The following is a 60,948-nucleotide window of genomic DNA, read 5'->3' as shown; positions in this document are numbered from 1 at the left end:
ATGATGTTCATCAAAATGAATTATCAGCTCTTCCAGGGAGACCAGCCTCCAGAACGTACAGAGGGACCTGTGGTGGTGGATTCAAGTGGGGACGAGTTAATACTTTGTGAGGATGAGGATGTACACACTGAAGAGGGTGAGGAATCAGTGGATGAGGAGGATGAGGATGACATCTTGCCTCCGTAGAGCCAGTTTGTGCAGGGACACATTAATTGCCAGCTTGTTTTGTGGGGGCCCAAACGAACCAATCATTTCAGCCACAGTTGTGTGGCAGACCCTGGCGCTGAAATGATTGATTTGTTAAAGTGTGCATGTCCTGTTTATACAACATAAGGGTGGGTGGGAGGGCCCAAGGACAATTCCATCTTGCACCTCTTTTTTTCTTTGCATTATGTACAGTTTGGGGCCTAGTTTTTCTAACTGCCATCCTGTCTGCCACTGCAGTGTCACTCCTAGATGGGTCACGTGTTTGTGCCGCCCACTCGTGTCGCTTAGCATAGTCATCCAGCTACCTCGGTGCAACCTTTTGGACATAAAAACACTATTGTGAGGTGTGAGGTGTTCAGAATAGACTGGAAATGAGTGGAAATTAAGGTTATTGAGGTTAATAATAGCATAGGAGCAGAAAAACCTACAAATTCTGTGATTTTAGCTGTTTTTATGCTTTTTTTCAAAAAAATACAGATCCAAAACACAAAACCCAGAACCCAAAACACGGAAGGGTGGTTTTGGCAAAACCAATCCAGATCCAAAACACGAAGAAAGATCCAGATCCAAAACCAAAACACAAAACACGAAAAGTGGCCGGTGCACACCCCTAATTTATACATACATACAGTGGCCCTTCCCTGAGCTATTTTATTATATAAGCTTGCTGCTAGATAGTCAGGTCTCCTCCTCACCTCTCTCCCATGCTGCAGCCACTGACTGTACATGTACAGTGCCGTGTAGTCCCACCTCCAGCTCAGACTCCTCCTCCCTCCTGCTCTACAGCTGCCAGTGCAGTACTACGCTGCACTGCTGCTGATTAAAGTATTGGGGACCCATGTTACTTGCCCACTGCACCTCCCCCCTTAATCTGGCTCTGATGCAGACAATCTGGCTGGCATGTAGCCAGGTCGCTACAGCGGGTTGCGTGGCACAAATATGGGGGCGGAGTGGAGGGGCGTGACTGTGCGATCACATAATCGCGGCCCGTCCCTGCCGCACAATGCCGAGAATACAAGCATTGTGCAGCAGGGGGTGGGGCCATGATGATGCGATTCATTGATGCTGTGATTGTGTGGGGGGAGTGGTCAGGTGGCACCAGCCAGGAGACTTGCCCACTCTTCCGGGCAGGAATGTGTTTTCAAAGGGTGGCGGCTGTGCATTTTTGGAAGGTTTAGTTTATTGGACATGCAGATTTTCTACTTATGTTCAATTAAGACATAAATGAAACAAGCTGCATTGTAGGAAAATAAACAATAGGATGATCCAAAATAATAGTAGATAACACTTTTAGTGACATTTTTACTTTTGCCGGCATGGGCATTATTAACAGGGACTGTAAATAGGTGACATTGCACAAACATTAGACTATGAGATCCATAAAGTTCATATGCTGTAAAGAATTGCAGAATACTGTGCGCGCTATATAAATAACAGGTAGTATATAATAAATAATCCTACAGAATCTCAGTCTGTAAATTGCCATACACAGCATCTGCATGGGTGGTTATCAAACAGTGTGATGCACATCAGCACTTATACCAGTCACTGAATGGCCCCTCTGCCTTGCCGTACTTCACACCAGAGCCATCATAAGTACATCCTGCCCACACTATATATTCCTACACTATGATTACTGACCATGATATAGAAATTCAAAGTTAATTGTTAACTCACATCAGTTTACAACAATTACAAACTGCATTTCTGTTGTTATATTAATCATTTAATACTGAATAGTATAATGATTTGTTGGCAAGATATTGGTTGCCAAATCTTTAAGAAAAAACAAATGTGTTCACATTCTCCTGGTGGTCTATGTCACGTCACTGGGGTCCTGTAGATTTGGATTGGGACCCCTGGGGTTAGCTGTTAGTTGGAGAGTAGACAAGTAGTGACAGTGCTGTGGTCACACGATCAGCTTCCTCAGCTTCTTGTCCGTCAGGCCATTCACTTCCATGATGTGCTCCAGACGTTTCATATAACGTCCCCGATCTCTGAGGAACAGAGGGATTCTGGAAGTGTGACAGACGGCAAATCGCTTCAGCCGAGTTACATCCTCATAAGACACCTTGAAGAAGAATCACAATATTGTATTAGATAAACATACAGTAAGACTACATATGGAGTGACTACAAATTTACATCATGAAATGAAAATGAATATACTCTGGGATTCTTATCACTACCCAACAAAAAGTATTATGTAATGTAATAACCTCCCCTATAAATGATTTCCTAATTGCAAGTGAAACAGATAATACATAAATATTCAACCTCTGTATCAATACTTGGCGCTAGTGACTTAGCTGTAATTACAGATGTCAGTCTATATGGACCTGCTTTGCACAAGGTGATGAGAGCTTTTTATCTTTTCCAGTTGTGATCTCCTCTGGGATAAGTACCTCAGTAACTCAGTGTCATAATATTTATTCATTATTCTTGCCACTGCTTGTTTTTACCTTCATTTACTATCCCATATATATTCTGCCTCTCCTATCTTGTATCTCCTCTATTATTTTCATCCCACCCGTGTATCCCCCCCCACACGCTCCTCACCTCCCTCTGCTGGCTCTTTCCCCTCTGCATTTACTTGATAACCCCCCCTCCTGTGCCCCATCCATTATGCCGCGTCCGCGCCGCAATGCTCCCCCCCCAGCGGCTGGTCGATGCAGCGTCCTGGAGGCCCGGCGTCCTCGCGCCTTCACCGTCAGGCCTCCAGGTTTGGCTGGCCTGCGGTGGGGGCCCGTCTTCAGGAGCCCCTCAGTCTCCAGGGTTTGGCGGCGGGAGCGTGTCGCGGCCACCGCGGCTCCCGCTGTTGGCCCTGCCCAGCAAACAGCGGTGGCCATTTTATATGTGCAGGGCCTTTAGGGCCTCTAGCCTTGGCAGCCGCCTCTCCTCACACACGCGGGGCACGTGCACTGCACCCACGCGCTTGTCCTCCGGGCCGGCTAGTTAGTGCACCCGCTCAGTCCCCATCCAGCCGGCAGGCATGGCTGGTGCGAGCGGGTGCTGCATCAGGCCCCCCCCGCTCACCAGCCGCTTCCAGGAGGCCGGGCAGCGCGGTGTCCTCAGACACTGCGCTAAGCCCCGCCCCCACAAGTAGCAGGCGCCATTTTAGGTGCCTGAGCCCCCATAGCCACAAATGTCACGCGGGGCGCACGCACTGGACCCGCGCGCGTGTCCTCTGGGCCGGCGTTGGTTAGTGCACCCGCTCCTTCCCCATCAGGCATGGCTGGTGCGAGCGGGTGCTGCATCGGGGCCCCCCCCGCTCACCAGCCGCTTCCATGAGGCCGGGCAGCGCGGTGTCCACAGACACTGCGCTAAGCCCCGCCCCCACAAGTAGCGGGCGCCATATTAGGTGTCCTGAGTCCCCATTGCCGCGAATGGTGCCGCGTGGTGCGCACACTGCACCTGCGTGCGTGCCCTCTGGGCCGGCGACACCCGCCGTGCCCGGAACGCTGGTTAGTGCACCCGCTCCTTCCCCATCCAGCCTGCAGGCATGGCTGGTGCGAGCGGGTGCTGCATCGGGCCCCCCCCCGCTCACCAGCCGCTTCCATGGGCCGGGCAGCGCAGTGGCCTCAGACACTGTGCTAAGCCCCACCCCCCACAAGTAGCGGGCGCCATTTTAGATGGCCTGAGCCCCCATAGCACTCAAATGTCACCCTCCACTGCTCCAGGAGCGGGGAAGGTTTTTTTTTGCTGCTGACCCCTGCCAATGGGCACCCCCTTTTCCAGGGGTCAGCTACTTGCCAGCACAGCTGGGTGGAACTATTCACCAATGAGCCACATTGCCGTGGACAGCCATCATAGTGATTCAAACCGCAATACCCCGTTAATCCAGCAGTTCTCATACCCAGGTTTAACCCCTTTTACCACCTGTCACCAGCGTTCCCATCAGCGGTTTGGCCCACCATAAATTTTCAATAGGGATTGCCCCGCCCGCTGCACAGTGGTCCCCATATTTTGGTCAGGGTTTTAGCCAGCGGACTCTTCTGCCTGCCCTTCCTGTCTTTTCCCAGCGATTTATTAACCCTCAATTGCCCCATGCTCTGGGCCATTATGTACCGCAGGTGCTACACCCTTCGTGTGATCAGTAGTTTCTTTCCACTTCGGCCGTACATAACCCTTACCCATAATTTATCTAGCAGGTGCCCAGGGACATTTTTACAGCCGAATCCCACCCTACAAACCCCCTTGCCTCTGGTCCCGCCACCTGGCAGGCCTTCCACCCATCCGCACCCCACCCAAATTCATCCACATCCCCCTCTGTCTGCCCGAGCCGGAACTCCCATCCCTGTTGCTTTTCAGCTTCAACTTTGTCCATTACTAATGTTGATGTCCCCAGTTCGCAGAGCATAGTGTCACCAGCGTCTTTGGCTCCTGCTGCCAATGTCACGGAGGATGTTTCGGCTTTATCGATTCAAGTCGTGGTGGGCACATCGCACAGCGCGGGACAGGAATCGGTTTCCACGGTCGGGGCCGCTACCTCATCGACATCTGGAGCAGGTGAGATCACTTCGCCACATAACACTGCCACGTCATCACACTCTGAAGTCTCATACGATTCATCTGGCCCAAGCGAAAAACTGCACAGGCTCACGCGTTATTTTGTTCAAAAAAAAAAAAAAAAGGGGAAGCATAAGAGCACAAATAGATTCCGTAGTTATGCAGACAGCTCGGTTCCGGATGCATCAGGCGATGCAGTTCATTGCTCTAATACTGCGTTTTTGCGGGGGTTAGGTAGGTTTGTTAAGAAGTTTTTATTGAGGGTTTCGTTTGCCCGTTGTTCGTCCAATTTTTTGTTTCGGCCAAAGGAACATTAAGTCAGCTAGGGATTAACCAGTGGTTGTGAGGAAAGAATCGCTTCCCCTTCGGGTGTTGTTCTAAAAGGAGTCCGGTAAATTCCGGTTGATCCAACACCTGTTCTATCCTGAGGGAGAGTCCGTTCACGACGCTCTAGATCTAGGCGAGTGCAGCGTCATTTATCAATCTGTTGAGGATGATCTACGGTGGGTGCACAAATTCGGATGAATTTAAAAAAAAAAAAAAAAAAGCAGGGTGGCGCGGCTTTGGATAGGGTGAGGAGGAAATTGAATGCCGCAGTGTCTTGTCATGTAGAGGGTTTGGGGGGGCGTGTCATTAAGCACCCCCGTATACGTTTCGAGGAGGTTGATTTTTACAGGGAAGACGGAGTGCATTTGGTAGGGGAAGGTTTGACATTGTTTGTTTCGGCTCTTTTGTCAGGCATTGCTAGAAGTTAGTGGTCCTGTTAGCTGGTGGCGGTTCGTTGTCTAGGGACACCGTTTGGCGGAAAGCAGTGCTCCTCGGCGACTCAATTTAGTGCAGCTGAACTTGGCTAGAATCCCCCCTTTGAGAGAGGCGAGTCGGTTTCTGCCTTAGGGGAGGACCAGGTCTCCATCTTATGGAGGGATCAGCACTGTGCTAGATTAAGGGGGGATGGTACTACTCAAGGCAGCTCACATCGGGTGGTGGATTATCCACCTCCTTCTTAGTAATACTCTTAGATGGGCTGCAGCCGAGGTAGCACTGCTTTTCGCCACCATGCTCGATCATTACAATCTTAATTCATAATCTGATTTCAATAAATTTGGCTGCGACCTCTTTTTTGCAATCTATATCGTTGTCAGTGTCTTTATTTTAGTGATAAGTTTAATTTAAGTATGGTAAAATAATAAAACTATGGGTGACTTAAAGCACGCGAATGCTAGAATAAGCATGAGAGGACATAAGCACCCTGTTTTTTATTGTGCTAATACTGGTTAAAACTGGTTTGGGGGGGTTGCTGTCTCGTTATAGGTTAGGTTAGTGGGTCAATCAGTTGTGTCAGCCTATCAGAGACCTGTTGGGGCGGGCTCTGTTTATGAATATTAGGGCGCTGGGAGGAGTCAGCTTTCTCTTTTCCAGTTGTGATCCCACCCACCCACCCTAGGTTTATTGAATCGGCTTGGGCCGATGTGTTTTGTTGGAATTTTGTTTTATATGTTTTTCTTCCAACAGGGGAGGCGCAGCTGGCGGAAAGCAGTGCTCCTCGGCGGCTCAATTTAGTGCAGCTGAACTTGGCTAGCATCCCCCCTTTGAGAGAGGCGAGTCGGTTGCTGCCTTAGGGGAGGACCAGGTCTCCATCTTATGGAGGGATCAGCACTGTGCTAGATTAAGGGGGGATGGTACTACTCAAGGCAGCTCACATCGGGTGGTGGATTATCCACCTCCTTCTTAGTAATACTCTTAGATGGGCTGTAGCCGAGGTAGCACTGCTTTTTCGCCACCATGCTCGATCATTACAATCTTAATTCATAATCTGATTTCAATAAATTTGGCTGCGACCTCTTTTTTGCAATCTATATCGTTGTCAGTGTCTTTATTTTAGTGATAAATTTAATTTAAGTATGGTAAAATAATAAAACTATGGGTGACTTAAGAGTTAAAAATGTTAAGACCAGCTGTGGATTGGCCATAAGTGAGAGTTTTTCCAGTAGTCTGATGGCTCAGAGGTCAGCTTGGAGCAATTTAATTTTATACATATATCTTTTATATATGTTGTTTTGACCTGATCTGGGTGACCAGGGCTCATCAGGGCCTGGCTTATAGTGGCTGACCCTGACATAGGGACCAGCTACATTTGTTTATATGCATTGCGGATCTGCCCAGGGCTAGTGCCACAGGCACAGGCCAACCACCAGGGATAAGTATGGGAGCAGGTGGCGGGATGCGTGGAATGTAGTGGAGTGGGGGAGGGGGGTTATAATAGGGGGAGGTGCAGGCAGCAGCCAGAGAGGAGGGCAGAGTGGCAGAAAGAGGGTCAAGGCTGGACAGAGTGGGGGCAGTGTGGTCTGAGATGACCCAGAAATGTTATCATCCCATCCTGAGATTCTCAGCATTAGGGTCTGGCAGTGGAATGGGAGGGTTAAGCACTAGTGGGAGGTTAGGGTTAGGCTGCATGAGGAAGGTTAGGGTTAGGCACTAGGTGAAAGGTTAGGGGTAGGGATTAGGGTTAATGATATGCCAAAAAGTTATAGGTAGAGATTAGGGTTAATGAATGCCACTCATCAGATGCCTGCGCTGGAACTACTCACTTTACATAGATCAATCTATTAATAGACAGAGTGTTTATTTGACAACTTAATGCAATAGATTTAATGGGGACTATATATTAAAAGTAATATTAAAGATTTTCCCTATTTATTAAGTCCCACATATAGTACACAACAGTAGTACCAGTTATACTGACCAGGGCCCTAACTAGGGATGTGTGAGCAGTGCCACTACTCAGAACACAAGGTCAATGGGATGGCACCATCGCTAACCTGTTGGCTCCTGTATTTGGCTTAAAGGGTGCCTGGAAAGGCACCTTTACAGCCAGGAGATCCACCTGAGTGATGCCCACGCTTCCCTAGGATGCGCCCAGCTATCATTCTTGGTCCCACTTGAAATGTGCCCAGGATGCATTATTGTTCTGCTATGGCACTGATGCTGACTACCTTGCAATGCTATCACCATGTACAGATAGAATTGTCATTTGGGTCCTGCGGGTTTGGTATGAGTGTTAAATAAAATGTCGACACTCAGAACAGGGAAAGTGCCAGGTGGAAACTGTAATGCTGACCTGTTAATAATGCAATTTAAAGCAGTTTAACAGTGTCGGCTTACAACTGAAAACATGATGATAATGCATCAGGCTTGACATGATACTAACATCTGAGAAATAATTAGCTGCTGTATTTGATACATTTGTTATTGTACATTTGTATGTTTTAATTAGGGAAGAGTAGCTACAAGCATAACAATGGCATCACTAATGCTGGGCATACACGGCAAGATAAAATGTCTGTCAGACCGACAGACATTTTATCTGGCCGGCTGCCAGCCGCAGATGTTTGCGGCATACACTGTGAGAGAAATCTCACAGTGTATAGCCCGACATCTGCGCTCCGCCCCCGGGGGAGGAGACATTTCCCTGTTCCTTCCGTAGGAAGGAACACAGGAAATGTCTCTCTGTCGGCCGCGCTAGGCATACACTGCCCGATGCGGCCGACAGTTACCGGGTAAATATCGCATCGGACGGGCATGCTGGACAATCCAGCATGCCCGACCGAGCAATATTTAACCCTCGGTCGCCCCCCCACGCTACAATTATCGCGGCGATCCGCCGATATCGGGCGGATCGTCCCGATAATTGCAGCGTGTATGGCCAGCATAACATATAACTTTACCAACAGTAAGCCAGTAAAAAGAGACTCATAAATAATGTTATCAGCACATTATATCCTATTAGAAGGCATCTCCATGTACAGTAAGACATGGAATTCCATACTGCAGCCTGTTACCTTCAGCTCCTCTCCAATATGATGAGGTCAGACAGTTTTGTGTCTCTGTGTCTTAGAAGATGTAGAATCCCATTAATGTAAACTTGATCTTTATTAAAGCAACCTGTGAGGATAAAAAGAAACATTAGCATACAAATGACCTCAGCACTATACTATAAATCTGTAGCCTAAAATATTTTAAAACCTGTTGCTGGCACTTATAGATTTTTTTCACAATAGTTATTATCCTTTTTACAGAAATGGAAAAACACAAATATTAAATGTGCATGTGTGTGGCAGGGGGGAGGGAGCAACTCTAGTAAACATGCAAAGGTGTAGTGATATATACAGATAAGCAGAATGGTAATCCTCCTGCTACATATTACAGCAGTGGTTCCTCACAGATAAAGTTCTGGTAGCTGTATGAGAAGATATAAGACAGCACTGAGATAAATCCAGTGTATTACGCTATACCAGAGGTTCCCAAACTTTTTTGATTCACGGCGCCCTAGAGTTTCAGCATTGTTTTTCTCAAGTAGTAAAGTGAAGTAAATTGTTCTGGATTGTCATCCTTAGGTTCAGTTATGTGGTGGTGGACAGGTTTGTGCTTCTGTTTGTCTATATACAGTATTTACACTACATTGACCATAAATAATTTGAATTGGCGCTGGACCATCAACCTGAGGCACCCCTTAAAGTGTACCCAGGCACCCCAGGGTGCCACGGCGCACAGTTTGGGAACCACTGCGCTATGCAGAGCTATTGTTTAGGCTACACCCTCTTGTGAAACCTCATTTGGTCAGTATATAAAGCTACCATATATGATCCCATTTGGCCAGTATACAATACATTGATGCACAGTTTCACTAGTAATCAGATCAAATATTACCAGTATATAAACAGTACAATGCTACAACATCAGAACATATTCTACTCTATTATACTAGTAATCACATCAAATATTAAAAGTATATAAACAGTACAATGCTACAACATCAGAACATATTCTACTCTATTATACTAGTAATCAGATCATATATTACCAGTATATAAACAGTACAATGCTGCAACATCAGAACATATTCTACACTATTATACTAGTAATCAGATCAAATAGTACCAGTATATAAACAGTATAATGCTACAACATCAGAACATATTCTACTCTATTATACTAGTAATCAGATCAAATATTACCAGTATATAAACAGTACAATGCTGCAACATCAGAACATATTCTACTCTATTATACTAGTAATCAGATCAAATATTACCAGTATATAAACAGTACAATGCTGCAACATCAGAACATATTCTACACTATTATACTAGTAATCAGATCAAATATTACCAGTATATAAACAGTACAATGCTACAACATCAGAACATATTCTACTCTATTATACTAGTAATCAGATCAAATAGTACCAGTATATAAACAGTACAATGCTACAACATCAGAACATATTCTACTCTATTATACTAGTAATCAGATCAAATATTACCAGTATATAAACAGTACAATGCTGCAACATCAGAACATATTCTACTCTGTTATACTAGTAATCAGATCAAATATTACCAGTATATAAACAGTACAATGCTGCAACATCAGAACATATTCTACACTATTATACTAGTAATCAGATCAAATATTACCAGTATATAAGCAGTACAATGCTGCAACATCAGAACATATTCTATACTATTATACTATAATCAGATCAAATATTACCAGTATATAAACAGTACAATGCTACAACATCAGAACATATTCTACTCTATTATACTAGTAATCAGATCAAATATTACCAGTATATAAACAGTACAATGCTGCAACATCAGAACATATTCTACTCTATTATACTAGTAATCAGATCAAATATTACCAGTATATAAACAGTACAATGCTGCAACATCAGAACATATTCTACACTATTATACTAGTAATCAGATCAAATATTACCAGTATATAAACAGTACAATGCTGCACCATCAGAACAAATTCTACTCTATTATACTAGTAATCAGATCAAATATTACCAGTATATAAACAGTACAATGCTGCACCATCAGAACAAATTCTACTCTATTATACTAGTAATCAGATCAAATAGTACCAGTATATAAACAGTACAATGCTGCAACCAGGGCCACCATCAGGGGGGGACTGCCGGAACTATAGTCCCGGGCCCGGACAGAAAGGGGGCCCGGGTAGCAGCGGAGTGGACAAGTGCCGGCGGTATTTTCAATCTGGAGCCGGCCGCAAGCTGATCTGAGCTTGTGGACCGGCAGCCAATCAGGAGCAGCCGCAGTTGAGCCGCTTCTGATTGGTCTGCCGGTCTGCAAGCTCTGATTGGCTTGCAGCCAGTGCTATATTCAAAATGCGTTGCCTGCCCCGCAGGTCCCTCTCTCCGTCCAGGTAAATGTGAGTGCCGAGCAGGAGCAGCAGGGAGAGGCTGTGCAAGGAAAACAGCAGCCGGGGACAGAGGGAGCAGCAGCTGCGGGCGGAGATGCTATTTACAGCCGCCGTGTGTGGTGCAGAGGAAGGACGGCAGGAGCAGGAGAGGCTGGAGACTGATCAGGTACATAGACTCCAGCTCTCACACCCTCACCCTCACACTGCTCTCACACTCACACCCTCACCCTGCTCTCACACCCTCACCCTGCTCTCTCACTCACACCCTCCCCCTGCTCTCACACCCTCACCCTGCTCTCACCCTCACCCTGCTCTCACACCCTCACCCTGCTCTCACACTCAAACCCTCACCCTGCTCTCACACTCACACCCTCACCCTGCTCTCACACCCTCACCCTGCTCTCACACTCACACCCTCACCCTGCTCTCTCACTCACACCCGCAACCTGCTCTCACACTCTCACCCTCAGTCTGCTCTCACACCTCACGTTGCTCTCACATCCTCACCCTACTCTCACACCCTCACCCTGCTCTCACACCCACACCCTCACCCTGCTCTCTCACCCTCACCCTGCTCTCACACTCTCACCCTCACCCTGCTCTCACACTCACACCCTTACCCTGCTCTCACACTCACACCCTCACCCTACTCTCACACCCTCACCCTGCTCTCACACTCACACCCTCACCCTGCTCTCACACCCTCACCCTTACCATGCTCTCACACCCTCACCCTGCTCTCACACTCACACCCTTACCCTGCTCTCACACTCACACCCTCACCCTGCTCTCACACTCACACTCTCACCCTGCTCTCACACCCTCACCCTGCTCTCACACTCACACCCTCACCCTGCTCTCACACTCTCACCCTCACCCTGCTCTCACACCCTCACCCTGCTCTCACACATTCACCCACACCCTGCTCTCACACATTCACCCTCACCCTGCTCTCACACCCACACCATTACCCTGCTCTCACACTCACACCCTGCTCTCACACTCACACCCTCACCCTGCTCTCACACCCTCACCCTGCTCTCACACCTTTACCCTCCCACGGCTTACACCCTCACCCTCACGTTGCTCTCACACCCTCAATCTGCTCTCACACCCTCACCCTGCTCTCACACCTTCACCCTCCCACGGCTCACACCATCACCATCATGCTGTTCACCCACATTATCCTCAGCGATGCCCACCTCTGACAAACTGCCCCCCCACCTAAGAGGAGGGGCCCTGCCTATTTTGTCAGTCCCGGGCCCCGTCATTTCTGATGGCAGCCCTGGCTGCAACATCAGAACATATTCTACACTATTATACTAGTAATCAGACCAAATATTACCAGTATATAAACAGTACAGTGCTGCAACATCAGAACAAATTCTACACTATTATACTAGTAAATACACTTCTGTGCTTCAGCCCTTATCAAAACCATCCAAGAGGTTTTGCTGTGACTGATGGTTACACTTGTGAATTGTTGCGCTACATCCACAAAGAGACATAATGCAATGTGCACTGTACACACCTCAAACAAGCAACACAATTAATTTAATGACCAAACTTGCATAATATAGTGCATCTATGTATGTGAAATTACACCTGGTGCTGGGTTTCATCCCTGGTGATGCTCTGCCAGGCCTCTACTGCAAATGTCTTCAGTTCCTGCTTGTTCTTGGGGCATTTTCCCTTCAGTTTTGTCTTCATCAAGTGAAATGCATGCTCAATCCTATTCAGGTCAGGGGATTGACTTGGCCATTGCATAACATTCCACTTTTTAGCCTTAAAAAACTCTTTGGTTGCTTTTGCAGTATGCTTCGGGTCATTGTCCATCTGTACTGTGAACCGCCGTCCAATGAGTTCTGAAGCATTTGACTGAATATGAGCATATAATATTGCCCTAAACACTTCAGAATTCATTCTGCTGCTTTTGTCAGTAGTCACATCATCAATAAATACAAGGGAACCAGTTCCATTGGCAGCCATACATGCCCACGCCATGACACTACTACCACCATGCTTCACTGATGAGGTGGGTGGTATGTTTTCCTTCTCCATACTCTTCTCTTCCCATCACTCTGGTACAAGTTGATATTTGACTCATCTGTCCATAGGATGTTGTTCCAGAACTGTAATGGCTTTTTTAGATGTTGTTTGGCATACTCTAATCTGGTCTTCCTGATTTTGTGGCTCATCAATGGTTTACATCTTGTGGTGAACCCTCTATATTCACTCTTGTGAAGTCTTCTCTTGATTGTTGACTTTGACACATATACATCTACCTCCTGGAGAGTGTTCTTGATTTGGCCAACTGTTGTGAAGGGGTTTTTCTTCACCAGGGAAATAATTCTTCTGTTATCCACCACAGTTGTTTTCCGTGGTCTTCCGGGGCTTTTGGTGTTGCTGAGCTCTCTGGTGCGTTCTTTCTTTTTAAGAATGTTCCAAACAGTTGATTTGGCCACACCTAATGTTTTTGCCATCTCTCTGATGGGTTTGTTTTGATTTTTCAGCCTAAAGATGGCTTGTTTCACTGATAGTAACAGCTCTTTGGATCTCATATTGAGAGTCGACAGCAACTGATTCCAAATGCAAATGTCACACCTAGAATCAACTCCAGACCTTTTACCTGCTTAATTGATAATGAAATAACGAGGGAATAGCCCACACCTGTCCATGAAATAGCTTTTGAGTTGATAGTCCCATTACTTTTGGCCCCTTAAAAAGTGGGAGGCACATATAGAAACCGTTGTAATTCCTACACCGTTCACCTGATTTGGATGTAATTACCCTCAAATTAAATCTGAAAGTCTGCAGTTAAAGCACATCTTGTTTGTTTAATTTCAAAGCCATTGTGGTGGTGAATAGAGGCCAAAATATTAAAATTCTGTCAATGTCCCAATATTTATGCACCTGACTATAGCTCTATGCATTGAATGGACATTATGAAAATAAATAAAATATAATGAGATAAAACAGAAGATAAAGATGACCCTTCTTCTATGGGCCTATAACATCAATATACTGATAAGGAACCTGTGGAAACATATGTTAGATTGGTACAGTGGAAATAAGAGAAAAGTGACTGTAAATCAGCAGAAGCCAGTACCTATTTCATGTCTGAGCATCCCTTCCAGCCAGTGTTCCTGTGCAGCGGAAACATTAATGGCCATTGTTGCTCGTCCGTTGCTCACAGTAATGCAGGCTCGTGACAGAATATCACTTGTAAGGTCAATAGCAATCTGGAACATAGAGAAGGACAATGTCACCGTATGTGGCAGGAATAAAAGGCTGGTAGCAGCACAACATGTGTGTGACAAACTTTGTCACACACAACACAAGTTGTACATTAATAACTATTAGTTTAGATTTTTTTTAAATGTGAGGGGCCCTTACTGCATTAAAGACATTTTAAAGAGTCAACAACAGTGATAGATAATTGGCAATAAATAATAACAAATTGTATGTGAACAGTTTCAATACAATGAAAAGTAAAGTATATTACAAGCCAGGATTACACATGTGTGGGTCATGCATTAATTAGGCTCAGTGTCATCAGGGTCATGTATAAAATACTGGGTTCTGGTTGCCTACAATTATGGCTAGCATGGTTGCAAGAGGGGACCTCAGTGACTTAGGATAAGAGCTAACACCTGGTAGTGCATGTGTGTGAGCTCACAGGAATCCTCCCTAACAATGTTCTCAACAAATATATATACAGTACAGGGCACCTCTGGTGCCAACCTAAACAGCTCCAGAGGCCAAAGTGCTTACTTTTTTATTTTATTTTAAATGGTCATATACAAAAAAGAACATACATGCAAGGGTGCCTGTTTTACAATGCCCTTTTTCCGGCATTGTGAAGAGGGGGCGGGGCCACGATGACGCGATCGTGTGGTCACGCCCCTGGCTCCGCCCCAAAACAACATCATAAGCCAGCCACGCCCTCTGCAGAATGCAGGCATTCAGCTCCCTCCAGGAAGGAGGGAGCTGAATGCCGGAAAGAATGATATATAATATATATATATTTAAAAATCTCAGATCCCAGGTCTAAACCCAATCACCCACTGGAGTGACAATAGAAGCCGTGTTATCTACAACCACTATCAACCAGGTGTCATTTGAGTGACTTTCTTGATCCCAGGTAACGGTAGAACAGTTCCATGGTGTATAAATGCTGTACAGGACACACATGTGGTAGGCCTGTACCCAATTAAGTGTTTCCATTTTTGCTCACTAGCTATGTCACAAAGAATATACCAAACCCATAATTTGGAATCCAGTAAAGTAGCCACCTCTTCAGGAGGCACCACAAATAATACTAATGGTCCTAAAGGCCAAAAACTGTCATAGCTATCATGGCCTTTGATGCCAATGTATACACTGTAGAGCCTTGTAGGGCTATTGTTAGACTTACATTTAAGTGCAATCTGATGAGATAAACATACTGACATCACAAAATGAATGTGATTTAGGATCTATTAAAAATGTGACTATATTGGAGGATAAAGCAACTGATTAACCATTCAGCAATTACCCAGTGCTTTTTAGGTCTGATGGGAATGGGCTTTTTAATCTATGCTCTGCATTTATAAGAATGGCAGCCACATGTTATGTGTCCTCACAACTGGAGCTAAACCATTAATGATCATCTAAGAGTCCAGAGAGACAGCCTATAACAGTTCTGAACGGTTGCTGTTTGGTTCTGTGCAGTGTACAGAATGCTGTGTAATATGTACAGGATGCGGAGTACAGGATGCAGTACCCCAATCACATGAGCAGGACGGTAATAAGATGTAGCACATTTTTTTTCTCTTCCTGGGAGAAGCCCAGGTAAGAAAAGCAGCAGGGTGGCGACGGGGGCAGGGCCTGATGATTCACGTAATTAAGCCCCACCCCTCATGGCAAAGTGCCGTGATTGGCTCAAATTGAAATAGGGGGCAGGGCCAAATGTAGCAAATCATGAATAATCGCGTCATTAAGCCCCGCCCCCTGCACGGAGACCCGCAATCGCAGCTGAAATTCTCCCCATCCTGCCCACATCACTAGGAAGTGGGCAGAATGCAGGAGAAGTGCCTACCCTTCCGGTGGTGTGGGGGGTTACCCGAAAATTCGGGAGCCTCCCGCAAATGCCTATATGGTCTATTCTGAACTACCATGGGACATTGTAATATAAGTAGTAATCTATTATATGTATCAAACATAGCAAAAACTTCATACACTCCTTTCTAGTCATTAAACTAGAAATAATTTGTGTGTGCTATTAAATTATATGGGCAAAATAAGGGAAAACATTTACGATCATATTTTTAGTGGTGCGATATTTGTTTGAAAATAATTGTGACCATAATCATGAAAATGTGTATTATTTTTTATTTTTTATAATTAATTTATCCAAACAAATAAGATATAAAATGTGTCATAAATAAGCAATATACAATTTACTCACTAACAGAAAAAAAGAGATTGGGGTATATTTACTAAAGTGCGGGTTTTTAGAAGTGGAGATGTTTCCGATAGCAACCAATCAGATTCTACTTAACATTTATCTAGCACCTCCTAGAAGGTAATAGCTAGAATCTGATTGGTTGCTATGGGCAACATCTCCAATCCTAAAAAAAAATAGCACTTTAGTAAATATACCCAATTGTCTTTTAACTAGCACATAGCAAAAAACTAAAGTATGTCTTATAAGAAAGCTACAGAGTGGCTAGAATATTAAGAGGTAAATAAATGCTTTAGGCCACTTACCTCACCCATACAGCGTTCTTTCTCCATGTAGCTGTGAATTTGGCGCAGAACCTGACTCTTTGGCATCAGCCGGCCTCCTGTTGTTTTCTCAAAGTTGTCATAGCTGCCATATTTCATAAGTGTTCTCTGCATTATACCAATAGCCTGCACAAGACAAAAATAAAATAATATATATGTAGATATATATTTTTTAAAAACTTTAAAACATGTCAATATTTAATTATAGAGAGCTGAAATAAAAGTCTATAAAAATTAATGGAAGACTATTTTGTCAAAATAATATATGAGCACCCAGGAAATATAGATTGCATGTAAGAAGGAGGAGGGGAGTGTACCTGGGGGGGTATTGGTAGGTTAGTTTGCTGTATGTTACCCTCTGGGGTGCAAAGGTTTGGGTAATTGCATAAATTGGTTGGCTAGGGAGGCTTCCTTCCTCTTTGCAGTTTCCTAATACTCAAGTAAGGAGAATAGACATAAGCAGGGGTATACTAAGAGAGGAGGGGGCAAGTGTACAGTCTCTATTCAGGACCCCTCCTCTCTAGCCGACAGCGCATTAGTGAGCACTAGTAGACTCTAGCGCTGTGCCAGAGTCTACTGTGCATGCACAGGTCTCCGGGGAAATGGCGCAGAAAATGCCTACCGCACCATGTTCCTGGTTATTTATGCAGCAATGACGCCACCAATGTGGACCTCCAAAGAGGTGAGTATTGAAGAAATGGGTGCAGGGTGTGTGGTGTGGCCCCCTGGACCTAGGATATAGGAAAGGGTCCTGGCCTGCACACCCTGAATATATATAATGGAAGGTGCTACCTGTTGAGACTATTATGGCAGGCACAGAAACAGACAAATCACAGATGCACAACTCCAAATTACTGATTATATATAAATACATTATGCAATAGAATTTTGCAATAAATAGAGATTTTTAGCATAATCATGACCAAGGTTATGGGCCTACCCACCATATCCAGGTAACCTCTGTAGGGTAGGTCCCTAACATACTAGGGTTCAAATCCAGATCCTATACATGCAGCAGCAGCTGCTCTTACCTTTCTTACTTTACACTTCACTTTTCTCATTATAGCGATACCCTGGGGTGGCTCGGCTTAGCTAGTTTGGGGGTGTCCTGCGCTCTGGATTTGAACCCTAGTATGTTAGGGACCTACCCTACAGAGGTTACCTGGATATGGTGGGTAGGCCCATAACCTTGGCCATGATTATGCTAAATACCTCAAATTATTGCATAATTTTATTTCATAATGTATTTATATATAATCGGTCATTCGGAGTTGTGCACCTGTAATTTGTCTGTTTCTGCCCCTGGACCTAGGGGCCTGTGTGCATTGCATACCCTGCACCCATTACAGATACTTCACTGTATATAAGCCCTATTATATCTTAACTTTGGTTAGATGCACTGTCTAGCAAAATATATACTATTGGTACCTTAATGTGTACGTGCATAAGCATTCACTCAGTCCCAACCACCACATCCTTAGTGTCTTAAAGTGATGCATTTATGCTAATTTATAGGGAAAAAAGAACTAATTCTAAAAACAACTGCTATAAACTGTACCTGTTTAAGAAATCTGTCTGAGGCAATATTGTACTCTGCTAAGACATCTGGCAATGCAGGACTGGCATACTCAAACTGAGGGTTGTACCTGAATGCTGACTTGAAAAACCTAGATCTTTCTTGATCGATATTTGTTGGTTTCACAGCATTAAAAATTAGGGGTGAGCGGGTTCGGATTTCTGAAATCCGAACCCCCCCGAGCCCCCCCGATCCGAGTCCGATCCGAGTCAGGCTCGACTTTTCCCGCCTGACTCGGATCTGAAATCGAGGCAAAACGTCATCATCCCGCCTTCCGAGTCTCGCAGGTTTTGGATCCTATATAAGGTACCCGCGTCGGCGCCATTTTCTCACTCGGCTGTGGACAGTGAAGAGGGAGGGTGGGAGTTAGGGCTGTGTAGTGTAGTGTAGTGTAGTGCTGCTGTTGTCCACTACTTCAAAGTCCATAGGGGCTGGCTGTGTTGTGCTGTGCTGCTGTTGTTAATAGGGGCTGTGTCCACTACTTCAAAGTCCATAGGGGCTGGCTGGACTGTGTTGTGCAGTCAGTTCTCCATAGGGGCTGTGTCCACTCCAAAGTCCTGTGCAGTGTCCCAGTCCTAAAGGAGTGCTGTAGTGTTGTCCAGGGGGTGCTCTGTCCATCAGGGGTGCTCCCCCCAAGTGCTAAAAAAATAATATATTTTCTGTGTTTGTGAATTGTGTGCGCAGTAGCCGCACGTGCATCAACAAAGTAGTGCCAAGCGTGCGCCTGTGTCATAAGTAAAGGGCCGGCTGGCTTGACCGTTAAAGGGTGCTGTAACCCCCGAAAGTACACTCCAGTCCAAACCAAAAAAAAATTATTTTCTGTGTTTGTGAATTGTGTGCGCAGTAGCCGCACGTGCATCAACAAAGTAGTGCCAAGCGTGCGCCTGTGTCATAAGTAAAGGGCCGGCTGGCTTGACCGTTAAAGGGTGCTGTAACCCCCGAAAGTACACTCCAGTCCAAACCAAAAAAAAAATTATTTTCTGTGTTTGTGAATTGTGTGCGCAGTAGCCGCACGTGCATCAACAAAGTAGTGCCAAGCGTGCGCCTGTGTCATAAGTAAAGGGCCGGCTGGCTTGACCGTTAAAGGGTGCTGTAACCCCCAAAGTACACTCCAGTCCAAACCAAAAAAAAATTATTTTCTGTGTTTGTGAATTGTGTGCGCAGTAGCCGCACGTGCATCAACAAAGTAGTGCCAAGCGTGCGCCTGTGTCATAAGTAAAGGGCCGGCTGGCTTGACCGTTAAAGGGTGCTGTAACCCCCAAAGTACACTCCAGTCCAAACCAAAAAAAAAATTATTTTCTGTGTTTGTGAATTGTGTGCGCAGTAGCCGCACGTGCATCAACAAAGTAGTGCCAAGCGTGCGCCTGTGTCATAAGTAAAGGGCCGGCTGGCTTGACCGTTAAAGGGTGCTGTAACCCCCAAAGTACACTCCAGTCCAAACCAAAAAAAAAATTATTTTCTGTGTTTGTGAATTGTGTGCGCAGTAGCCGCACGTGCATCAACAAAGTAGTGCCAAGCGTGCGCCTGTGTCATAAGTAAAGGGCCGGCTGGCTTGACCGTTAAGGGTGCTGTAACCCCCGAAAGTACACTCCAGTCCAAACCAAAAAAAAAATTATTTTCTGTGTTTGTGAATTGTGTGCGCAGTAGCCGCACGTGCATCAACAAAGTAGTGCCAAGCGTGCGCATGTGTCATAAGTAAAGGGCCGGCTGGCTTGACCGTTAAAGGGTGCTGTAACCCCCAAAGTACACTCCAGTCCAAACCAAAAAAAAAAATATTTTCTGTGTTTGTGAATTGTGTGCGCAGTAGCCGCACGTGCATCAACAAAGTAGTGCCAAGCGTGCGCCTGTGTCATAAGTAAAGGGCCGGCTGGCTTGACCGTTAAAGGGTGCTGTAACCCCCGAAAGTACACTCCAGTCCAAACCAAAAAAAAATTATTTTCTGTGTTTGTGAATTGTGTGCGCAGTAGCCGCACGTGCATCAACAAAGTAGTGCCAAGCGTGCGCCTGTGTCATAAGTAAAGGGCCGGCTGGCTTGACCGTTAAAGGGTGCTGTAACCCCCGAAAGTACACTCCAGTCCAAACCAAAAAAAAATTATTTTCTGTGTTTGTGAATTGTGTGCGCAGTAGCCGCACGTGCATCAACAAAGTAGTGCCAAGCGTGCGCCTGTGTCATAAGTAAAGGGCCGGCTGGCTTGACCGTTAAGGGTGCTGTAACCCCCGAAAGTACACTCCAGTCCAAACCAAAAAAAAAATTATTTTCTGTGTTTGTGAATTGTGTGCGCAGTAGCCGCACGTGCATCAACAAAGTAGTGCCAAGCGTGCGCCTGTGTCATAAGTAAAGGGCCGGCTGGCTTGACCGTTAAGGGTGCTGTAACCCCCGAAAGTACACTCCAGTCCAAACCAAAAAAATAATTATTTTCTGTGTTTGTGAATTGTGTGCGCAGTAGCCGCACGTGCATCAACAAAGTAGTGCCAAGCGTGCACCTGTGTCATAAGTAAAGGGCCGGCTGGCTTGACCGTTAAGGGTGCTGTAACCCCCGAAAGTACACTCCAGTCCAAACCAAAAAAAAAATTATTTTCTGTGTTTGTGAATTGTGTGCGCAGTAGCCGCACGTGCATCAACAAAGTAGTGCCAAGCGTGCGCCTGTGTCATAAGTAAAGGGCCGGCTGGCTTGACCGTTAAGGGTGCTGTTACCCCCGAAAGTACACTCCAGTCCAAACCAAAAAAAAAATTATTTTCTGTGTTTGTGAATTGTGTGCGCAGTAGCCGCACGTGCATCAACAAAGTAGTGCCAAGCGTGCACCTGTGTCATAAGTAAAGGGCCGGCTGGCTTGACCGTTAAAGGGTGCTGTAACCCCCGAAAGTACACTCCAGTCCAAACCAAAAAAAAAATTATTTTCTGTGTTTGTGAATTGTGTGCGCAGTAGCCGCACGTGCATCAACAAAGTAGTGCCAAGCGTGCGCCTGTGTCATAAGTAAAGGGCCGGCTGGCTTGACCGTTAAAGGGTGCTGTAACCCACAAAGTACACTCCAGTCCAAACCAAAAAAAAAATTATTTTCTGTGTTTAGCCGCACGTATATATCAAATCGATATAACATAAATGGAGGACCAAACTTTCTCCGATAAAAATAAAATAGAGAAAGATCAAGAACCACTTCCTCCTAGTGCTGAAGCTGCTGCCACTAGTCATGACATAGACGATAACATGCCATCAACGTCGTCTGCCAAGGCCGATGCCCAATGTCATAGTAGAGGGCACATACAATCCCAAATGGCAAAGTTCAGGAAAATGACCTTGAAAAAGACATTTAAATCAGCTGAAGAGAAACGTAAACTTGCCAATATGCCATTTACGACACGGAGTGGCAAGGAACGGCTAAGGTCGATCCCTAGTATGTTCATAACTAGTGGTTCAGCTTCACATGACGATGGAAGCCCTCCTCCCACTAAAAAAATCAAAAGAGTTAAGCTGGCAAAAGCACAGCGAAGAACTGTGCTTTCTAAGAAGATATCACAAATCCCCAAGGAGAGTCCAAGTGTGGTGGTGGTTGCGATGCCTGACCTTCCCAGCACTGGACGGGAAGAGGTGGCTCTTTCCACCATTTGCACACCCCCTGCAAGTGCTGAAAGGAGCACCCACAGTCCACTTGCTGATATGCAAATTGAAGATGTCACTGTTGAAGTACAACAGGATGAGGATACTGGTGTAGCTGGCGCTGAGGAGGAAGTTGGCGAGGAGGATTCTGATGGTGATGTGGTTTGTTTAAATCAGGCTCCGGGGGAGACAGTTGTTGTCCGTGGGATGAAAAAGCCCATCACGGTCATGCCTGGGCAGAAGACCAAACATTCCACCTCTTTGGTCTGGCAATATTTCTATCCAAATCCGGACAACAACTGTCTTGCCATATGTACCATATGTAAAGGTGAAATAAGTAGGGGTAGGGACGTCAACCACCTAGGAACATCCTCCCTTATACGGCACCTGCAGTGCGTTCATAAAAAGTTACTGTCAAGTTCAGAAACTTTGGCTAAGACCGTAAGCAGTCCAGGGACACCTAAATCCCATTGTCCTGTTGTATCCAAGCGCCTGCAAACCACACCGTCAACTCCCTCCTCGTCAATTTCCTCCTTAGTCAGGATCGGAAGTAGTCCTGCAGGCCATGTCACTGGCATGACTGACTCTCCTCTCCGGGATTCCTCTGGAGGATCCTGCATTGCTACGCCTACTGCTGCCGCTGCTGCTGTTGCTGCTGCTGGGAGTCGTTCATCATCCCAGAGAGGAAGTAGGAACACCACTACTTTTACTAAACAATTGACCCTCCAACAGTCCTTAGCGAGGAGGATGAAGTACGACAGCAGTCATCCTGAAGCAAAACGTATAACTGAGGCCTTGACTGCTATGTTGGTGTTAGACGTGCGTCCGGTATCCGCCATTAGTGCAGTGGGATTTAGACAATTGATGGAGGTAGTGTGTCCCCGGTTCCAAATCCCGTCTAGATTCCACTTCACTAGGCAGGCGATACCGAGACTGTACAGAAACGTCAGAAAAAGTGTCCTCAGTGTCCTGAAAAATGCCGTTGTACACAATGTCCACTTAACCACGGACATGTGGACAAGTGGAACAGGGCAGACTAAGGACTATATGACTGTGACAGCCCACTGGGTAGATATATCACCTTACGCAGCAACAGCAGCAGCGTCACCAGTAGCAGCATCTCAGAAACGCCAGCTCGTTACAAGGCAGGCTACGCTGTGTATCACCGGTTTCAGTAAGAGGCACACCGCCGACAACCTCTTAGAGAAACTGAGGGAAATCATCGCCCAGTGGCTTACCCCACTTAGACTCTCCTGGGGATTTGTGATATCTGACAACGCCACCAATATTGTGCGGGCATTACATCTGGGCAAATTCCAGCACGTCCCATGTTTTGCTCACACAATAAACTTGGTGGTGCAGAATTTTCTGAAAAGCGACAGGGGCGTGCAGGAGACGCTTTGGGTGGCCCAAAAAATTTCTGGCCACTTTCGCCATTCAGCGACTGCGTGCCGAAGACTGGAGCGCCAGCAAACACTCTTGAACCTGCCCCGCCATCACCTGAAGCAAGAGGTTGTGACGCGGTGGAACTCAACCCTCTATATGCTTCAGAGGATGGAGGAGCAGCAAAAGGCCATACAAGCCTATACATCCACCTATGACATAGGCAAAGGAGGGGGTATGCACCTGACTCAAGCGCAGTGGAGAATGATTTCCGTGTTGTGCAAGGTTCTCCAGCCCTTCGAACTTGCCACACGTGAAGTCAGTTCAGACACAGCCAGCTTGAGTCAGGTCATTCCCCTCATCAGGCTTTTGCAGAAGCAGCTGGAGAAAGTGAAGGAGGAGCTAAGACGGAGCGATTCCGCTCGGCATGTGGGACTTGTGGATGAAGCCCTTCATTCGCTTTGCCAGGATTCCAGGGTGGTCAATCTGTTGAAATCAGACCACTACATTTTGGCCACCGTGCTTGATCCTAGGTTTAAAGCCTATGTGGTGTCTCTCTTTCCGGCCGACACAAGCCTGCAGAGGTGCAAAGACCTACTGGTGAACACACTGTCAGCTGAAGCGGAACGTGACACGTCAACGGCTCCTTCTTCATTTTCTCCCGCAACTGGGGCTGCCAGGAAAAAACTTAGGTATCCTAAGCAACCCGCTGGCGGTGATGCAGGTAGCAGGCAGGACCAAGTTTGGACATCTGGTCCGGACTGAAGGACCTGGCAACAATTTCTGACATGTCTACTGTCACTGCATATGATACTGTCACCATTGACAGAATGGTGGAGGATTACATCGGTGACAGCATCCAAGTAGGCATGTCAGACAGTCCATACCTGTACTGGCAGGAAAAAGAGGTAATTTGGAGGCCCCTGTACAAGCTGGCTCTATTTTACCTGAGTTGCCCCCCCTCCAGTGTGTACTCCGAAAGAGTGTTTAGTGCAGCCGGGAACCTTGTCAGCGAAAGGCGTAATAGGTTGCTTCCACAGAATGTGGAGAAGATGATGTTCATCAAAATGAATTATCAGCTCTTCCAGGGAGACCAGCCTCCAGAAGGTACAGAGGGACCTGTGGTGGTGGATTCAAGTGGGGACGAGTTAATACTTTGTGAGGATGAGGATGTACACACTGAAGAGGGTGAGGAATCGGTGGATGAGGAGGATGAGGATGACATCTTGCCTCCGTAGAGCCAGTTTGTGCAGGGACACATTAATTGCCAGCTTGTTTTGTGGGGGCCCAAACGAACCAATCATTTCAGCCACAGTTGTGTGGCAGACCCTGGCGCTGAAATGATTGATTTGTTAAAGTGTGCATGTCCTGTTTATACAACATAAGGGTGGGTGGGAGGGCCCAAGGACAATTCCATCTTGCACTTCTTTTTTTTCTTTGCATTATGTACAGTTTGGGGCCTAGTTTTTGTAACTGCCATCCTGTCTGCCACTGCAGTGTCACTCCTAGATGGGTCACGTGTTTGTGCCGCCCACTCGTGTCGCTTAGCATAGTCATCCAGCTACCTCGGTGCAACCTTTTGGACATGAAAACACTATTGTGAGGTGTGAGGTGTTCAGAATAGACTGGAAATGAGTGGAAATTAAGGTTATTGAGGTTAATAATAGCATAGGAGCAGAGAAACCAACAAATTCTGTGATTTTAGCTGTTTTTATGCTTTTTAAAAAAAAAATACAGATCCAAAACACAAAACCCAGAACCCAAAACACGGAAGGGTGGTTTTGGCAAAACCAATCCAGATCCAAAACACGAAGAAAGATCCAGATCCAAAACCAAAACACAAAACACGAAAAGTGGCCGGTGCACACCCCTATTAAAAATACATTGTACGTTCCCTGAGATGTCTTTTGCTTGTGTCTTAGTGACATCACGGTCCTAGTTGGATTTGGCAAGTCGGGCTTTTTCACGATCTTGGTTTTAGGCTTGTATGCCAATGCTAATTTATTTCCTGATGCCAAGATGCCTTGTGGATGATTTCCACTGGTCTCTCTAGTTCCGCAGTTATAAATGGAGCTGCTCCTGTTTGCACATAAGGTGGTGTTATGTAATGAAGCTTTGTTTGGAGGGAGCAAGCTGGTGTGGTGGCTGGTTCCTACTCTAACTGTGTCTTGTATGACACTCCTAGGCTATGCTTGGATGGTCTTTGCAGGTGCTAGGGTACTTGCCTTCTCCACACTCAGTATTTATCTCTTTGAAAGCTCCTCTCAAGGCTTCTGCAGTGTCTCTATATTAAATATAATATAATTGAATAAATTAGAAAGTTCTTGTGAGATTAACTATCTCCTTAGTGACCAAATTGCAAAACAACTTCACTAATTCTGGAGCACTGATGTCTGGGTAGCCCAATTACAGTGGAGCCTTTTAAGTTTTCCTTATAGGATAGTTAGGGAAAGACTCTCTTAGATCGTTTCCCTGCTATAATAAGAACTATTTTACTTTGTTGGAACTCCTTTGGGCCCTGATGTAGCATTTCTCATGTCACCCACTGGCCAGGGGAAAGGTATACTCCTAACTTTACATACCTCCTGTTCTAACTGTGCCTTGTATGGTACTCCTAGGCCGTGCTTGGATGGTCTTTGCAGGCGCTAGGGTACGTGTCTTCTCTAAAGTCAGACCTGGTCTCCTGGAAAGCTCCTCTCTGGGCAAGAAGTTTTGCTATAATAAATATAACCACATTATTATTATTCATGTATAGAATAAAAAAGATGTCAGATATCATTTGGTTTTTCATAAATAAATTAAAAAGTTCTTGTGAGACTTAACCAGCTTCTTAGTGACCAAATTACAAATAAACACCAATTCTGGAGCACTGACATCTGGGTAGCCCATTTACAGTGGAGCCTGTTGAATTTTCCTTATAGGATAATCAGGGAAAGATTATCTTAGATAGTTTCCCTGCTATAATAAGAACTGTTTTACTCTTGCAGGAACTCAGCAGTCTAAGGGCCGTATTCAATTAGTTTTGCCTCGCGGAAAAGTTCAGCCTACTTGACTTTTCGCCGCTTCATCTGTTTTGGATGCGAAAACTTTTCGCGCGTGCTCCCGATTTACTCAGGATGCAGGATGAATTTGGGGAATCACTCTGTACCCCTGGAAAAAATGGTTTGACTTTGAAAATCATTATGGTAGTTTAGTATCAGGCCTAATTGAACTAGTTAGGGTACTTCAGTGGTGGTAATTGCTTGCTATTAGCGTCTAGGTAAAAGTGGTGAAGAATGGCATTAAGCAGTGTTTTTGTAGAAAATAAGTAGTCCCATCACATTTGGGGTGCTTGTAAATGGGTACTGGAATATTTTTACGTCTCTAAAGTGAAGTTTTAGAAAAAGTTAAATTCCTTCATCATACAAGCACCTGCAATCCCAAAAACACATGGCCCCTTCTTAGAGCACCCCCAGAAGCTTATTTTGATAGTTTTTGAAGTTGTCCCCCCACTTTTTTCATTTTTGTCCCAAATTTCTAAGGCATTTTTTGGGGTGTACCGTGATTTTTTTCCCCTTTTTTTGGGGTGAATTGTCCTTTGGAGGGGGCCCCCCTCCACAACACAACACAAAGGGTGTTCTTGGTGGTTTCCCAGCATCTGCACCCCAAAATATAGAATTACACACTTTTTTTCTCCTGTGAAGAAAAAGTATCACCTACTGTATTTCAGTGCATTGACTATTCGGTTAGGCGAAAACGGGGCTAGTATTATATACAGAAATAAAATTTCAGGCAACATTATCTAAAAAAAATGGGCAAAAATGGCTTTTCACTTCTAATTGAATTCGGACCTAAGATGGTATTTGATACCACCCACTTCTGATTAAATGTCTAACATATAAGCATACTTGGCGACCTTTGGGCTGCCCCCAGCATTGCAGTTGTGATCCTTCATGAATCAGGCTCTCTATTCATTATCACTTAATTTCTACAAAGGCTGGTGAAAATTAACATTTTCACCTGCTTTTGTAGAAATTAGGTTTTCGTGCCATTTATCAAAAAGCTAATGTACGAGATATCACAGATACCTTTCTCTCCCGATGTGGTCCGCTGTTCCCATACACTAGTATAGGGACAGGAATTCATCAAGCTCCGGAAATACAATATTTTCAGAGCATTAACTGCGGGAGTATTCATCATCTTCAGATGGCATTTGCTCCTGCTCGTGGGGAGAAGTCCTACCGTCGGACCTTTTTTTTATATTTCAATTTTAAATTTATTAATATAATAGATATTACAAAAAAGAAATACAATATAACTGACCCATGTAAATATGAAGTTATACAGACAAAATATAATAATTTGTATATTAGGTCTAGGTAGTATTACATTTAACAAGGTATAGTCATCCAATAGTATTCTTAGCCTAGGTTGAGTAAAACCACATACATACTGTACGATGTGTTTATGGAGCGATGTCAGATGCAGCAGGCCTGGTGGGGATGCCGGCATCGGCAAATGCATACACACTTGCTGATGACAAACAATAGTGAGGGGGCAGGGCCATGCTGCATTTGGCAGCCATGGCATCACTAACGATATCCCCAGATTGGACCTGTGTGTACGGGGCTTATCATTAATCAATAACAACCAATTTGGTGCTACCAGCAGCCTGCATGAACTTTAGTTCACGGAGGTGGACTAGTTTCACTGCTCCAAAAGGAAAAGCAAAAAGATTCAGGGAGACAATTTATTTTCGGTTCAGCTGTCTCCGCGCCGGAGCAGTGATAAATTGCACCGGCGCTTGAATTATCGAGGTCCGTTCGAACCCTGGTAATTAACATGAATGACTATGATTTCTTATACAAAATAATTGGCCTATGAACTTTATAGTACTTATGCTATGAAGTCATCCTGGATATACAGGTATTGTATTTTGGGCCCTTATGTAGCATTTCATACAGTAGGTCGCCCACTGGCCAGGTGAAAGGCATGCTTCCAACTTTACATACCTCCTGCTCAAACTGTGCTTTGTATGGTACTCCTAGGTGGTGCTTGGATGGTCTTTGCAGGTGCTAGGGTACATATCTTCTCCACACTCCGAGCTGGTCTCCTGGAAAGCTCCTCTCTGGGCTTCAGAATTTTTTCTACATTAAATATAACCACATTATTATTATTCACGTATAGAATAAAAGAGATGTCAGATATCATTTGGCTTTTCACTGTGTAATTTAATAAATTAAAAAGTTCTTGTGAGACATTACCATCTCCTTAGTGACCAAATTACAAATTAACATCACCAATTCAGGAGCACTGACATCTAGGTAGCCCATTTACAGTGGAGCCTGTTGAGTTTACCTTATAGGATAGTCAGGGAAAGACTCTCTTAGATAGTTTCCCTGCTTTAATAAGAACTGCTTTACTCTTGTTGGAACTCAGCAGTCTAGGACAGCAATTGATACCCACTTCTGATTAAACATCTAATATGTAAGCATACCTGCCGACCTTGGGGAGGGGGCAGCCAGGTTGGCACTGTGGGGCGGGGAGTATCACAGCAGTGATAGGTGGTGCTGGGGGTATGGTGATGTGGTCATGTCATTGTGGCCCCACCCCGCTAGATAATGCACAATTACAGTCATTGTGAAACAGGGGGTGGGGCCACAGTAACACAATTGAATACAAATCGCGTCATCAGTCGACAGTACAACCCACTTCACTTAGTAAGCAGGTGGCTGCACCCAGGTGGCAAATGGCTCCAGGTGACCCATCCACTCTTCTGGGAAGTCAGAAGTGATACCTGATTTTAGGGAGTCTCCTGGAAGATTAGGCAAGTATGCATGTAAGGTATATGTTTAGCGTAACTTAATTAAGATCTTATCTAACAAGACTTCATTACCCACAGTGCAATGTTTGGTACATACAGAAAGTCTAAATACAGCTTAAGCCTTATAATAACTGTTTTGGATGACTTTGGCTTCAAATTGGTCATATCCCACAGTCAAACAGATAAAATAATTGCTGCTATTGTATGAATGCTTCTTGTGTTACCAAGTGACAACAATGTTCTTAAATTTATACTCAGAAATGCCTCCTGCAATGCTGTCACCTGATGTACACTGCAAATAATGCTTCACCTATGGTTAGATCTGTCTCTCAAAGTATCATACAGTAGTTTCCCAAATGCTGGGATATAAATATTTGTAAATGCTACTAGTACTGTATTTCTTTTACATAAAGCCCATTGTATTTTATTGTTGTTCTACAGAATTCCTTTATGTAAATGATAATTGCTGCAGGTGTTAGTGATTGGCAACAGAGCTCGGAAAAAGAGTAATAGCATTTGTTACATAGAGGGCAGATCCCTCTATGGTAGGTAGGTTCCCTCTCTATGGTAGATGAGATCCCTTTCCAAAGTCTGACAAAACAAGGTCCAAAATTTACAGAAAGGGAGAGTGTAATCTTTACATTTAGTGTTCCTGTCATCAGGGGTAATAGGGCTCTGAATAAATATTATAAACCCTAATGGAACAATGAAATGATTTCTAATACAAAATAATTGACCTATAGACTTTATAGTATTGATGCTATGAAGTCACCCTGGAATCCTGGATATACAGGTATTGTCTTTTGGGCCATGATGCAACATTTCACAAGTCACCCACTGGCCAGGTGAAAGGCATACTCCCAACTTTACATACCTCCTGCTCTAACTGTGCCTTTTATGGTACTCCTAGGCCGTGCTTGGATGGTCTTTGCTGGCGCTAGGGTACGTGTCTTCTCCACATTCAGAGCTGGTCTCCTGGAAAGATCCTCTCTGGGCTTCAGAAGTTTTTCTACATTAATATAACCACATTATTATTATTCACATATAGAATAAACAAAATGTCAGATATCATTTGGCTTTTCACTGTATAATTTAATAAATTAAAAAGTTCTTGTGAGACTTTATCATCTCCTTAGTGACTAAATTACAAATTAACTTCACCAATTCAGGAACACTGACATCTAGGTAGCCCATTTACAGTGGAGCCTGTTGAGTTTACCTTATAGGATAGTGAGGAAAAGACTCTCTTACATGGTTTCCCTGCTATAATAAGAACTGTTTTACTCTTGTTGGAACTCAGCAGTCTAGGACAGTAATTGATACCCACTTCTGATTAAACATCTAATATGTAAGCATATCTGCCGACCTTTAGGGAGGGGGCAGCCAGGTTGGTACTGCGGGGCGGGGAGTATCACAGCAGTGATAGGTGGTGCTGGGGGCATGGTGATGTGATCACGTGATCGTGGCCCCACCCCCACTGGTTAATGTACAATTACAGAAATTGTGAAACAGGGAGAGGGGCAGTGCCAGATTAATGTACACATGGGCCTGGAGCTGAAAATTATGATGGGCCTATTGTGTGCCGCTGCAAGGGGTGTGGCAAGTGCCGTAGCAGTGTGACTGGTAATGTGGGGTCATGCCCAGTGCAGTGTGGTTGGGGTTTACATAGGGGTGTAGCCTGTGCAGCGTTCTCTTAGGACGCTCAATGCAGTGCTGCATTTCCAGGTGCCGGCGGCCTCAGTACTTTTGCGCAACAGCATGACGTCATGCACTTAAGAGGCACAGGGCCGTCACAGGGCGCTCCGGAGCCGGTCCTGGTACACCGATGTGTATGTGTAGGCCGGCACTCCTGTGCAAAGTATAGTGCTATGGCGTCTGGTGCCCTCCTAATTACCTCTGCCTGTGAAGGGAGGGAACCATGTAGCAGTCGAATGGGCGGCAGGCACTCTGGACGAATTGTATAAAACACACTAAAAATCCATTTAAGTTATCAACAATTCAGAACTTGTATTCGTCCTCTCAGTAATCCTGATGTAAGAATAAATACAAGTTCTGAAGCGTTGAAAACTTAAACAGATTTACACATACCCATACCCATACCCACACATATACACGTAAATTGGGAGGGTACAGGAATTTGAGGCACACTTAAGGGGGCCGAAGCAGGTGTGGTGAGATATGTTGACAGTCATAATGTCAACATTCATTATGTTAACATGAAAATGTCGACATCAGGGGTTAGGCACTAGGGGAAGGTTAGGGTTAGGCTACGGATGGAGGAGGTTAGGATTAGGCTACATGGGGTGGTTAGGCACCCCATGTTCGCTGACGACATCTATCATTGCCCGTACTTACAGGGCAACCTGACGATATCGTCAGGTTCTGCAAGTACGGGGTTGAGAGAGGGTGACGTCACTGAACAATATATCGTTCAGTGTTGGTGCTCAATGTCATTAATGACATTGAGCACATCACTGTTGGGGAAACACTAGACGATATTGCTCATGGAGCATATCGTCTAGAGGATACACGCCTTTAGACTGCGGGGGGGAGGAGGTTAAGGTAAAGACCTATAAGGTAGGGGTAGGCATTAGGGTTAGGGGGGAATTCGCACCGGAAGGCTAGAGCAGCAGAGGTCATGACCGCTGGGACCCAGAAGCCGCACTAGAGTCACTGCAGCCGTCAGGAGCAGGTTAGACAGCACTGGGCCAACAGGGATGATATGTCGACATTCTATCACTGACATGAATAACTTCAACACTATGACCATGTTGACAATCTCCTATCAACATGATGAATGTTGAAATATCACACCACACCCGCTTCAGTCCACTTAACTGTGCCTCAAGCTCCTGTACCCTCCCTATTTACCAGTGTGTGTATGATATATATATATATATACACACATATATATATATATATATATATATATACATACACACACATATGAATATATACACGCACTATATATAAAAATATATATATATATATATACTGTATATATACACACACACCTAATTTAATGTGTGTATATATATATATATATATAGATATGTGTGTGTATATATATATATATATATATATATATATAGGGAGAGGGAGAGAGAGATATATTATACACATACACACACACACACACACACACACACACACACACACACACATTTGTGTAAAAATCCACAAAGAAGAACCGCACACACTTAATAGAATTAGCGGATGCTGAGGTTACATATTGTAGCATATATCATATTCAATCCCAAGGGATCAAAAAACGAGACCAGCACACCTTTAACTTAATGCATGTAAAATGGAATGTATTAAAACACAGCCATGCTTAATCGGGTTATACACAAATGCACGTCACATCTGCTATGCAGTAGATTCCTGTTATACTTATCAGTGCCTGGTGACCATATGTATATATTCAATCAAGAGCCCGACAGGCGTTTCAGTGGCAAACCACCTTCATCATGAGCACAGAGTAAATGGGCCTATCCATCAGAAGACTTTTTGAATAATCCGACCAAAACCAGGAGGTTTTGGTCGCTTCGCTCAGAAAATCATCTAATGGATAGCCGGCAAGGACCAGCGATGCGTGTGCAAGCTGGGTCCCTGCCGACTATCTGTGGAAGATGGCCGTCAACCTGACGATGATCGTCAGGTTCGGAATGTTCTCAGATAGGAGGTCGGTCTCCTGCACTGAATGACGTTCAGTGAACGCCGTTCAGTGCGGGCACCGCACCTAGGCGACCTGAAGGACTGAACGCTAGTCGTTCAGTTTTTAAGTCACCTAATGGATAGGCCCCTTAAGTGTCAAAGCATGGTGTTAAATAGGGAGTGTGGCGCCAAATCAAACAAACATACATAGATCTCACCTGTCACCCGGGGGCCAGACTACATGCTGGCAGCCGCGTCCCGGAATCAATGTCACAGAGAGTTCCATCTAACCAGCCGGACACATGGTCAGGCATAATAGGTCCGCCCAGAGGGAGAAACACGCTGCAAAGGGGCCAATGCCAGTGTGTCTCCTGGGGGCCGGACACGATGCAATGTGATCACAGCCATCAAACAAGGACCAATAGCTAGAAGCACGTGACTCACATACATCACGTTTGTTTCAGTCAATGGAACATCAATGTTATAGGCGTTGACATAAATGTTATAGGTGTTGCCATAGAAATCAACATAGGTAAACATAGACAAGATCTAATGGTGGGTACACACTGGGCGATATTACTGAGCGACTGCACGATTACAACATCGTAATCGTGCAATCGCTCAGTAATCGTGCACAAATCGTGCACTTTTATGTCGGAAACGACCAGCGATGCGCACTCCCGCTGGTCGTTTCCAACATTGTCCATCGCCTGAACATGCAGCACAATCTGAAGATGTCGTCAGGTTGCTGCATGTTGGGGAATGGGGGAGAGAGCCCGGCGCTGAACGATATCGTTAATGATATCGTTCAGCGGCTGTGCTCAATGTCATGAACGACATTGAGCACACCCTGCCGGGGACACACTAGACGATATCGCTCAGGGAGCATATCGTGTAGTGTGTACGCACCTTAACAGTGTGAGTGTCTGACAGGCACCAAAAACTTGGCAAACAGACTAACATATAAGACAAAGATGTTAAGCGCCAAGATACACAGATGGCCCAATCACCATATTAAATAAATGTGAACATATAATATGGCGCACTCAAATAAAACCCCAAAAGAGAAAATAACGACATTAATAAAACTAATAATTATTAATGGAAAACAATTAATGATTTTTTTATATATAATATGCATATATATATACATAAATATATACACACATATGTATATGTACATATACAGTACACACATGTATATATTCACACTGACCTGTATAAACGGACAAGCTGGGCTGATATACAAGTAACCTTGTAGGTGGTGCAAGGATTACTTTGTCAGGGCTCCCCTGCGTTTGTACTATACTTCACTCAGTGAATGCTGCACTTTCTCCCTGTACTTTGGATTCATATGTATATATATATGTATATATATATATATATATATATATATGCACACATATGTATATGTACATATACAGGATACACATGTATATGTAACATATACATGTATAATATGTTCACACTGACCTGTATAAACGGACAAGCTGGGCTGAGCTTCCTTCCCTCTTCAGCTTGGCGATTGGTTGAGAGCAGGAAGGAACAGGGGGCGGGGCTTCGGCGGACCAAAGGTGGGCGGGGCTTCATCTGCCGAGTGTGGGCGGGGCTTCGGCTGCCACGGGTGGGCGGGGCTTCAGCCTGGCCGGCTGGATCGTCCAAGAGGAGGGGGTCAGAATGGGCTAAGCTAAGCTGTTCTGGCAGCTGTTAGGTGAGTGGCCTGGGCTGTTAGTTGGTAGTGTCAGGAAAGAAAAAAAAATATTTTTTCTTGCCTGCACTGCAATGCAATCTGCGTGGGCCTATTTTCAATGGGAGGCCTGGAGCTGTAGCTCCACCCGCCCCATTGTTAATCCGGCCCTGGAGAGGGGCCATGATAACACAATTGAATACAAATCGCGTCATCAGTCGACAGTGCAACCTACTTCACTTAGTAAGCAGGTGGCCGCACCCAGGTGGCAAATGGCAAATGGCTCCCAGGTGACCCATCCACTCTTCCAGGCAGTCTGGAGTGACACCTGATTTTAGGGAGCCCCCTGGGAGATTAGGCAAGTATGCATGTAAGATATATGTTTAGCATAACTTAATTAGGACCTTATCTAACAAGACTTCATTACTGTTTTGGATGACTTAAGCTTCACATTGGTTACAACCAGTAAACCTAAAAGACTAATCAACACAATTTATAATGTATTTTTTAATCACAAACATGTATGAAATATCCCACAGTCACACAGATACAATAATTGCTGCTATTGTATGAATGCTTGTTGTGTTGCCAAGTGACAACAATGGGGAAGATGTATGAAGAGTCGAAGCGGCATCAGCGCACATTATGTGTGCTGATATTGCTTCTTCCTGATGTATGATCAGGGTGTTTGGCAGTAAATGACAGGTCATTATTGGCGCTGCTATCTACAGGATAGCAGTGCTCATAGTCTGGGCTATGTATGAATGGCCAGTTCACCTGACAGTTCTGCTCTTTGCAGCTGTTGCTATCGACAGCTACAGCCTGGCAATGCCCTATACCCACTGCAGGACAGCACTGTCCCTGCTGCGGGGGCTGTCGGCTCCAGGGCTGCACACAAGATCTCCTGATACTTGCGCGCATGGGAGATGGCCAGGACTGAGACACAAAGAATCAGCACTAGGCTGATGCGCTGTGTACTCAGGCAGGGATCGCCGGAGGGGGGAGTTATCACTCCCCTGCTCCATGCCGCTATAATACATCTCCCCCAATGTTCTTAGATTTATACTCAGAAATGCTTCCTGCAATGCTGTCACCAGATGTACATGGCAAATAATGCTTCACCTGTGGTCATATCTGTGTCTTAAAGTATCATATAGTAGTTTCCCAAACATTTCCATGTATTTCTTTTATATAAAGCCCATTGTACTTTATTGTTATTCTACAGAATTCCTTTATGTAAATTACAATTGCTGCAGGTGTTAGTGATCGGCAACAGAGCTTGGAAAAAGAGTAATAGCATTTGTTACATAGAGGGCAGATCCCTCTATGGTAGGTAGGTTCCCTTTCTATGGTAGATGAGCTCCCTTTCCAAATCCTGACATAACAAGGTCCAACATTTACAGAAAGGGAGAGTGTAATCTCCTTTACATTTAGTGGTCCTGTCACCAGGGGTAAAAGGGCTCTGAATAAACATTACACATCCTAATGGAACAATGAAATTATTTTTGATACAAAATAATTGACCTATAGAATTTATAGTACTGATGCTAGGAAGTCACCCTGGATATACAGGTATTGTCACCCACTGGCCAGGTGAAAGGCATACTCCCAACATTAAATACCTCCTATACTCTAACTGTGTCTTGTATGGTGCTCCTAGGCCGTGCTTGGATGGTCTTTGCAGGCACTAGGGTACGCGTCTTCTCCACATTCAAGGGTGGTCTCCTTGAAAGCTCCTCTCTGGGCTTCAGAACTATTTCTATATTAAATATAAACAAATTATTAGTCACATATAGATTAAAAAAGATTTCAGATATAATTTGGCTTTTCACTGTATAATTGAATAACTTTTCATCACCAATTCAGGAACACTGACATCTAGGTAGCCCATTTACAGTGGAGCCTGTTAAGTTTTCCTTAAAGGATAGTCAAAGAAAGACTCCTAGATATTATATACTTGCTATAATAATACTTCCGATTGAACATCTAACGTAAGGTTTTATGTTCGGCATAACTTAATAAGGATTTTAACTAACAAGGCTTCAATCCAATGTTTAGTATATATAGCAGGTTTAAATTCAAATGTGGAAGTGGTGGGTGTGATAATTAGGGTTCATGGGGTGGGGATACAGGAGTAAAGCTGGCCACACACTAGACCAACTTACATTCAACCAGCCAACTTGTTGATTGGTTGGAATGAAAATCTGGTAACGTATGGGAGTAATTGATGATCAGCAATATGCTCCTAAATGCCAGAAAACAGATGAAAATGGTTGTTCAGACAAGTTTGTTAAATGTTTGATCTAAACAATTTGTTCAAACAACAGTTTTTGTCCATTTTCCAGCATATGGGAGCAAATTGCTGATTGTCATTTGCTTTCATACTTTACCAGATTTTCATTCCAACCAATCAACTAGTTGACTGGTTGGATGTAAGTTGGTCTAGTGTGTGGCCAGCTTAACTATGCACTCTGAAAAAAGGTATTATCTTCTGGGCCCTGATATACTATTTCACAAGTCGCCCACGGGCCAGATGAAAGGCATACTCCCAAATTTATACTTTGCAGAATCAGTGGTGGCTGGTGTGCTCATACACCATAAGGTCATGTCCTCCTCTAAAAGCACCCTTTCAGTGCCACGAACATTATGATAAGTGTTAGGCGTTAGGTGGGCTGGAAAGGTAAAAATATGGTCCTGCTACCCTCAATAGCATGTACCACAATATGACACCATTACTACATGCTAATAGACAATATGCACAGTAGCATAAATTAGCCCATATACCAGTGATTCCCAACCTCAGTCGTCAAGGCACACTAACAGTCCAAGGAGCGTATTCAATTTGGAGCGAAAACCCGTTATTGGTGATAATTTATTGCCAATGACGTAATTTTCGCCTGTTTCAAATATCCCCGTATTCAATTTCAAAGACTTTTCACCGGTGCCAACCCCAAAAAATTAAGTTTCATTTTGGGGTTGAAAAAAAAAAAAGGGGGACAAACTTCTAAAGTAGTGAAATTGATTCCAGAGGGGTTCCGAAGTATGCGGCAGGTGTTTTCTTTATTGCAGGTGGTAGCGGCAGGTGCATTTTTGAAGAATTTTTAAAAATCATTTTAGGGACTTTAAAATATGCTTGCACCCATTTTCATGTACCCCAAATTTGATGGGCATAGATTTTTTTCCTGAAAAAATAGCTATTCTTCACCTGTTCTTCAAAGGTGCATTTATTCACCTGCCAAGGCTATTTAAAAACCCGACTTCCCTTCAGCAGACAAAAACGGGGGTACCCATAATGATCCCCCATGTCAGGACATCTTTAGGGGGGTACAAGGATGTTTTCCCGAAAATTGACAGGACTATTCGCCTGTTCCAGTTTCGCCGTGTCCCGTTTTTGCGTCCTTAGAAATTGAATACAGGGATAAGTGGGGACACGCGCAATACTTTTCTGTCCGCAAAACAGCGAAGGAGGTGAAAGTCCAACAGGCGAAAAGTCCGGACTTTTCGCCTCAAACTGAATACGGGCCCTAGCTTTATTGATATCCATGCTTAAGCACAGGTGGTAAAATGAAAATAACTGAGATACTAATTAAGTCACCTGTTCTTAAGTGTGGCTATCCTTAAAACCTGGACTGTAAAGCTGGGTACACACGTAAAGATTTTCTGTCCAACCATCCAACTAGTTAATTGGTTGGAATGAAAATCTGGTAATATATGGGAGTAACTGAATATCAGCAATTTGCTCCTAAATGCCAGAAAACAGATGAAAATGGACGTTCCGACAAGTTTGTTAAATGTTTGATCTTATCAATTTGTTTAAACAACAGTTTTTGTCCATTTTCCGGCATTTGGGAGCAAATTGCTGATTGTCATTTGCTTTCATACCTTACCAGATTTTCATTCCAACCAATCAACTAGTTGGATGGTTGGACAGAAAATCTTTACGTTTGTACCCAGCTTTAGTGTGCCTTGAGGACCGTGGTTGGGAACCCCTGCCATATACTGTACTTTGGAGTACAGTTTGGGCTATTTCACACAGAACAGTTTTGTCCAGATGTAAAAAAATATTGTTAGTTTTTTTTCCCCATGGATCAGTCACTTTCACAAGCAATGATCTTGTGCCGTGTGTAATGTTATTGCCGTGTGTTTTCAATCTCTTTTCAATCTTTAAAACTTAAAACCGTGGAGAGCAGCTGTCCTTGTCAGTGGACAGCTGCACGGCAACTGTACCATATTTGTGTTGTCTGAAAGTGAAAGCATGCATGTATTTTTGTTTTTGACTACAAACACTCTACTGGAAAAAAAACTAACATTTTTGTTGCCGTCCAGACAAAACCATTGTGTTTGAAAAGAGCCTTAGGGGTAAATTTACTAAGGGTCGATTTAGCATTTTCAGTGAATTGGTATTCGATTTCTGTTCGATTTGTATTCCATATTGCATTTGGGTATTTACTAAAGGCCAAATTGAATGTAAAATTTAATGTAAATTGAATTTTAGTCAAATCGACCTCAAATCGAACTTTGAAAAAACATTGGTACTTTTACATAGACCAACACACAAATCCCTTATTTACTTTCATTTGATTTGAAATCGAACACAAAATCAAACTTCAAATCCCCAAATGAATAGAACTGCTTCATGCTTTTGATTTGAGCATGAGCAGGTCGGATTGACACAGATACATGCAGACATCAATGAGATGCCTGCATGTATCTGACTGTAAAAAGCAAATAAAGAGTTAATTGTAGAAAAAAAATGACGTGAGATACCCCCCCAACACAGAACCAGCCCCGGACTTTGCAAAGGCAGTCCTGGTTGTTTAAGTACAGGGAAAAAAATACGTAGGGTTCCACTGTACTTAATACAACCAGCACTGGGCTCTGAGAACCAGTCCTGGTTCTGGACTTACAGGAAAAAAATGCGTAGGCTTCCACTGTAAGCTCAAGAACCAGCATTGGACCCTTTATAGTAGGGGGCTGATGCCACATCTAGGGGAGCCCTATCACCAGGCCCCCCAGCCACAGCATCATTCTGACCACAAGTCAGCCCAGGCCAGGGAACCCTGGGGAGTTGGGGACCCCCCCAATAAAGGAGGGAGCCATTCATTGGCTGAGAGAGGCGGGAGCTGACCTCTCTCAGCCAATGAATGCTCTGCTCAGACATGGACCTTCAAAGGAGGAAGCCACGTCTGAGTGCTACAGTCGGTAAGTATTAACCATACTGGTTATTACTTAGTGCGTGGTTCGCATTTTTAATTTTTTTATTTTAAGAAGACCATGGCTGCCTACTTTGGACCAAAGAGGACAAAACCACACATAGGAGATGGTGAGTATGTTTTTTTCCACAGGTACCCTATGGAATTTCTGCTGGAAAAGGGGACCGATGCTACAGTGATACATAGGTGAGTATGTGTACGTGTATGTGTGTGTACATGTGTGAGTGCATGTATGTTTATTAAAATTATACTGTGTGCGGTGTGTGTGTCTTGTCTTTTTTTCAACATTTCTTTACAGGTGAACTGCAGGTACCAGTGGGCCCTAAATGCCCTGCATGCTGGTACTTGTGGTTCTCCAAGTACCAGCATGTGGGGGAGGCTTGCTGGGACCTGCTGTTCTACTGTAAAGACAGTGGGCCTGATTCAGACCCGCTCGCGAGCGCTGAGCACTCGCAAGCGGGTCGATGGTGCCCTAGTGTGCATGCGCACGATGGAGGGAGCTCCGTCATGCGCGAGACCCGCATAGCGACGGCCAGCCGTCGCTATGGGTCTTGCACCAAAGGGGGCATGCTGGCGATGGTGAGTGACAGCACGCCCCCTTTGGTGGGCGTGCCAGGGGCGTTGCTGCCCAGACGGAGGCGTTCCCATGGGAACGCCTACCATCTGGGTCCGGCCCCACTGACATCACTAGTGATGTCAGTGGGAGTGCTTTTGGCTCTGATAGAGCCAAAAGCACTACTGGGCTTGCGGCAGCGAGACCCTACCGCAGGGTCTCGTCGCAAGCCCGATGGTTGCGATGGTCTTGACCATCGCGACCATCTTTTTGGCCGCTCGCATAAGCTGTGGGTGGTCACCCACAGCTATGTGAGCGGCCAGGAGGCCGCTCTAATTTTAGGTAGGAGGGCCCTGATTCAGAGCGAACGCTCTTGTCAGAGCGTCCGGCTCTGAATCAGGCCCAGTGCTTTTATTATTCTATTTTTACACTACACATACACTATCAACCCGCTACCCACCGCCCCGTGCTATCAACCTAGGCTAGGGGTGCCCTGGAGAGGTGAACCCTTTTATTGGGGGGGTCCCCAACTTCCCAGGGAGCCCTGGACTGGGCTGACTTGCGGTCAGGGCTGATGCTGCGGCTGGGGAGCCCGGTGATAGGGTTTCCCTGGCTGTGGCATCAGCCCCCCGCTAGAAAGGGTCCGGTGCTGGTTCTGCAGCTCACAGTGGACCCCTACACAATTGTTTCCCTGTACGTCCAGAACCAGGACTGGTTCCCAGAGCCCAGTGCTGGTTGTATTAAGTATTAAGTACAGTGGAACCCTATGTATTTTTTTCCCTGTACTTAAACAACCAGGACTGGCTTTGCAAAGTCTGGGGCTGGTTCTGTTTTGGGGGGGTACCTCACGTAATTTTTTACTACATTTAACTCTTTATTTGCTTGTTACAGTCAGATACATGCAGGTATCTCACTGATATCTGTATGTATCTGTGTGAAAACGAACTGCTCATGCTGAAAGTGAAAGCATGAAGCAGGGGATTTGCAGTTCGTTTTGAAGTGGGATTTGCTGCATGATTTGTACATGAACATGTCAAATCGAACAGCAAATCACTCTTTAAAACCGAACCAAATCGAATTCGATTTGAGAAATGCTTCTCAAATCGAATATTAGTAAATGAGGGATTTGAAGAGGAATTTGAACTTTCGATTTGAGTCGGTTTGAGGTGAGCTAAATTGAACTTCAAATCGAAAGTCAAATTGACCCTTAGTAAATTTACCCCTTTAGGTGCCCGTACATGGTGCGATGCACCGTGTAGGGCGACTGCCGATCCGTCCCTGCAGACCGCACGATAGGCCAGCTTCCCCCTCCTTCATCCCTGAATGGGATAGTACATTGCATCCCAGATCAGATGGTTTTGCAGGAAGACTTGGGGATGTGATGTACGACCCCGCGGGAGCGCGCAGCACGATATCAGGTACGATATTGTGCCCATACATGGCACGATAGAGCACCTATATTGCGCCGATCTGTCGGATCGGCACGTATATCATGCCGTGTATGGGGGCCTTTAGTGTTTGCACTGTGCTGCTGTACATTTTAAAGGTTTTTATATAAGTATCAAGTAACTGTGAGTGCTAACAGTATGCAGCAAGGCTGTAATATTTAAATGTACTGTATATAAGAGAATCACATATTAGCAGTGCTAACACATGTAGCGAAATAAAACCAAAGCACAATTTAAATGGGTAAATTTACAAAAATTTTTTTATGGCAGATACAAACCACTACACATAGCTGCACCTCTGCAAGTTGTGGCTATTTTGTATCCACTATATTGCAAGCAGTTTAGGGGTAACAACCATTATAAAGTAAAAAACAAAACCCCACATCACTCCTGTACTCTATTCAAAATAAAATGTGCCCCCCAGATATTGCAAACAAGTAATTCTTTATGCCCCTCTATATTAGTAATAAACATAGTCCCTATATTGATTAAACATCTCTAACAGATGAGAGACTGTTCCTCATTGACTGGTTATCTATGAAGTAGACGGGCACCCAGTCATTAACCCATTTGGCATTGGAGAGCTCCATCTCATATCACTGAGGTTCTCTTTCTCTCAATAGAATACATTAGATCAAGAATAGAAGAAGAATGTATGTAAGGACACCCCTACATGGAATCGGTATGAACCGCATGGTTCAATTTCCGGCAGCGCCTGGCCGACCACAGCAGAGTTCCCGGCAGCGGAAGCCAGACAGCGCTTGAAATCCCGATTGTCGATAGGTAAGTATTGACTAACCTAACCTAACCCCATAACCCTGACCCTCCTTAGGGGTTTCTAACCCTAACCTCCCCACCAAGTGCCTAACCCTAATCCCCCCTCTAAGTGCCTAACCCTAACCCCCCCTTCCCCGCTGCCGAAATATAAGTCCCCCGGGGGGTGCCTAACCATAAGTCCCCTCGGTGGTGCCTAACCCTAATCCTCCCTCCCCCTATCCTAACACTAACTCTCCCGGGGGGGTGCCTAACCCTAAGTTCCCCCCCGGGTGCCCTTAACCTAACCCACCCCCCCGGAGGCTGTCCGCTCGCGGCGCCCGTCATCCCTTCGATCGGGATGCCGGGCGCCGGTCTCCCGGTGTCGGGAAAATGTCAGGCATCTACATCTAGACGCCCGGCATTTCACCCTCACCGGGATATGACAGTCGGGAAGCCGGCTGACGATATTAAGGCAGCCGGCTTCCCGATTGTATAACCCCTACACAACAGAAACATAGGTGAGAATACAAAATATGCAACAAGCGCCAAAAGAACCTTGTAATGAATGTAAAACAAAACAAGAATGCTCCACAATGTAAATAATGAAAAAGTATTTAATGTAAGTGTAGAAAGTCTGTACACAAATGTATTAAAAACAAGAATAACTTCAAAATGCACATCCACCAAAACAAAAACAAAAACCAAATAAACTCCAGTCACAAAGGGAAAGTGACACCGTTTAAATGGAGAAAATGAACCTCCTAGATGTTCATATAGTATGCTAAATGCCGCATGGAGGAGGGTATAAATAAGAAAAAAGGAGTGGGGTTCAGTGGCAACAAGAACTAACCACTATACGAAGAGTTCTGATGAACCCTATTGGAGAGTGGCATCCCACAGCTCCAACTGGGGTTATAGTGTGTAGAGTAATAAAGTTTTAGTTGTAATGCTGCAGCGTTTTTATAGAGGTGGTCCTGTTAAAGCTGGACGGCATAGATGTTATAGAACGGGTGAGACTGCCTTGCAGGGCCGGTATTAAAGTCTGGACTTGCTTGTGGCAGTCGGGGTATGTGGGTAAACAGTGTAAAGCTCCTTGTGAAGGGGGCAATGCTAGACCTTAACCATCGAGCCTGTCGTGGCAGTCTTGGAGATACTGTGTTTGGCGGAAAAGCCTTGCCAGGCCAATCGTCAGGTGGTCTCTCCTACGGAGTCTTACCTATGTCCGATGCGGGCATCTCTAACTCTGTCTCGGTCCGTCTTCACAGTGCGTGCCGACTGCACGCTACTGCCTCTGCCGGGGAACTCCTTTCCTGGTGACTTCCGGGTTCTCTTTTCTTCGATCACGTGATCGCATATGTTGGAGGTTGCTGCGGATAAGTGTCTCGGTTGCCGGCTGTACAGATGGAGGGGGGGTGAAAACTACTTCTCGTTGCAGGTGCAGCTATGTAGTGGGCGTTGGTAAACCAAAGTCTGTGCTCCTACGTGTATCAGCCTTGCAGCCTTTGTCAGGGAGTATCTGGTGTCCATCTTAGATGTGGGCAATAAATACCCATTAGTTATGATGTCACTGCAGGGTGATTGGTCCTGGATTCAGGTCAATCATAGTCCCTCCTAGTATCTCTGAGTGCTAAGTAGATGTCAATCAAAGTCTCTGGCACATGTCACCAGAGTAGTCAGAAAAATATTGGTAATAGACACATAAATATAAATATGAATATAAAAATAAAAGTAAATAAATAATAATAAAAATAAATCTAAACAATAAAAATAATAAAAATAAATAAAAATTAAAATAAAAATTTAAATAAATATAAAAATAAATAAAAATAAAAACAGAGACACGCAGCCAACACACACAGGAGAAGGAGGGGGGGATATATATATACTATGCGCTGTGGTTGGTAGATGAAACTACCCATGCAACGGTTCATGGTCTAAATGCACGTCTATTTATATTGTCTGAACCAATACATTTGGTAACATGACATATGTGCCTAATTGCGCGGTTTGGGAATGTAGAACTTGGATATTGTTTGGGTCATTACACTTGTAGTGAATCTCAAACGCAAGTGATGTATATAGAGAAATTCTTTAAACTGGTATGCGTCAACCTGTAATGACTGATTTGACTTCATTGTCCAAATTCAGTCCTTGTGGTTTGAAAGTTTTTAGTGTGTATATCCATTTAAGTTCCTCTTTGTTTATCTTCCATTCAAAGTCTCCCTCCCTCCAATTTTTTGTAACTAGTTTGATTCCCATATAGGTCAAGCCCGCAGATTTTTGTGCATGTTTCTCTTTGAAATAATTCAAAAGGGAATGCGTTTCTAGTCCCTTCTTCATGTTCCTGATGTGTTCAGCTATACATATTTTCAATGCTCTGGTGGTTCTGCCTACATACTGAAGTTTACATGGGCATTCTATAAGGTAAATTACCCTTACACTATGACACGTGATATGTTCTCCAATGTTATATGGCGTGTTAGTGGCATTTGATGTGAAGGATGTCACCCCTTTTGTTGTGGTTATACATGTCTTGCACACATAACAGTGTCCGCAGTAGTAGAAGCCTTTCTTCAGTTTCATATTAGTTATAGACGTCTGTTTTAATTCCTTCCTATTCAGGTGGCTATGTGTCAATTTAGATTTGAGATCGCTAGCCTTTCTATACATTAGACCTTGAGCCGTTGCTTGGGTAGTTTCATCTACCAAACACAGCGCATAGTATATATATATATATATATATATATATATATATATATATATATATATATCCCCCCCTCCTTCTCCTGTGTGTGTTGTCCACGTGTCTCTGTTTTTATTTTTATTTATTTTTTATTTTTATATTTATTTTTATTTTTATTTTAATTTTAATTTATTTTTATTATTTATATTTATTTTTATTATTATTCATTTATTTTTATATTCATATTTATATTTATGTGTCTATTACCAATATTTTTCTGACTACTCTGGTGACAGGTGCCAGAGACTTTGATTGACATCTACTTAGCACTCAGAGATACTAGGAGGGACTATGATTGACCTGAATCCATGACCAATCACCCTGCAGTGACATCATAACTAATGGGTATTTATTGCCCACATCTAAGATGGACACCAGATACTCCCTGACGAAGGCCGCAAAGGTTGATATGCGTAGGAGCACAGACTTTGGTTTACCTACACCCACTACATAGCTGCACCTGCTACGAGAAGTGGTTTTCGCTCCTATTCCATCTGTACAGCCGGCAACTCAGACACCAACCCGCGGCAACCTCCAACATCTGAGACGCGATCACGTGATAGAAGAAAAGAGAACCCGGAACTCACCAGGAAAGGAGTTCCCCGGCAGAGGCAGTAGCGTGCAGTCGGCACGCACTGTGAAGATGGACCGAGACGGAGTTAGAGACGCCCGCATCGGACACAGGTAAGACTCCGTAGGGGAGACCACCTGACGATTGGCCCGGCAAGGCTTTTTCACCAGACACGGTCTCTCCAAGACTGCCGCGACAGGCTCGGTGGTTAAGGTCAGTAGCATTGCCCCCTACACAAGGAGCTTTACACTGTTTACCCACATACCCCGACTGCCACAAGCAAGTCCAGACTTTAATACCGGCCCTGCAAGGCAGTCTCACCCATTCTATAACATCTATGCCGTCCAGCTTTAACAGGACCACCTCTACAGAAACGCTGCAGCATTACAACTAAAACTTTATTACTCTACACACTATAACCCCAGTTGGAGCTGTGGGATGCCAATCTCCAATAGGGTTCATCAGAACTCTTTATATAGTGGTTAGTTCTTGTTGCCACTGAACCCCACTCCTTTTTTGTTATTATACACGCCTCCATGCGGCATTTAGCATACTACATGAATCTCTAGGAGGTTCATTTTCTCCATTTAAACGGTGTCACTTTCCCTTTGTGACTGGAGTTTATTTGGTTTTTGTTTTTGTTTTTGTTTTGGTGGATGTGCATTTTGAAGTTAGTCTTGTTTTTAATACATTTGTGTACAGACGTTCTACACTTACAGTAAATACCTTTTTCATTATTTACAATTTGGAGCATTCTTGTTTTGTTTTACATTCATTACAAGGTTCTTTTGGCGCTTGTTGCATATTTTGTATTCTCTCTACTGTGTTTGGAGGACTACGGGGCACCTCCATTTGCAATCATCTGCTGCCTTGGGTTAACCTTACGAGTGAGCGCCAAGTGGCTTATTTCTTTAGTCCTATATCCCCCTGCACTTAGCAGCTCCTCTTATGGGTTTACAGGAACTAAGATCAGATAGGGCCCAGAAAGCTACATTAGTGTTTACACAATTAGAACAAACCACAGCTACACATGAAAGTGTTAGCAAATTTTGCGACATTTTTCTCAATTTGGAAAAACTTGTGAGCAAAGAGTCAAAATTATGGTGGGACAATAAGACCCTGCATTGGTATGCAGAACACAATCTAATACCCAAAGGGTTAAAAATAAAGAAGTATCCAACACATAATAGAGAAAATCCACAATTCATACAGAATTGGGAGTCCATTTTACATGAATGTTCCATTAAACTGATCCAATTGATAATTAAAACACACGAAACAGAGCTGTCTATCTTAGACCAACAAATAACATCTTTACACAATTCTTTAGACGTACACAGGCAAGACAAAGAGTTTCAAGATCTTGAAAACATCGCACAAAACAGATTAAGACGACTAGAAGAAGAAATAATAGACAAGAAAGAATCCAAAATCATAAGAGATAAAATTGGGAAAAGTAAAGGAGATAAACACAAGAACACTTCTAAACCCAAACATAAAACGTGTAATAGCCAAACTTCAATGACTCAACATAACTATAATATAACAACTACCAATACTAAAACTACACCAATATACAAGAGACTGAACCTCACATATCAAGAGTATATGAGGAGAATTCATAATAGAGAAAGAGATTCAGATACTCCTAAGCAGGATGCAAAAAGGAAAAAAAATATAGATACACCATCGTCAGAACTTAACACATCTCAATAGACTATATTTTCCACATATAGCCTCGGAGATAGTTTCCATTATGAAAACCTAGCACGAGTGTCTCTAGAAAAAGGTTTCCACTCCCTAGAGAATACTGTAGGCATCATACCTACTTCGAACATACCCACACCAATAAGAAGAGATAAAACCAATGACTCAAGTTGTACAGAACTTTTTTTAGAGATACATGCAGGCAAACCAGCCTGCGAACTGATTCACACGACTCTACAAAAAAAGAAAACTAATAGACTTAGACGAGGATGTAGAGGAGGAGGAAAGAATAGGCGGAAAGAACAAACAACACAACTATCAACAATAACCAGTACAGGGATTTTTAACCTTAGGAAGGTAACACTGGAACCAGAACACATAACATTGTTGAATAAAGGCTTAAAATTCGCACCAACCAACAAGATGAATAAGTTTGAAACGTATTTAGATGTACATAAGTTTATACGCAAACTAACTCTAGCTAAATATTTCCATAAAAAGACAGATACGCAAACAATGCAATCTGCAATCACAGACACCTTCAAACATTCTGCTTTAAAACTAAATTCCAAATTCTATCCACAGCACATGAAAGAACACCTTGTTGACACTTTTGAGAAGCTGGTTACGAGAGATATAGACAAACTGGACACCAGAACGAAACACACGAACTTGAGTAAGAAAGAGAAAATAGCTTTGAAACAACTTAGCAACAATAAGGAATTGGTCATAAAACCAGCCGACAAAGGGGGCGGCATAGTGTTATTAGATAGAGAGGATTACAATATAGAGGCAAGACATATCTTGAATGACAGATTGACTTAGCAAATTTTACCTAGAGACCCGACACCAGAGTATATGAAACTTCTACAAGCACTAGTGAAGGAAGGCTACGATAAAGGCATTTTGACTGACAAAGAAGAACAATTTCTCAATAACAAAAATCCCATAATTACTGTCTTTTATTATCTGCCAAAAATACACAAAAATATACACAAACCACCTCGCTGCCCCATTATATCAGAGATAGTGTCACTTACCGCCAACATGTCACAATATATAGATACTTTTTTACAGCCATATGTTAAGACACAAAGAGCATACATTCAGGACACCACGGATATAATAAGAACATTGAGCAGAATAGAGTTGAAGGAAGACTATTGGTTGTGCACCAACGACATCACTTCACTATATTCAGTGATCAACCAAAAACAGGGAATAGAAGCAACACGGTATTTTCTGAATCAAGATTCAACCATGGACAAGACACAGACAGATTTTATTATAGATTGCATAAAATTCATTCTTCAATTCAACTATTTCTGGTTTGACGAAACATTTTTCATACAGACCACAGGGACCGCCATGGGGACCAGGTTTGCCCCAAGTTATGCGAACCTGTTCATGAGTAGGTGGGAGGAGATGAACATTTGGGGTGAGCATGACTTTGGGGCATGCCTGGTCCTCTGGCGGAGATATATTGATGATGTCTTCTTCATTTGGCAAGGAGAATAGAAGATGCTCTTAGAATTCTTGGAATATATTAACAACAACAATAATAATCTAGTTTTCACCACACACTATAGCAAAGAATCAGTCAATATTTTAGATTTGACCATATCAATAGAAGGATCCAATATATACACCAAAACCTATCAGAAAAACGTTGATGTTAATAGTTATATCTTTTCCACAAGAGGACATCACCCAAATTGGATAAGGAATGTTCCTTTAGGACAATTCAAAAGAGTTAAATGTAACTGCACAAAATTAGAAGATTTTATGACACAATCAAGCAAGATGAAACAAGACTTCATAGAGAGAGGTTATAACGAAAGTAATCTAGATACTGACTTACATAAGGCTTTGACGACGAATAGCGAAGAACCTTTAACATATAGAAACAAAGAGAAAAAAGATTATTTTAAAACCATTTTCATTACGTAGTTTAACCAAGACAATAAGAAAATAGAAGCAATATTAAACAAGCACTGGCACATACTTATGGAGGACGAAATACTTTCAGATGTATTACCAACAAGACCTAAGATAGTGTATAGAAAGGCTAGCGATTTCAAATCTAAATTGACACATAGCCACCTGAATAGGAAGGAATTAAAACAGATGTCTATAACTAATATGCAACTGAAGAAAGGCTTCTACTACTGCCGACACTGTTATGTGTACAAGAGATGTATAACCACAACAAAAGGGGTGACATCCTTCACATCAAATGCCACTAACACGCCATATAACATTGGAGAACATATCACGTGTCATAGTGTAGGGGTAGTTTACCTTATAGAATGCCCATGTAAACTTCAGTATGTAGGCAGAACCACCAGAGCACTGAAAATATGTATAGCTGAACACATCAGGAACGTGAAGAAGGGACTAGAAACGCATTCACTTTCGAATCATTTCAAAGAGAAACATGCACAAAACCCTGCGGGCTTGACCTATATGGGAATCAAACTAGTTACAAAAAATTGGAGAGGGGGAGACTTTGAATGGAAGATAAACAAAGAGGAACTTAAATGGATATACACACTAAAAACTTTCAAACCACAAGGACTGAATTTGGACAATGAAGTCAAATCAGTCATTACAGGTTGACGCATACCAGTTTAAAGAATTTCTCTATATACATCACTTGCGTTTGAGATTCACTACAAGTGTAATGACCCAAACAATATCCAAGTTCTACATTCCAAAACCGCACAATTAGGCACATATGTCATGTTACCAAATGTATTGGTTCAGACAATATAAATAGACATGCATTTAGACCTTGACCTGTTGCATGGGTAGTTTTATCTACCAACCACAGTGCATAGTATATATATATATCCCCCTCCTTCTCCAGTGTGTGTTTTCCGCGTGTCTCTGTTTTTATTTTTATTTATTTTTTATTTTTATATTTATTTTTATTTTTATTTAAATTTTTATATATTTTTATTATTTATATTTATTTTTATTATTATTTATTTATTTATATTTTTATATTCATATTTATATTTATGTGTCTATTACCAATATTTTTCTGACTACTCTGGTGACATGTGCCAGAGACTTTGATTGACATCTACTTAGCACTCAGAGATACTAGGAGGGACTATGATTGACCTGAATCCAGGACCAATCACCCTGCACTGACATCATAACTAATGGGTATTTATTGCCCACATCTAAGATGGACACCAGATACTCCCTGACGAAGGCCGCAAGGCTGATACGCGTAGGAGCACAGACTTTGGTTTACCTACACCCACTACATAGCTGCACCTGCAACGAGAAGTGGTTTTGCCTCCCACTCCATCTGTACAGCCGGCAACAGAGACACCTACCCGCGGCAACCTCCAACATCTGAGACGCGATCACGTGATAGAAGAAAAGAGAACCCGGAAGTCACCAGGAAAGGAGTTCCCCGGCAGAGGCAGTAGCGTGCAGTCGGCACGCACTGTGAAGATGGACCGAGACGGAGTTAGAGATGCCCGCATCGGACACAGGTAATACTCCAAAGGAGAGACCACCTGACGATTGGCCCGGCAAGGCTTTTTCGCCAGACGGTCTCTACAAGACTGCCACGACAGGCTCGGTGGTTAAGGTCAGTAGCATTGCCCCCTTCACAAGGAGCTTTACACTGTTTACCCACATACCCCGACTGCCACAAGCAAGTCCAGACTTTAAAACCAGCCCTGCAAGGCAGTCTCACCCGTTCTATAACATCTATGCCGTCCAGCTTTAACAGGACCACCTCTACAGAAACACTGCAGCATTACAACTAAAACTTTATTACTCTACACACTATAACCCCAGTTGGAGCTGTGGGATGCCACTCTCCAATAGGGTTCATCAGAACTCTTCATATAGTGGTTAGTTCTTGTTGCCACTGAACCCCACTCCTTTTTTGTTAATATACACGCCTCCATGCGGCATTTAGCATACTAAATGAACCTCTAGGAGGTTCATTTTCTCCATTTAAACGGTGTCACTTTCCCTTTGTGACTGGAGTTTATTTGGTTTTTGATTTTGTTTTGGTGGATGTGCATTTTGAAGTTAGTCTTGTTTTTAATACATTTGTGTACAGACTTTCTACACTTACAGTAAATACCTTTCTCATTATTTTCAATTTGGAGCATTCTTGTTTTGTTTTACATTCATTACAAGGTTCTTTTGGCGCTTGTTGCATATTTTGTATTCTCTCTACTGTGTTTGGAGGACTACGGGGCACCTCCATTTGCAATCATCTGCTGCCTTGGGTTAACCCTACGAGTGAGTGCCAAGTGGCTTATTTCTTTAGTCCTATATCACCCTGCACTTAGCAGCTCCTCTTATGGGTTTACAGGAACTAAGATCAGATAGGGCCCAGAAAGCTACATTAGTGTTTACACAATTAGAACAAACCACAGCTACACATGAAAGTGTTAGCAAATTTTGCAACATTTTTCTCAATTTGGAAAAACTTGTGAGCAAAGAGTCAAAATTATGGTGGGACAATAAGACCCTGCATTGGTATGCAGAACACAATCTAATACCCAAAGGGTTAAAAATAAAGAAGTATCCAACACATAATAGAGAAAATCCACAATTCATACAGAATTGGGAGTCCATTTTACATGAATGTTCCATTAAACTGATCCAATTGATAATTAAAACACACGAAACAGAGCTGTCTATCTTAGACGAACAAATAACATCTTTACACAACTCTTTAGACGTACACAGGCAAGACAAAGAGTTTCAAGATCTTGAAAACATCGCACAAAACAGATTAAGATGACTAGAAGAAGAAATAATAGACAAGAAAGAATCCAAAATCATAAGAGATAAAATTGGGAAAAGTAAAGGAGATAAACACAAGAACACTTCTAAACCCAAACATAAGACGTGTAATAGCCAAACTTCAATGACTCAACATAACTATAATATAACAACTACCAATACTAAAACTACACCAATATACAAGAGACTGAACCTCACATATCAAGAGTATATGAGGAGAATTCATAATAGAGAAAGAGATTCAGATACTCCTAAGCAGGATGCAAAAAGGAAAAAAAATATAGATACACCATCGTCAGAACTTAACACATCTCAATAGACTATATTTTCCACATATAGCCTCGGAGATAGTTTCCATTATGAAAACCTAGCACGAATGTCTCTAGAAAAAGGTTTCCACTCCCTAGAGAATACTGTAGGCATCATACCTACTTCGAACATACCCACACCAATAAGAAGAGATAAAACCAATGACTCAAGTTGTACAGAACTTTTTTTAGAGATACATGCAGGCAAACCAGCCTGCGAACTGATTCACACGTCTCTACAAAAAAAGAAAACTAATAGACTTAGACGAGGATGTAGAGGAGGAGGAAAGAATAGGCGGAAAGAACAAACAACACAACTATCAACAATAACCAGTACAGGGATTTTTAACCTTAGGAAGGTAACACTGGAACCAGAACACATAACATTGTTGAATAAAGGCTTAAAATTCGCACCAACCAACAAGATGAATAAGTTTGAAACGTATTTAGATGTACATAAGTTTATACGCAAACTAACTCTAGCTAAATATTTCCATAAAAAGACAGATACGCAAACAATGCAATCTGCAATCACAGACACCTTCAAACATTCTGCTTTAAAACTAAATTCCAAATTCTATCCACAGCACATGAAAGAACACTTTGTTGACACTTTTGAGAAGCTGGTTACGAGAGATATAGACAAACTGGACACCAGAACGAAACACACGAACTTGAGTAAGAAAGAGAAAATAGCTTTGAAACAACTTAGCAACAATAAGGAATTGGTCATAAAACCAGCCGACAAAGGGGGCGGCATAGTGTTATTAGATAGAGAGGATTACAATATAGAGGCAAGACATATCTTGAATGACAGATTGACTTAGCAAATTTTACCTAGAGACCCGACACCAGAGTATATGAAACTTCTACAAGCACTAGTGAAGGAAGGCTACGATAAAGGCATTTTGACTGACAAAGAAGAACAATTTCTCAATAACAAAAATCCCATAATTACTGTCTTTTATTATCTGCCAAAAATACACAAAAATATACACAAACCACCTCGCCGCCCCATTATATCAGGGATAGGGTCACTTACCGCCAACATGTCACAATATATAGATACTTTTTTACAGCCATATGTTAAGACACAAAGAGCATACATTCAGGACACCACGGATATAATAAGAACATTGAGCAGAATAGAGTTGAAGGAAGACTATTGGTTGTGCACCAGCGACATCACTTCACTATATTCAGTGATCAACCAAAAACAGGGAATAGAAGCAACACGGTATTTTCTGAATCAAGATTCAACCATGGACAAGACACAGACAGATTTTATTATAGATTGCATAAAATTCATTCTTCAATTCAACTATTTCTGGTTTGACGAAACATTTTTCATACAGACCACAGGGACCGCCATGGGGACCAGGTTTGCCCCAAGTTATGCGAACCTGTTCATGAGCAGGTGGGAGGAGATGAACATTTGGGGTGAGCATGACTTTGGGGCATGCCTGGTCCTCTGGCGGAGATATATTGATGATGTCTTCTTCATTTGGCAAGGAGAATAGAAGATGCTCTTAGAATTCTTGGAATATATTAACAACAACAATAATAATCTAGTTTTCACCACACACTATAGCAAAGAATCAGTCAATATTTTAGATTTGACCATATCAATAGAAGGATCCAATATATACACCAAAACCTATCAGAAAAACGTTGATGTTAATAGTTATATCTTTTCCACAAGAGGACATCACCCAAATTTCAATAAGGAATGTTCCTTTAGGACAATTCAAAAGAGTTAAATGTAACTGCACAAAATTAGAAGATTTTATGACACAATCAAGCAAGATGAAACAAGACTTCATAGAGAGAGGTTATAACGAAAGTAATCTAGATACTGACTTACATAAGGCTTTAACGACGAATAGCGAAGAACCTTTAACATATAGAAACAAAGAGAAAAAAGATTATTTTAAAACCATTTTCATTACGTAGTTTAACCAAGACAATAAGAAAATAGAAGCAATATTAAACAAGCACTGGCACATACTTATGGAGGACGAAATACTTCAGATGTATTACCAACAAGACCTAAGATAGTGTATAGAAAGGCTAGCGATTTCAAATCTAAATTGACACATAGCCACCTGAATAGGAAGGAATTAAAACAGATGTCTATAACTAATATGCAACTGAAGAAAGGCTTCTACTACTGCCGACACTGTTATGTGTACAAGAGACGTATAACCACAACAAAAGGGGTGACATCCTTCACATCAAATGCCACTAACACGCCATATAACATTGGAGAACATATCACGTGTCATAGTGTAGGGGTAGTTTACCTTATAGAATGCCCATGTAAACTTCAGTATGTAGGCAGAACCACCAGAGCACTGAAAATATGTATAGCTGAACACATCAGGAACGTGAAGAAGGGACTAGAAACGCATTCACTTTCGAATCATTTCAAAGAGAAACATGCACAAAACCCTGCGGGCTTGACCTATATGGGAATCAAACTAGTTACAAAAAATTGGAGGGGGGGAGACTTTGAATGGAAGATAAACAAAGAGGAACTTAAATGGATATACACACTAAAAACTTTCAAACCACAAGGACTGAATTTGGACAATGAAGTCAAATCAGTCATTACAAGTTGACGCATACCAGTTTAAAGAATTTCTCTATATACATCACTTGCGTTTGAGATTCACTACAAGTGTAATGACCCAAACAATATCCAAGTTCTACATTCCAAAACCGCACAATTAGGCACATATGTCATGTTACCAAATGTATTGGTTCAGACAATATAAATAGACATGCATTTAGACCTTGACCTGTTGCATGGGTAGTTTTATCTACCAACCACAGTGCATAGTATATATATATATATCCCCCTCCTTCTCCAGTGTGTGTTTTCCGCGTGTCTCTGTTTTTATTTTTATTTATTTTTTATTTTTATATTTATTTTTATTTTTATTTACATTTTTATTTATTTTTATTATTTATATTTATTTTTATTATTATTTATTTATTTATATTTTTATATTCATATTTATATTTATGTGTCTATTACCAATATTTTTCTGACTACTCTGGTGACATGTGCCAGAGACTTTGATTGACATCTACTTAGCACTCAGAGATACTAGGAGGGACTATGATTGACCTGAATCCAGGACCAATCACCCTGCACTGACATCATAACTAATGGGTATTTATTGCCCACATCTAAGATGGACACCAGATACTCCCTGACGAAGGCCGCAAGGCTGATACGCGTAGGAGCACAGACTTTGGTTTACCTACACCCACTACATAGCTGCACCTGCAACGAGAAGTGGTTTTCGCTCCCACTCAATCTGTACAGCCGGCAACAGAGACACCTACCCGCGGCAACCTCCAACATCTGAGACGCGATCACGTGATAGAAGAAAAGAGAACCTGGAAGTCACCAGGAAAGGAGTTCCCCGGCAGAGGCAGTAGCGTGCAGTCGGCACGCACTGTGAAGATGGACCGAGACAGAGTTAGAGATGCCCGCATCGGACACAGGTAATACTCCGAAGGAGAGACCACCTGACGATTGGCCCGGCAAGGCTTTTTCGCCAGACGGTCTCTACAAGACTGCCACGACAGGCTCGGTGGTTAAGGTCAGTAGCATTGCCCCCTTCACAAGGAGCTTTACACTGTTTACCCACATACCCCGACTGCCACAAGCAAGTCCAGACTTTAATACCAGCCCTGCAAGGCAGTCTCACCCGTTCTATAACATCTATGCCGTCCAGCTTTAACAGGACCACCTCTACAGAAACACTGCAGCATTACAACTAAAACTTTATTACTCTACACAATATAACCCCAGTTGGAGCTGTGGGATGCCACTCTCCAATAGGGTTCATCAGAACTCTTCATATAGTGGTTAGTTCTTGTTGCCACTGAACCCCACTCCTTTTTTGTTAATATACACGCCTCCATGCGGCATTTAGCATACTAAATGAACCTCTAGGAGGTTCATTTTCTCCATTTAAACGGTGTCACTTTCCCTTTGTGACTGGAGTTTATTTGGTTTTTGATTTTGTTTTGGTGGATGTGCATTTTGAAGTTAGTCTTGTTTTTAATACATTTGTGTACAGACTTTCTACACTTACAGTAAATACCTTTCTCATTATTTTCAATTTGGAGCATTCTTGTTTTGTTTTACATTCATTACAAGGTTCTTTTGGCGCTTGTTGCATATTTTGTATTCTCTCTACTGTGTTTGGAGGACTACGGGGCACCTCCATTTGCAATCATCTGCTGCCTTGGGTTAACCCTACGAGTGAGTGCCAAGTGGCTTATTTCTTTAGTCCTATATCACCCTGCACTTAGCAGCTCCTCTTATGGGTTTACAGGAACTAAGATCAGATAGGGCCCAGAAAGCTACATTAGTGTTTACACAATTAGAACAAACCACAGCTACACATGAAAGTGTTAGCAAATTTTGCAACATTTTTCTCAATTTGGAAAAACTTGTGAGCAAAGAGTCAAAATTATGGTGGGACAATAAGACCCTGCATTGGTATGCAGAACACAATCTAATACCCAAAGGGTTAAAAATAAAGAAGTATCCAACACATAATAGAGAAAATCCACAATTCATACAGAATTGGGAGTCCATTTTACATGAATGTTCCATTAAACTGATCCAATTGATAATTAAAACACACGAAACAGAGCTGTCTCTCTTAGACCAACAAATAACATCTTTACACAACTCTTTAGACGTACACAGGCAAGACAAAGAGTTTCAAGATCTTGAAAACATCGCACAAAACAGATTAAGACGACTAGAAGAAGAAATAATAGACAAGAAAGAATCCAAAATCATAAGAGATAAAATTGGGAAAAGTAAAGGAGATAAACACAAGAACACTTCTAAACCCAAACATAAGACGTGTAATAGCCAAACTTCAACGACTCAACATAACTATAATATAACAGCTACCAATACTAAAACTACACCAATATACAAGAGACTGAACCTCACATATCAAGAGTATATGAGGAGAATTCATAATAGAGAAAGAGATTCAGATACTCCTAAGCAGGATGCAAAAAGGAAAAAAAATATAGATACACCATCGTCAGAACTTAACACATCTCAATAGACTATATTTTCCACATATAGCCTCGGAGATAGTTTCCATTACGAAAACCTAGCACGAGTGTCTCTAGAAAAAGGTTTCCACTCCCTAGAGAATACTGTAGGCATCATACCTACTTCGAACATACCCACACCAATAAGAAGAGATAAAACCAATGACTCAAGTTGTACAGAACTTTTTTTAGAGAGACATGCAGGCAAACCAGCCTGCGAACTGATTCACACGACTCTACAAAAAAAGAAAACTAATAGACTTAGACGAGGATGTAGAGGAGGAGGAAAGAATAGGCGGAAAGAACAAACAACACAACTATCAACAATAACCAGTACAGGGATTTTTAACCTTAGGAAGGTAACACTGGAACCAGAACACATAACATTGTTGAATAAAGGCTTAAAATTCGCACCAACCAACAAGATGAATAAGTTTGAAACGTATTTAGATGTACATAAGTTTATACGCAAACTAACTCTAGCTAAATATTTCCATAAAAAGACAGATACGCAAACAATGCAATCTGCAATCACAGACACCTTCAAACATTCTGCTTTAAAACTAAATTCCAAATTCTATCCACAGCACATGAAAGAACACCTTGTTGACACTTTTGAGAAGCTGGTTACGAGAGATATAGACAAACTGGACACCAGAACGAAACACACGAACTTGAGTAAGAAAGAGAAAATAGCTTTGAAACAACTTAGCAACAATAAGGAATTGGTCATAAAACCAGCCGACAAAGGGGGCGGCATAGTGTTATTAGATAGAGAGGATTACAATATAGAGGCAAGACATATCTTGAATGACAGATTGACTTAGCAAATTTTACCTAGAGACCCGACACCAGAGTATATGAAACTTCTACAAGCACTAGTGAAGGAAGGCTACGATAAAGGCATTTTGACTGACAAAGAAGAACAATTTCTCAATAACAAAAATCCCATAATTACTGTCTTTTATTATCTGCCAAAAATACACAAAAATATACACAAACCACCTCGCCGCCCCATTATATCAGGGATAGGGTCACTTACCGCCAACATGTCACAATATATAGATACTTTTTTACAGCCATATGTTAAGACACAAAGGGCATACATTCAGGACACCACGGATATAATAAGAACATTGAGCAGAATAGAGTTGAAGGAAGACTATTGGTTGTGCACCAGCGACATCACTTCACTATATTCAGTGATCAACCAAAAACAGGGAATAGAAGCAACACGGTATTTTCTGAATCAAGATTCAACCATGGACAAGACACAGACAGATTTTATTATAGATTGCATAAAATTCATTCTTCAATTCAACTATTTCTGGTTTGACGAAACATTTTTCATACAGACCACAGGGACCGCCATGGGGACCAGGTTTGCCCCAAGTTATGCGAACCTGTTCATGAGTAGGTGGGAGGAGATGAACATTTGGGGTGAGCATGACTTTGGGGCATGCCTGGTCCTCTGGCGGAGATATATTGATGATGTCTTCTTCATTTGGCAAGGAGAATAGAAGATGCTCTTAGAATTCTTGGAATATATTAACAACAACAATAATAATCTAGTTTTCACCACACACTATAGCAAAGAATCAGTCAATATTTTAGATTTGACCATATCAATAGAAGGATCCAATATATACACCAAAACCTATCAGAAAAACGTTGATGTTAATAGTTATATCTTTTCCACAAGAGGACATCACCCAAATTGGATAAGGAATGTTCCTTTAGGACAATTCAAAAGAGTTAAACGTAACTGCACAAAATTAGAAGATTTTATGACACAATCAAGCAAGATGAAACAAGACTTCATAGAGAGAGGTTATAACGAAAGTAATCTAGATACTGACTTACATAAGGCTTTGACGACGAATAGCGAAGAACCTTTAACATATAGAAACAAAGAGAAAAAAGATTATTTTAAAACCATTTTCATTACTTAGTTTAACCAAGACAATAAGAAAATAGAAGCAATATTAAACAAGCACTGGCACATACTTATGGAGGACGAAATACTTTCAGATGTATTACCAACAAGACCTAAGATAGTGTATAGAAAGGCTAGCGATTTCAAATCTAAATTGACACATAGCCACCTGAATAGGAAGGAATTAAAACAGATGTCTATAACTAATATGCAACTGAAGAAAGGCTTCTACTACTGCCGACACTGTTATGTGTACAAGAGACGTATAACCACAACAAAAGGGGTGACATCCTTCACATCAAATGCCACTAACACGCCATATAACATTGGAGAACATATCACGTGTCATAGTGTAGGGGTAGTTTACCTTATAGAATGCCCATGTAAACTTCAGTATGTAGGCAGAACCACCAGAGCACTGAAAATATGTATAGCTGAACACATCAGGAACGTGAAGAAGGGACTAGAAACGCATTCACTTTCGAATCATTTCAAAGAGAAACATGCACAAAACCCTGCGGGCTTGACCTATATGGGAATCAAACTAGTTACAAAAAATTGGAGGGGGGGAGACTTTGAATGGAAGATAAACAAAGAGGAACTTAAATGGAAATACACACTAAAAACTTTCAAACCACAAGGACTGAATTTGGACAATGAAGTCAAATCAGTCATTACAGGTTGACGCATACCAGTTTAAAGAATTTCTCTATATACATCACTTGCGTTTGAGATTCACTACAAGTGTAATGACCCAAACAATATCCAAGTTCTACATTCCAAAACATTGCAATTAGGCACATATGTCATGTTACCAAATGTATTGGTTCAGACAATATAAATAGACATGCATTTAGACCTTGACCTGTTGCATGGGTAGTTTTATCTACCAACCACAGCGCATAGTATATATATATATATCCCCCTCCTTCTCCTGTGTGTGTTGTCCGTGTGTCTCTGTTTTTATTTTTATTTATTTTTTATTTTTATATTTATTTTTATTTTTATTTACATTTTTATTTATTTTTATTATTTATATTTATTTTTATTATTATTTATTTATTTTTATTTTTATATTCATATTTATATTTATGTGTCTATTACCAATATTTTTCTGACTACTCTGGTGACATGTGCCAGAGACTTTGATTGACATCTACTTAGCACTCAGAGATACTAGGAGGGACTATGATTGACCTGAATCCAGGACCAATCACCCTGCAGTGACATCATAACTAATGGGTATTTATTGCCCACATCTAAGATGGACACCAGATACTCCCTGATGAAGGCCGCAAGGCTGATACGCGTAAGAGCACAGACTTTGGTTTACCTACACCCACTACATAGCTGCACCTGCAATGAGAAGTGGTTTTCGCTCCCACTCCATCTGTACAGCCG

The 60,948-nt window shown here is 42.8% G+C and overlaps 1 pseudogene; it reads right to left on the bottom strand.

The window, feature by feature from the left end:
• Nucleotides 1-14,044: 14,044 nt before the first annotated feature.
• LOC148519845 (uncharacterized) lies at nucleotides 14,045-45,932 on the bottom strand (annotated as a pseudogene).
• Between the last annotated feature and the right edge of the window lie 15,016 nt (nucleotides 45,933-60,948).

This window comes from Taudactylus pleione, unplaced genomic scaffold (genome assembly GCF_031769625.1).
Source record: "Taudactylus pleione unplaced genomic scaffold, aTauple2 ptg000181l, whole genome shotgun sequence".
In the NCBI taxonomy this organism is placed as follows: domain Eukaryota; kingdom Metazoa; phylum Chordata; class Amphibia; order Anura; family Myobatrachidae; genus Taudactylus; species Taudactylus pleione.
The sequence above is the reverse complement of the archived record's forward strand: the minus strand, read 5'-3'. Positions and strand labels throughout refer to the sequence as shown.